This window comes from Dermacentor silvarum, chromosome 3 (assembly GCF_013339745.2).
Source record: "Dermacentor silvarum isolate Dsil-2018 chromosome 3, BIME_Dsil_1.4, whole genome shotgun sequence".
NCBI lineage: Eukaryota > Metazoa > Arthropoda > Arachnida > Ixodida > Ixodidae > Dermacentor > Dermacentor silvarum.
This window is the reverse complement of record NC_051156.1, coordinates 114457456-114515315: the sequence shown is the minus strand read 5'-3', so window position 1 is coordinate 114515315 and position 57860 is coordinate 114457456. Positions and strand designations below refer to the sequence as shown.

General features: G+C 47.9%; 2 protein-coding genes and 1 pseudogene across 2 annotated transcripts in view; 1 reads left to right on the top strand and 2 right to left on the bottom strand.

Annotated features, from left to right (window-relative positions):
- Positions 1-7514: 7514 nt before the first annotated feature.
- On the bottom strand, positions 7515-17608 carry LOC119444690 (endothelin-converting enzyme 1). Its single transcript, XM_037709052.1, has 3 exons — positions 17534-17608; positions 11769-12218; positions 7515-9122 (listed from the first exon to the last, which is right to left on the bottom strand). Exons 1-3 carry the CDS (start codon positions 17606-17608, stop codon positions 7515-7517), a joined length of 2133 nt encoding a protein of 710 aa, XP_037564980.1.
- Positions 17609-17698: 90 nt separating this feature from the next.
- On the top strand, positions 17699-42741 carry LOC125944329 (uncharacterized; annotated as a pseudogene).
- A 6459-nt stretch (positions 42742-49200) lies between these two features.
- LOC119445713 (tigger transposable element-derived protein 4-like) overlaps positions 49201-57860 on the bottom strand; it is a 342546-nt gene continuing 333886 nt past the window's right edge. The window contains exon 2 of the mRNA XM_049663546.1: positions 49201-49217. The gene's annotated coding sequence lies outside the window, so the exon portion shown is untranslated. The remainder of the gene's footprint in view (positions 49218-57860) is intronic.

Below are 57860 nucleotides of genomic sequence, written 5' to 3'. Positions count from 1 at the left end.
GTCTCCTCGATTTGTGCATCAGCGTGCAGGCAGTGATATACCATACTGGTGTGGTCAGGGCCGTGCGCATTTCTGTTTGGACGTATAAGAGTCTCAGACTTCTCATTTGTGAGTGTGGCACCGCAGAGCAGTATTTTTCTTCGCTTCTCTACACATTTTTTCTCATCAAAACAATTGCTGTAGCGTTATTTTAGGTATCGCGTGCTTCATGCAGATTTTAATATCTGCCGAGTTGGGAAATGTCTATACAGTCATGGTATTTTTTCTTTCTTTTCGCCCCACCATGCAGTGTTAGCATTCAATAGACAAGTTGGGCAACTACTCGGTGTAAAAAAAAACTTGACTAGAGTAACTGGGAAGTTACGCTAAATAAGAGTAGCTAAGATTATAAACAGCTTAATGCGCAATTGGCATGCGTGCTAACCGCGCACCAGTTGCTGCACTCGGCAAACCACGGTCCTTTGGCTTCTGTGCCCAACTTGAAGAATGGATCAGTTGGTCTTTTATTCCTCCAGCTCATGCATTTCGGGCACTCTGCGTTATTTATATTTTTGTATGCACCTGATGGGGCAACTCTAAAGCCAGCATGTGCTCTCACTTGAACATGGCGAACAGTTTTCTAGAAAAAAAAAAGGCATAAGGACCATCTACATTACATTGAGAAGAGCAGTTCGGAGAGCCAGTTGGCAGTGTGACCATTAATCATTTGGAAGTTGCCTTCCTGTGCATCATTCGCGTGTTATCATAAAGCTGAAACCAGGGCCTAGTACCCTTGGAATTCTTTAATTGTGCTTTAATTGTTCTTTAATTGTGCACAGCTCCAAATCAGCTGAATAAAATACCATTAACCTTGAACAAGATCTTGGGACCAGGGCGTCGAATCGCAGCTACAAAAGGCCACAAAAGCACTGCCGCGATTTCTGAAAACTACCGGATTAAGTGACAGTCTGTGATCCGGACTGAGTGACCGTCAGTGATAGAGCAGAGATCTGTTTGCTACGTCGGCGATATCCACAGCGGACTATATTCTTCTCTTAACCTTTCTCTCCCCATTTTCCTTCCCCCAGTGTAGGGTAGCTAACCGGGCTCATTCCTGGTTAAACTCCTTGCCTTTCATTTATCATTTTCTCTCTCTCTTTATTGCGGCTTCACAGTAATCATTTAAGCAAGACAGGTAACGTTCGCATTCAAGATGAACAGCACTTATTACTGCGGTTGTTTGAACGCAATATTTTCGTTCTGTTGGAACTTCTCCACATTTTTATACATGCTCACAGCGATTGCAGCTTAGACTTCAATGCTTTCAGGCTAGAAAATGATGCCTTCTATCCTCTTGTGGCCCTAGTGAGGGAGGTGGAAACTACCAAGGAAGAAACCGATTCCCAGGCATCGTTGAGACACCTGTCTATTCTTCCACCGTGGACTTAGCCGAGTCAAGGTGTGCTTTCAAGTATGAATGGGGTAGACTTAGTTCATGGAAACGAAGGCTCGGATGACTCTACATGATTAAAGTGTTGATTGACAAGAAGGAATGTTTGTAAGAGGTATTATGCTAGTTTATGGACTATGCATAGTTTATGCCTCTTGTGGATACATGGGCAGTACAGGGTCCTCTGCTTCCCAATACACCATTTCTACATAGTAGGCAGTGCTATGAAGGCAAGAGCTAGAGTGAACTTGGAACCGAAAATTTGTGCACCACATGTAAAAACAACATATACGAATGTTTTAGTATACAATGAAGTTTAACAGTAATTTCATATGCTAGAATCAAATTTACAAAGAAATTAGTACATAGAAGACGTCGCTCATCTGAATGCACTCGGGAACAGACGGAGTTTCACATTAGCATGACCGCACAGCTTGCACACTTCCATTGTCTGACGCAGGTGCTTGGGAGCAATACATAGTGCATCATGTACTGGAAGCACGAAAAAGCACAACAATGTGTGACCCGACAGATATTAGCTGCACGATTTAACTACATCTGCGACAGGTGCCGCAGATCAAAAATACACATCATGCATTGAGATCAAAGATATGAGAGCTTGTGTAGCTTCTGCAACATTGCCTGTCAAGTATGTAACAGAGTGTAGCCGAAGTAACTTTGAACGACTGAGCCACAGTGGTCGCTAGCAGGTGTAGGGCAACTGCTGACGTGCATCTTTGCAGAGACACTGTGCTCTTCCTAATGTGTTGCCTGGCACTGTCTGGCAGCATTGACTGTGTAGTGGGCTTGAGAGAAACAATTTCACTGTCATGCACTTTTTCTTCCATGTTTGCTTTTCCTGAATGCACCTGCCGGTGCTGTAGTGTAGAGGTGCATTTGATTGTTTGATGTTGTACAAGCGTCGTCCTCCCATCCGTAGCTTCCTGATGTGTTCACTGGTTAGTTGGCTTGCTAAGAACACTTGCTTGTGTCTGACTTTTTTTGTGCTGTGCTCTGGGATACAGGAACCCAGGTGAACGCAAATGCCTTAAACCCGATGGCTGTTAAACTGCACAGCCTTTTCTTCCAGTGCCTGCATGGATGAACGCATTCCCGCAAATACCAAATAGAGCGCATATCTAAGTAATCGAATGATGTAATTTAAACCATTGTTGTTTCTTCCTTCTTCCGGTGTGGTTATATGAATCTATCATTGTTCTTGACTCTTCTGTCTATTTCAAGAAAAATAAAGTTATTTTGATCGGACCTTGATGCTGCGTCGTGCACATTCTTGTGATTGAGCACCAAACTGTGCTTGTTGCACTGGGAGTGGCACTGGGGCCTCTGGTTCCCTGGCTTGGATTATTAGCTCACTAGCTTGGACGATGCTAACACCCCTTGTTAGACAGGTCAAAGAATGCTGTGTGCTTTCTGCGGGGTACCTTGGGACGAATTTTCGGCGTGGCATAACCCAGCGTCAGCACTTCTATTGTACTATGTTCAATGACTGCATTGTGGTTATTCACAATGCAGTCGTAGTAAAAACATGTCTAATCTAGTTGTCATACAAAGGGGGTATGGCATGGTAAGCACTTCGGTCATGACTTGAGCAGAAACGGCTGAAAACAACGCGACGTGAGAAAGGGGCAAACGACGACGCTGACTAACAACCAAATGCTTATTCTTTCAAGCAGCATATATAGTGTACTATTTTGAGATAAAGACAGAAAGGGGAATATGGGTGGAAGTAATAAGGAACAAAATCGCTAATCGGAATGATACCTCTTTTGGAAGGAGTGAAATGGAAGGAAAGCTTACGCATGCATTGTCACCCTTTTGAAACTGGTACACTATACGAAGCTGTACACTATACAATGTGTACTAGTTTTTTTTTTCTTTTGCTTGCTTAGACAACGTTAGCTGAGACGCCCTTTATATGTTACGAATGGGAGCAAAGCAGTCACTAAATATTTATGCCCAGTCAACCTTTTGCTTGTCCTTCAGGGACAAGTATAACGTTAGCTGAGACACCCTTTATATGTTACAGGGAGCGAAGCAGTCACTAAAGATGCCCAGTCAACCTTTCGCTTGTCCTTCAGGGACAAGTACGTTGCATCAGCACTGTAACTTTACATAATGTTTTGAGTAAGGTAACAATGCTTCCAACCTTTTTCATTGCACTCCAGAAACAAGGTGCAGTGTCTTCACTGACGTATTGCAGTAACATTGCAACTTCTTGATGACGCAGTAAAATATACTTAAGCCTATTGAGGAACATGGATGCTTAAGGGCAACAGTAAAAATTCTAGTAGCTATAGAGTGCTTTGCCGAACGACCTCTGTCGCATTAAATTAAGGATGAGCTTAGACTTCGAACAGCAAGCACGTGTATAGTTGGGTCCGTATGTTCTCAATAAAAAAGTCTCAATAAAAAGTAAAAAAAAAGTTTAGGACGAAAGACGAAGCATAGATTGTGATAGTAAATTAGTGGACAGCTATACGAAGTAAGGGTAGTAGTTTTATTGGCCGTATAAACTTGTAAACATAGACATACTAGCTAAATGAACAAGCATCGTGTCATGCACACACAAGCAAACATGAACACATCTCACTCGATGACTGCAGAAACTCAATGTCAAAACGCTGGAGTCGGGAAGCGCAGCAACTGCAGCGAGCGAATTGACCTACGTGCTGCGTCTCGCATCAACGCGAATGAATCCGCGAAAACAGCTTACGGCGGACTGCGTCCCCGACGTAGATTAAAAAATTAATCTACGTCGATTGCTTTCAAGATAGCTCGGAGTAGAACGCCCCCTTCCCTACCCTCCCACCGGAGCCTCACCGCCCCCTGGCCGCCCGGAGTAGAACGTCCCCTTCCCCCCGGAGCGTTTCGCCGATGAGAGACGGCGCGCTTCCTTCTCAGTTTCCTCCCTTGCGTGCGCAATATGGAGCCGCGATCGCCGGCCCACTCGCACGCTTTCACTCAGACATACAGCATACGGCGCGAGGCTATGATTTTATCGCCATTAGACTTCATACGGAACCGCACGGCGACAGCGACGGTAGAAATGCACCTAGAGTGTCCATATATTTGCTATTGCAATAAAATGCGAAAGTAGGCGAACAGCGCAAATTTCACGGAACACAAGACGAACATAGAGCCGACTTGCAACTGATTTTATTTTTTGATGTGTGGGCATATCTATACCTTGACAGTCAAAAAATAGGAGAAGGAAGAACGAATAACATAAAATGATACACTTATTCCTATCTCTCGTCAGTGTACATCATCGACTTGCACCACAAGCACGGGCTGTATTATCTGCAAATCAAAAAAATGAAGTTCTTTTTGGGAGAGGGTCAGAGAAGACATACTAACACAATTTTCCTTTAGGCATGCTATTTCCTCGGCTTCAATTATTTCTCTAGTTCTTTTTCTCTGCTTCTTCCTGGTGCATTTGTTCCTGACAAGATTGAAGTGCAACCACAATCCCTGCAGTGGAGACTTAAGTGGCTACTAATCACTTTGTGTACGTTGTAGTTGTGTTCTTTTAATTTCTCATTTATGCATCTTCCGGTTTGTCCTACATATAGTTTCCCGCAGGACAGTGGGATCGAATAGACAACAGCTTCAATGCAGTTTCTTACAAGGCGGTTTTCATGCTTTATGGAGCAGGACTGTGGCTTCGTTGCTGTTTTGTTTACCTTCGAACACATTGCGGAAAGTTCTTTAGGAGCAGGAAATATGTTTACGTTACCGTGTTTTCCTATCTTTTTCAAGTTATGCACTAACTGGCGCATGTAGGGTATCACAGTTATTTTTTTTTCGGATGCATTGCAATGCTGCTTGGCTGTCCTGTGGTTTCCCCTTTAACTTTTTAGAACCGATTCCACTACGGATATTTAATTTATATGCTTTCTTCGGATACCCCGCTATCTGAAGACGGTCTGTCTGTTTACTAAAGGCATCGGTTATCGAGTTAAAACATGGTTTGTTTAAGGCATTGGTGAAACACATTGTTGCTATAGGCCTTTTTAAAAGTTTTGAATGGAAGACTCGGCTTGCTGGCCCGTGTCTTGTACGCTCAGCAAATGTGAGTTAGCAAAAATTTTAGATTCATATCTAAAAACATGGATCGTTCCACGGGTAATTCACAGGTTGAATTGAGTGCTTTAAAACATTCGTGGAATTGATTCAGCAACTGAATCATTATTGATTCGAGGTCCGCTTTGTTAGTGCTAAAATTTACGAGAAAATCATCAAAGTATCGGAAGATTTTGGTTAATTTTGTAATTTGTAGTGGGTCCTGCAGTTGGCCATCGAGATGTGCAAAGTAAAGGTCACTCAAAATTGGTGCTATGCAAGGGCCAATAAACATGCCGTTAGTCTTAATGTAACACTTATCATCCCATGTCATGAATGTCGAGTTTAAGTACATCGTTAAAAGCTCCAAGAAACTTTGTACTGCCAAACTTGTTTAATTCTGGAAAGCAACGTAACTGTACTATACTCGCGGACAACTTTCTGTGGCAATGAAGGGGCGCGTGGATACTACACATGTGTTACCGTGCCAAGTAGTCCGGCAGCGTTTGACAGTGCTTTTGGTTGCTCGGTACAGACGCTAAATCGACGAAGCTTCCACTTGCGACGGTTTCGCATTTGCCCAGACGTGGAAGGGAAAAGCCGCAAAATAAGTAAACTTTTACACTCAGTGGTGTGTTCTGTCTTATTTAACGGTTCTTAATAAGCTCTCTATGTTTTCTGTTCCTAAGCCTAAACCAACGTTAATTAAAACCCGGTACTCTTTTCAGAAGTGCTCTTACTTGCGCGCTCTTTGCCTCGTTAGCTTTCCCTTCATTGCCTCAGAAAGTTGTCCGCGAGTATAATTGTCCATGTAATCACACAGGACAGAAGTTCACGATGTGGCAGAGTAGTACAGGTCCTTAATGTTGAGTGAGTATGCCATATAGCTATTGTATTTGCATTTGTCTTAAAACGCGAGGATTTCTTAGGATTTTCGCACGAGGAATGGGTAATTTACTTTTAATAAGTTAAGTTTTTCCGCAAAAACAAAGATACGCTTGTTTGCCACATACCCTTTTCTGAAACAATTACCCTTAGCGGAATGCCTAGTTTGTGCGTTTTCGCGCTGAAAACATATGCAGGCTCGTGCATTTGCTTTTTTCTATGTATTTAACTAAACCGTCGAAATTTAATTTTTTACATAACTTTCTGACCTTTGCCTTTACTGCCTGCAGGGGGACTTTCTCCTAATGTGAAAGATGATAAAATGGCTTCTTCAGCTTTTGACTTAAAGCAGGCTTTCCTTTAAAATTGGATGAGCTAATTGGCTCGTTGAGCCAGACGTCACTCAATTTTGCTGTACCAGCCAATCAGTGCGTGCCTGAAGGCGAAAGGCGAACTATCGCCGTAATGGAACGTTTCAGAACACGGCCCCTAGATGATGCCACCATACCGAGGAAGGCTCAAGATCGCGTTTGCTTGAGCGTCTCATCTGACTCGCATCTCGTCTTCTGTACCTGCACAGCGGTGCAACATGGCGGCGCCCTTGCGGTTACCGATTTCATTGAGTAGGTTTTAGAGTAGCCTATGTCCAGGAGCGCTGATAAAAAGATATATTAATACTATAACAAAAGGCAACAGTAGTAATTTCTTTGCTCATGACATATATTTAAAACTAATTAGGAATTACACTTTGCTTGAATAAAATAAAGCGTAATCTGATCGAGATTAGTTTCATTGCAGACTTGTCGCAAAAAACAAATGCTGACAAACACACTTCGGGTGAGTCTTGCGATATGAAAATAAACTATACCTGCATGCTGCGACTACACAGGTCGGCAGGAACAACCTAATGAAATATGCGTCTGACTAAACACTAGTAATAAAGCGGGTGAAAGCTGCTGTTGGGTTGCTTTACGTGATAGCATTGCATTGCCACATAGCATTGCACAGTATTGCATCCGTCACTCAGTCACTACGGAACACATGTTCCTTGTTGGCGCAGTTCACGACATACATAAGAGCGCACATGAAAAGCGGGAATAGCGCCTGAAGTGCGCCACTAGACAACAAGGCACTCTGGTTCAACTTTCATGTATCTGGGCCACACGTAATGGCAGCCAAAGGCACGGCTATAACCGTCTTCGTGCATGGCGAGGTTGCACCAGTTCTCGCCGTCGACGCGATGGCAGAATCGGCTGCAGAAGCTGGCGTAGAAGGTCTGCCTGCCCGTCAGCGTCTCCAAGGACTGCAGCTGCGAGTACGCCTTGTCACCGTCGGCCGTGCTTTCCAGGGCTTTGACAGTCAGCCTGAGGGCAAACAGTTCCTTGATGAAGCGCTTGTCGTGCACCGAGCTGGCCTCGTCCCAACGGCAGCTCTTGAGCGACGACCACCAGAACCGCCTCGAAAGGTCCTCGTCGATGCTTCGGCCACGTCCGACGATAGCATTGACGATGCTGCTGGCCATCTGGAAGCCCAGTCCGCTGTACGACATTGAGGAGGAGCCGTGGATGTAGAAGAAAGGCAGGTAGAAGGCGAACATCCTGACCTGCAGGAAGTTGATGGAGTGCAGATAGTGGATATTCTGCGTGCGCCACTTGAACCGGGCCGTCATCACCGGGTGAGGATTGCCGGACTTGAGCAGGGCCACGAGCGCCTTTCGTGTGCTGATCCAGGCGTCGAAGAAGCTCGATGAACTGTTGGGAAAGCTCTTGTACAGCCAGTCCAGGATACGCCTGTTGGACACCCTCACGGCGCACCGTTCTTGGCACAGACCTTTGATCTTCGCCACGGCCGTCGCCTTGGCCGGTTCTGTGATGGCGTCCGAGTTTTTGGCCAGCTGCACGAGTGTGTCGACGGTGTTCTGCAACACGTTCGAGGTCATCTGGATCTCGCCGTGCTCGAAGCGCTTGACGAAGTTGTGCAGTATCTGCAGCAGGCCGAACGATTCGTGGACGGCGAGAAAGCAGAGCGTCTTGGTGAGCACGTAGTCGGATTCGTTGTCGTAGCTGTGCCGAAGCTGATCGAAGTCCGGGTTCACGACCCAGATGTAAGCGTAAGCAAACAGCCACCCGACCACGTTGAGACTTCTCGCCGGAGGAAGCAAGGTGAGAGCTTCTGACAGTGCCTCGAGGCGCTGCTCGTCGTACGCGAAGACCGTAGTTTCTGACGTCAACGAGTCGTCGTTCAGGTGACGTTTGAGAAGCGTCAGCCAGGACTGGGGCTTCATGTTGGGAGCCATGTCCTGGACCTGTTTCAAGGTGACGAGAACGTCCTTTCCGCGTTCGTCGCTGCATGCCGCCAGATTCGACGTAAGCGTCAACTCGTCGCGACGCAGGGCGTCGATCTCCTCCTTGGTGATGTTCCCTCCGCCTTTTTCGAGGAACGTTGCGGCTCTCGTAATCAGGTGCTCGGTGTCCTCCTCGTTCTCGTACACGTGACCCACCTGCTGCCTTCGTAATTCGATCAGCGGTCCGGGCTCCTGGAATACGAAGCTGGCCGTGTGGAACTTCCTCGTGCTTCGTCTGAGGTCGAAGAGCAGGGCGACCCTCCAATTGACCACCAGATCCAGCAGGACGTCCAAGAGGTCGACGTTCTCCGGAGGGTCGTGTGGCCACGGTATCCGTCGCTCCTTCATGAAGTCCACAAAGTGGGCCGCTTGTGTTTCTGACTGCATATGTAAGAAACCTCTCAAATGCAGCCACTGACCTCGATGCTCGCTTCGTGCGTATGCTAATATGACTTCCGCCGCATAATTTTACCTACGAAGTTTGTTAAAAAAGTATCCGACCTTATTTTTTCTTTTCTGCGAACACCCGATAGATATGAAACAAGCGCGCTTGCATCAGCCGACCTTGAATCTTCGTGCGCATTCGCGAATTTTTACTCGAGTGAGGTAGTGCGCAGTGCTCTCGTCGGTTCTTTTATTGCAAGGAAAGTGACGGAGCGACTGAAGCAGCGCTACTGCCAGAAACTAGGCGACAGCGAAGTGGAAACCATTCGGAAGATTCAGACGGCTTTCAGTGACGATACTATGAGCAGCACACATATTAAGGAGTGGTACAACCGGTTTAAAGTAGGCCGCACATCGGTGGGAAGCGAGCCACGCTCCGGTCGGCCATCAACATGCCGAAATGATCCGGTCATTGCCGAAGATAACGCTGTGGTGATGCGGGACCGTCGTGTCACTATCCGAGAAATTGCGGAAGAGGTGGGCATCAGCACTTTTTTTGCACATTCCATTATGACCGAAGATTTGACCATGAAGAGAGTTGCGGCGAAATTCGTGCCGGAGCTGCTCACGGTGGAGCAAAAGCAACTTCGTGTTGAAGACTCACAGGGCATGCTGGATTCCACAAACAGTGACCCCTACTTCATGAACACCATAATCACTGGTGACGAGTCTTGGGTATACGGGTACGACCCGGAAACCAAATCCCAGTCACGAGTCGTCACAGTGGAAGCATTCCACGTCACCAAGACCAAAGAAGGCCAAGGCCAAGTGCGCAGCAACGTCAAAGTGATGCTGACTGCTTTCTTTGACTCCCGCGGTGTGGTACACCACGAGTACGCACCACAGGGTTAAACAATCACCAAAGAGTTCTACAGGGATTTCCTCCGTCGCCTACGTGATGCTGTGCGGCGCAAGAGGCCGGTGTTGTGGTCAACAGGAAATTGGGGCATCCATCGGGACAATGCTCCTGCACATTCCTCGCACTTGATTCAGACTTTTTTGGCGGAAAACCAGACTCCTGTACTTCAACAGGCTCCTTACTCTCCTGATATGGCGCCCTGCGACTTCTGGATGTTTCCCAAAATCAAGAGGCCATTGAAAGGAGCGCGATTTCAGACAAGAGAGGACATTATGGCTGCAACGACAGCTGAGCTAAACTCCATTCCGAAAGAGGGCCTTCTCGGAATGCTTCCAACTATGGCAGCGCCGCTGGGAGAAGTGTGTGGAGTCCCAAAGAGACTACTTTGAGGGTGATTAGGTTTCCAACGCTCAAATTATGCCAGTTTTTTTTTCTTCGGCCAAAGGTTGGATACTTTTCTAACAGACCTGGTATATGAATAACCTCTGAATACAAGTTTACGCTCTTGCCATATATATATTTTTTTGCTGTGTCGGTTAAATGTATGCAGTAGTATCTTACAAAGGTCATTATAGAGGTACTGATGTTTTTTCCTATCGACTTTCTGTTGCTTTGAATAGAATGTCTGTTGATATGCAATTGGATAGCATGCATGTATTCTTTTACGAGTGGCTGTAGATGCTTGCTGCTAATTTTGGAGCTCGAATATAGAAGTGCTATTTTAATTTTTCTGATAAATAAGAGTGTCGTGTTGACCGTGTTATCACGTAGCGGTGGTTCTCAGTGACACTATACGATGCAAGAAATGTCTACTCTCATGTCTCTGATGATTAGCTCTAATAGACGAGCGTTCGTAATCATTGTCCAACTAGTGAAATAGTGTCTTACTGCGCTGTTTTCTCTTGAAAGCTTAACAGTTGTTTGTTGGCAGCAATGTCAGTGTTAGTAAATTTTTTTTTCGGAAAATTTCCAGGTCGCGACCTACCACACAAAACTCTAGCGAAAAGTACCTAATGAATAATGATGCTGACTTGATGCTGATGCTGATCTTCTTAAATCTTTTTTTTTTGTGCGTTACGCTTTTAGACGTCTTGCCTGTCATTTTACCACAGCCTTAAATTACATCCACCTATGTCCAGTCAACGGAAGCAATGTACCGCAAGCAGTACTGCCTCAAAAAACCGTAGCGAGGCCCCTGTACTGTCGGTACAGTGTGTCAATAGCGCATTGAGTCCACAGACATTGCTCAACTTACACTGTGCAAAGGAATGTATCGCGCGGCAAGTGCGTTAAGTGTTACTGAAAGAGTTCTAAAGCAAAATGACCCTTCCCCCCCCCCCCCCCCCCCCCCCCTCTCTGATTGTGATGGCAATATCGGTAATGGCTGTATGTGGCTCTTGCCGATGGCAACGCATAACTTTAGCATAGCGCTACAAATCTACCCTTTGTACTTCATCCTCTACCCACCAGCCAACTTTGAACATACTAGCTAATCTGCGCCTGAATCATCTACCGTGGCTTAGCTAGTGCCTGCAAAGCTGGAAGGTGGCTGCAGTGGTTATAGCGATACCGGTGTAACGATGGAGCGCCAGCGCGCTAAAACGCTCCTATACGGAGGCTGTGGCGTTCTTTCGAATTGTCCCCAGTATGGCTACTGGCGCCACTACCGCCAGCCTGTGCAGGCCGGTATTAAAGGCCGCACCCTAAAGGTTTAGCGCACTCACTTCGGAAAGCGTCCGCTTCAGGCACGTCGCGTACGCGGACATGGCCTTTGCGTCGGCGCGCGACTTGCGGTGGCTGCAGTTGCCGGCCGTGAGGTACTTCTGCGAGTCGTAGGCCATGACCTCGCCGTACATTCCCATCGATCGCCGCTCTTCTCCTCGCTGCGAGGCCCTCGGGCCACCGCCGCAGACGAAGGCGTGCAGGCTGTGACACGGGTCGGCCGCGGCGTTCATGCGGGCGCGCAGTTCGCTGGCGTGCAGCATGCAGTCGTCGGTGCCGCACACGTCGACGGCGTGCCGGGCCACCATGACGGCCTTGATCTCGCGGAGGAAGAAGAACACGACGAAGCTGGACAGCACCACCAGCGAGAGCAGCACGGCGCCGTAGAAGAAGATGCGCGAAGAGTGCTTGCGGCTCTGGTAGAGCAGAGAAGAGATGCGGCGGGAGTGGTCCTGCATGCGAGAAGGCAGATGATCGGGTCGCGCACACAGGACAAGCCGCAGGTGAAAGCGATCAGATTTGGCATGCCTGGCGGAAACGTGCCCTGTCGTTTCCAGGGCGGTTGGTTTCGCGTAACCTATATCTATGACGGGACACGAATACGTCATTAGGAAACAACTGAAACAGGCGAATCGTCGTGTATTCAACTGGTAATTATTACGGGAATCAATGTATGACATCAACCAACTGAAATAGCGCCAGCGGAGCTAAATGTCGGAGGCGACCGAAACGTCAAGTCTAACTGGTAGCTGTACGCGTATGATACTAATAAATGAGTACTGACAGGAAATTTTGTCTCAATTCTATTGCTTTGTTGCATAGTTGTTGACCCAGTAACTACGCCATGGAGCCTCAATTCCCCGTGAGCGCTACAAATAATGATTACCTTAGCTTTCATCGCAACCATGCGCAGTTCAAACGCACACCGACTGCAGAGCGACCTCGGAAGTGGAAAAGGAGACTCGCCACGCCAACGAAACCTGTTGTGGTGGTCTCGTAATACCACATACTAATGACGCGTACAAACACACACAATGGCTCTGTTGCCATTGAGCACACGATGGGGCAACAGGCGAGAACGTGTCTCCCTGTGTTTCCAAGTGAAGCGATTAATTGGAAGCGCCATTTTGGCGTCTTTCGGCGACCCGGTCATCGTATGTATGGCCTTCAGTCGCCGCACTGGGTTGATTGGCGGGCTCTTAAGCTGTTAGTGATAACATATGACCGCCCCGTCCGCTTTTTGATTGAGGTGATGAGTCTCCGCCTTCACGTACGTAGCTGTTCGGCGCTTGATGTCCGTTCTGAACTGGTCGCAATAAAAAGTAATCCGGTTAATTATTTCTTGCACTATCGAAGAATTGAGGCTACCTAAAAGGAAGGAGAAGCGGGACTCTGCACTCCTTGAAGAAAACAAGTGAAGCAGCATCGGGCGTAAAATTGGTCTTATATCGGCGAGTCTCGTTCGCGCCCCCTCATTTATCCACCACTCCGTAAGACGAACCGACCGCGAAAAGTACGTAAAACCAGCTCATTCGCTTTCACGGCGAAGAAGCCATAGCATGAAAAACGACAAATTATTTTTAGGCCTCATTAACTGGAGTTGTCTTTCCCAGGACGTTGCCTTTATTTTACCAAGGAGTGCCTTTTTCGTAGGCTTAATGTCTAATTACGTCTGTTATCACTCGAATAACATTCACTTGCTCATTTATGATTTTAGCTGTCTATTATGCACTATAGGGACGTTAGAAATGTACGTATAAGCTACGCATACCTTAAAGGAAGGCTTTTTTTGTACACCATGTAGTTAGAGACGTTTTTCGAAAACATGATGGTTTCTCATTTTCTAGTATTATTACAGGTTTACCAGCCACCATAGATCTATTCTGCATTTCCATGATACACTTTGCACTTCATGCAAACTTGCAATAAAATACAGGCTTAAAGGACGCATGGTATAAGGAGTCTCGGAAAGACCCCAGTCCTAAGGATCAATGGGGGAAACACTCCTTGCACTACTCTACACGAATTCAACCGTAGCCAAAAAAGAAAATTTTGGCGCGCTTCAAAGTTCGAGTTCCGCAATTAAGTTCTATCAGAACAAAGTTCTTGTGTACGAGAAGAATTGTAGCTATTGCGAACATCATGTGCATTTGAACTTTTCATTCATGTTTTTTTTTCACACGTTTTGTTTCATTACGCATTCAATTTGCTGTTGAACACGAAGTCTTGCGTTTTATTCCAGGTCGCGGCGGCCGCATTCAGGGGCGCAGGTGAGCGTACGTCTCCTGTTTTAGCCCGGCAGTTGCTGCGCATGACGCGGTCCCGCGTGCCATATCTTGGAAGTAATATGCGGAGTGTGCAACGACATGGTCTTGTCTTGGCGAACCGAGATGGCTGGTGGCTTCGTGTGCGCTGTGTTCTCGCACGCCAAGCGTTGGAGGTCGCGTCATCTCAAGTTTCCGAGATGCGTTGAAGCGAGAGGCAGTACGAAGCGTTCGCTCGGCGAAGCGTTCATCAGGCCAGCGTTGTGACAGCGAGTGTCCGCGATGATCGAGTGAGATCTGTTGAGTTTGCCTGTGCGCCCGTGACGCCATGCTTGTTAGTTTCTATAAAAAATGAATGTCAACTGCATTTTATGCGGCCGATAGAATTACGACACTTACTTCGTTTACTCATCTAATGCTTCGCTATCGCAATAATTTCATTGCCTTCTTGATGAACTGCAGAACATTTTTTATAAGGAAAATGAACTGCATAGCTTTTTGACGTCGCCGCCTTTTCAGATGCATTCATATGCTGGCAGGTTGTGTTTTGGTTGATTCTGGAATGCAATATATTCGTTGTATTACGTAAAAGTCGTATTTCACGAAACGTTTAGCCAACACCCCCCCCCCCCCCCCCCCTTTCGCCTGCCTGTCATGCGGCGTCATGAAAACCGGCGAAACTCCCCATCTGATATGACGTGCACACACGGATTATGCATGATTAGGCCGTATGAAAGAAATATAATCATTACCTATTCTACACCTTTTTGTCATAGCCCCGTTATTGGTCGCAAGTTTTACGGCTGCGCCCACTTCGCCAGTCTGTCACGCGACGTCACAAAACTGCGAATAGCTGAGCACGTCAAAGGAGCGTGTATGCAATAAAGATGCATAAATATGCCGAACAAGACTAAGGTACTTTCCTAATAGCCGGAGACAGCCGCTTTCCGAAAGGAATAGAGGATGCCCACCCATGAATCGCTCTGACACTGGTTACTCGGACCTGCCGTGGGAATGGATTTATTTGAGTATATAATAAACATTTTGCTTTACAGTGTAACGTGCTCGAGCCCTTTCGGCACGTTTAAGACACCGCTCTGCTAACTCTTGTTTGCTAAGGATCCGTTTTAGCTGCATTTTTAAAGTGCCTTTGCACGGCGCCCCGATTTTCGTCCAGCCACCGCAAGCTAAGCAAGCGAAGGGTTCCAATCGCAGACACCGCCACCAGCCTTCTCATAAAGTTATCAATTTCACAGCTCTAACTCGGCTCCACCGAAACCCTCTCCACTTCTGTGCGCTCCGCGCCTCTTGTCAATCAATTTTATATGAAAAACCTGTTATGGAAGGCGATGCTATTCGCTTTGAAAGCAATCAAAAGTGACCTCCTATAAACAAGCAGAGCGTTTGATTAGACAAAACAAACAACGGTGTGAGTCAGTACCTGATTCTTGCGACGGCGGTTACGTAAGTTTGACGTCAGCAGATAAAAGAAAAACAAAATAGAGCCCTTCCAATAGTGTGAAGATGGAAGCCAGCGAAGCTGTGACTATGGTGGGTCTGCTGTAGTGAATATTGCTATAGCGAATTTATATATTATGACTACTCGAGCTTATCACTACTTATATCGAGCGTCTTCGGCATGTTCATCAAAGAGCAAGGACACCGGATTATTTTTTTCGCCCGGCGCGATGGCCAAGTAGTGCGTTTGGTGCGCCAAGTCCGCTCCATCGTTATTGACTATAGCGTATGAGCCACAGCGTTCATAGCCGCGGCACACTGCACGGCAGCGTAAGGATCCTGTGAGATCTCTTCCGCTCCTGCTCTCGGCGGCTCATACCCATATATCCAACGCGCGTATGAGCCACACGTTATTTCTTTTTTTCCTTCCTTTTTTCTTTCTTTCTGTCTTTATTTCCTTCCTTCCTCCCTTCTTTCCTTCTTTATTGTCCCTAGCTGGCTCATGCCCGCATATCCCTGGCTCATACCCGCATATCTAATGCGGGTATGCGCCACACGTGATTTTGCGATCGTTAATGGTGACGTAACTGACCAGCATGTGATGTTATTGATGTCATGACCTATCACTCATGTTAGTCATCTGTTTCGACACCTGTGCTAAGGCACAACTGGCAGAAAACCGCCACGGAACATGGAGCCAAACCACCACGCACATGGAGCCGAAATGCTGATTGCAATAGGCTTACGTTATAGGCCCCGGCTTTCGTTACCTGTTAGTTGATTTTACGTTGTCTTCTGGGATAACAAGTATACGCCCTTACATTGTCTTATAGAAGCATAAATAAATAAATAGTCCACCAGTAAAATTTCTTCTCTGTGTTGATGTTTTGTGGGTTGGTTTGATGATTGTTGTCGATGTTGTTATGCCATTGTGTGATTACAAAGTTCGATGACGTAATAGCGACAGAGCTTTATCGTATCACTGAGGAAAAATGAGCCCAGTGTAGTCTTTTAAGGGGAACGTACGTGTTGAACCGCTTATCTCTCTAACCTGCAGAATAGGCGTCGTAGCGGACTAAGTATACAAGCACTTTCTCTGCAGGGTAATAATTGACGCTACGTGAAGTGCTCGAATGCAGAGTAATTAATTACCTACTGAAACCTACCCATGAATGTGGGAGCAATGACATCGTCGCCAAGGGGGGGGGGGGCATGATTTCGCACTCCCATTTTGTCAGGTCTAAATGCCTATGGCGAAGGACCCACAATGGGAAGGGCTCTTCACGCGGTCTGTGACCTGCAGCGTGGAGACGGGGCCAAGAATTCCCCGAAGGGAGAACAGCCCAGCCGTCCAAAGCTCATAGCCAGCTTATAGTGACAGCGCAGGATTCGACAAAAATGCTCATTTGACCGAGTGCTTGTAAATTGCCGGTGCGGGTGTCACTTCTGGTATTGTATGAGAGCAGGCGTGCGCACAAATTACGCAGAAACGTGACGACAGAAATTAACAGGCACTCATGGAGACCTTTGCGCTGCCTCTCGCTTCAACGCGAACTAAGGTGCGAGAACACAGCGCACACGAAGCTAACAGCCCTATAGGTACGCCTAGACTCTGTACCCATCGCAGATCGCTTTCAAGATAAGGCGCGCGCAGCCGAACTCAACCGCGCTTTACGCAGCCGCCGCCTGAAGGCCGTTTCACATGGTGCGATTTTGTCTGCGAATTAGCACGTGCGAATTCGCAGCTGCGGAAAATAGGCCGCCGGACCCTTCGTGCGTGCGTTTTTTCGATGTTCGGCGTGCTGAACTTCTCTGCGAAAAACGCAGATGCGGTGGTAGCCTCTGTAGCGGTGGAAACAGACGACCAATAGGAGACGACTCGCTCATACGTCATCGCCAGTCAGGATGCTTAACGAGTATGCGAACAACGCAGCTGCCGTACATCCATGTGAAACGGGATTGCGAATTTCGCATCTGCGGAAATCGTAGCTGCGAAAAACGCACTGCAAAATCGCACCATGTGAAACGGGCTTTACACCCTGTGCCTTGCGCGCGATGGAAGACGGTGAGACGGCTGGCGGCATGCAGTACACGCCAAACCCGATCTTCCAGGAGCTCATGCGTCAGGGCCACGCGGTCGTCAACACGTGCGTGCTCCTGCCTCCGATGGGTGGCGGCTATCCGGGAGTTTCATGGGAATGCACGGAAATATGGGAGGAGGCATGGGCATGATGGTGCCAGCGGGGCCGGGTTGCATGTCGCCTATGGCCGGAACGGGCATGTTCCCCAGGCAGGAAGCGCCCATGATGGGCATGCCGCCTCGAAAGCGTCGCTCGGGCGGCGACCTGAACATAAACGTGGCCACGCCGCGGGGCTCAGTCTCGGTGTCCAGTAACTCGTCGGGGTCGTACGTTTAGGTCGAGCCGTTCGCCCCTGCGCCTTGCAGCACCAGTGGAGGGGTCCAGGAGCACCAGCGTTATGAGTGTACGCTACTTGGAACTGCCTAGAGCGCAACGTAGTTGCGCCGTGCTGAGGACTCCCGCTCATAGCCTGGTACGTACGGTACAAAAAAGAAGAAAAAAAAAAACCGATGCTTGGACGGAATTAATGATATTTGGCGGTGGTGCGAAATTTGGTTGTCGCGTGCCGTGCAGACCGTTAATTGTACCTCTGCGATGGGGAACACTTTTCACTCGACCAACCGCTTTCTGGGGACGATGACGGGATCGCTGTGTGTCAAAATCAGGAGGGGGGGGGGTGTTTAGTCAACGACGTTTATTGTAGAAACCTCCTTCCACAATTTATTATGGCCTCAAATAAAAGTTTCGCACCAACTCATGATACAGCCTTCGGCTATTTGCCAATATAGAAAACATTAATTGAACGTGGAATGGTGTTCGTACAAAACTTCAAGTGGAACGTCTGATGAAATCGTAGGTACTGGCTTTTAGCTCAACTGTGCGATCACGTTCGCTGCTAGAGTCCCTGAGGAACCAGCTAAAAAAAGAGGCTAATTCTTTAATGAGATACGTATATATCTGCTAGTATAGCGAAACGCTTGCCATATTACTGCAGGTGATTATTGTGTAGATCAGGTATTACGCAGGATGTAGGCGTCACATCAAGTGTACGTCCGCACGCCGTTTCGTACAAATGTATTAAAATTGGGTGCGCATCACTAGTTCAAGTAGCGGACCACTAGCCCTCGATTATTTATCAGAACAGTGCACCGCGGACAGGCGCGTATTGCTAAATTTTGCTTTGTCCTTATTTCGAATTTATCGAATAACTTCATAGTCAGAATTAAGCCATCGCGATGAGTCAGCCGCTGGGGGCTGCAATACGCTTGTTTGCCGAAGAGAAATTGAAGCCTTATATTCCCGTTGTACCCTAAAGGCGTTAAGGACAAGATTAGATCCGGTGTGATGTCGACGGTGACGGATGGTTCCTTCTAATGTGTCTACTGCGTTATTCTAGACAGCAATATTTCTGGGACGCTTCTAACGCGTGGCGTTACGTCTGCGCCTGACAATGCTATCGAACGGAAAAGAAATAAGACGAGCGTGACGTGAAAAGCCACTTGCCTTCCTTTGTTTATGGAGAAGTGCTCGTTTCTTGTCAAACGACGCACCGAACATACAAAAGCGACCGGTACAGCTCCTCGTCCTAGGATCTGCCGTTGTCTTGCAGCTTTTGGGTAAGTCGCGTAAAGGAATTTTTGTGATCCATTGAAGGAGCCGGAACAAGAAAATTAGGGGATCTTTATTATCCATGCTGCTCGTAACCAAGTTTGATGTTGAAGTCGCGCAAAGGTTTCCGCTGCATGCCTTGCATCCATGCAAGGCATGCAAGGCCCGTGGCTATTAACAACGCAATAATGGGCAATAAGGGACACTCGGAGGAACGCAGACAGGCGCTCGCGTGTATTGCTTTCGTTCTTTCTGCTTGTGTCGTGTTTTCTTAAAGGGACACTAAAGGCAAACACTAAGTCGACGTGGGCTGTTTAAATACCATTCCAGAAACCTCGCAACGCTTGTTTCGTGCAAAAAAAAAATGACTTAGTTTAGGAGAAAATTGCATCTGAAGGGCCCGAACACCTTTATGGCAATTCAAATCTCCCGCCACGCCAACCGGGGAGCGGTGACGTTGCATACGTCATTACCACCCTTTGCTGCAGTCGGTGAGTAAAACGGCGCCCCACAGACAGCGGTACGATACGCCGCTGCAGCGGCTTTTGGTCAAGCGGCGTGGACCGTTCGGGCATCCCACGACATCACATGGAAGTGGAATTCTCTGCTACCTGTAGTTAGTGCGAGTTTCGCCGCGAGCCAGCAAAACCAGCGCAGCACTACGCGATAACGGAACTACTGAAACGTGAAAGCGCGGGCGGCGTAGAGTCGAGCGAAAACGAAACCTTTCGACGACCGCCCGCTTCGTTGTCAACGGTGTTAAGTGAAGTTCTTTTTTTTCTAAAAAATGAACTAGAACTGGTCAAGTAGCATTTTCTTTCGTCTTTTAATACAGTACCATGATGTTTTGATAACGAGTGAGTGAGTACAAATTGACTAAATTTAAGTGAGGAGTGGCTTCGTCATCGGGCAAGTACTCCAATGTCCCGGGGGAGTCTCTAATCGTGTCCTGCATATTTACCTCAGTTTCTCGATTACTAAGGCTCTGTTCGCGATAATATTGACGGCTTCGAGATACTCGAGCACTAATCCATCACTTGTGCTTGACTTAGTATTTGCCGTTAGCGAAGCTTTCTTTTCTTGCGAAGCTTTCTGGGTCGGTCGACGGTCCCTCAGTCTGTCGGTTGGTCGGTCGCTGGTCGTGTTTTCGATGAGTAGAATCAACCTAACTGAAAATAAAAAGATTTGTCCGGCGCAGGGATTCGAACTGCGGCCCGCCAGCCTCCTAAGAATACTTTGGACATGCAAACATATTTGTTCTAGCTCTTTATTTGTGCTTTTATAATCAAGGCTTCATCACGTACAGTTTAATGATAGAAGCTTGCTGACATTAAGAATAGTAGGATGTGAATATTTTATGCTATTTGTGAAAACGGGCTGTTCATTATTCGAAAACTACTGTAAATGTATTCAATATTTGCATCGATTCTAGCACTATTCAATTCGTGCTCAATTCGGTCTCAAAAATTACGATTTCCACACCCCTTTACATTTCTATTGATGCCACACTCACAGCTCCAGTGGTAATATTCCGTGCAGTACTTAGTACGCCGTGGCCACCTCTTATATATATATATATATATATATATATATATATATATATATATATATTGCTCTCGATCCCTTGGTCCTCTACGACTTCGAGTTTCCCTGGAGCTTCGTTCCGGTCGCCGCTTACCCCGCACCTCCACCACTTGCGAGACAGCTGCTCAACCTCGACGGTTTATTATGCAGCCCGCGCGCTGAAGCGAATGACGCTGGCCATGATGATGAGTATATACAGATGAAGAAGATGAAGGGGTAATATAATGCTCACAATATATATATATATATATATATATATATATATATATATATATATAAAGGTTGACGAGATTGTTCATGAGACTGCGATTACTTGAGCCACGAAAGCCGCCTTTTGGCAAACTGATACGATCCTGTTTGCCTGATGCCACCAAACTGTCCAAATAACCCAACCCATTTCAGCAACTCGCATTATCCGAAGCTGCGCATTGAGTGCTGGTGAAAACAAAACATTCAGAGTGTTTTTACAGCGAAGCTGTTGATGTGGACTCTGTGCCGCCGTCGTCGGACTTCGCTAAAAAGGAGCGACGTGACCTACCGGGCGAGGAGAGGAAAATGAGAGCTCAACAGGGGAAAAGGTTTGGAGTGACCCCATTCGCCCTGTGAGAATGCTGTGAGAGGGTGCAAATGAAGAGGAGAACGGGGAGGGGGGGATTACGTAAGTCGCGCCATCCAATACTCGCGTTGAAGGGGGAGAGTGTGAGGCGCGCCACCCAATGGCGGTGTAGGAAAAACGTAGGTAAACGGAGGAGTCGGGTGTGGGAAGAGTTCGCGTTAGCGTTGGTTGTATATACGGAGCTTTGGCATTAGTGGTTCCGCACGTTACAGCCCAGCTACAACTGTGGGAAGACCACGAGTAGTGCGTACTCCTGAGGAAGAAGCTGCCTACTGCGAGTGTCAGCGAGAGTTGGCTCGTGAACGTGCTCGTCGTCGTATGGCCGACCCCGAGGTGCGTGCCACAGATGCCGAGTTTAAACGGCAGCGCAGGCCGGCCGATCCCGAATTGCGCGCCCGAGACGCAGAAACACATCGGCAGCGCGGAGAGGCCGACGCCGAGCTGCGCGCCCGAGACGCGCAGCTCTCTCTGCTTGCGAACTTTTGTCTTGCATGGTGTAACACTCGGTGTAACTAACACAGCTTCGCTGTTCGACCATCTTCACGGAGTGGAAGGGGCGGCGATTTTTTTTCTGTAGACTAAGAAGAACACAAACTTTTTTTTGATGCCTAGGGCAGTTTTGAAATGGCAAAATGGAAGGCAGTCACAATTCAATGCACACTCAATTTTAAAGAAATCCGTAACGTCGTACTTAATTCGAAATATTTATCATCGAATTTCAACGATAAATTCAGGCAATATCAAACCCGAGCGCCGCGGAAGCGCAGGAAAGGTGGCCCCGCTATCATATCAGACCGAAATGCTCCGTGACGACCAGTGCGAGGAAATTGCAAACGTGAGCACATCACATTCGATGAAGGCAGACACTCGGTCAAAATGCTGGCTTGAGGAAGTGCGGCAGCAATAGCGAACGAAGTGACCTTCGCGCTGTCTATCGCTTCAACGCAAACTGAGCGGCAAGAACACAACACGCACAATGGTTGAACCGTCGGCGCACGTAGACTCTGCCCCCCACGCAGATTGCTTTCAAGATAGAGCCCGCGCGACCACGGGCGGCTGCGCAATACGCAGTTGCTGCCGCAGTAAAACGCCGCTCCCTCTCCCTCCCTTCCCCCCAGTGCCTTGCGCGCGACGGAAGACTGCGCGTTTGGTCCCCGCTTTCCTCCCTTGCGCGTGCGAGATTCAGCGGCGATCGTCGGCTCCCCTTGCACGCTTTCAATAGCACATATAGCATGCGGCGCGTGGAGACGATGTTATTCCCCTTGCTTTTTATACGGAACATCATGGTGACCACTACGGCAAAAATTCGCCTGGTTTGTTCGTATAATTGCTATCACAATAAGACGATCACATCGTCCAGGTAGCAGTGGCAGTAGAGTGTCCCTGTAGTAGTGTCTATCATTCGTTCCAATGTGGCCGGGGCATTACATAAACCGAAGGGCATCACTTCGGACTGACAAAGGCCGTCGGGAGTGATAAAAGCCGTCTTCTCACGGTCCATGTCATCGACAGCAATTTGCCAGTACCCGGAGCGACGCTCTATGGACAAAAAATTAATGTGCTCCATGGAGGAAATTCAGGGCATCGTCAAAGCGTGCATGGTAGCGGATAGACGTCCCAAATTGTTACCTTGTTGAGGTGCTGATAATCCACGCAAGATCGCCAAACGTTGTCCTTCTTTTTGACTAGTACAACGTGGCATGCCCATGGGCTGCAAGAAGGTTCAATGAAGTTACGAGAAATCATCCTGTGAACTTCATGATGGATGATGTGTCGCTCAGTAGGCGAGACGCGGTAGGGCCGCTGACGGATGGTGCTCGCATCGCTGGTGTTGATTCGATGCTTGACAACTGGTGTTTGTTTTAGAGGATGGTCTCCAAAGTCGAATATGTCGTAGTACGAGGCGAGGAGACAACGTAGTTCATGAGCACGCTGGGGCGGAAAGTTGGGTGCAATCATTTTCACTAAGGCATTCAAATCTGAAGGAGCAGGAGGCGAAGCAAGATTTGCACGCGAGGAGCTGTCACAGGTTAAAGCCGAAATGTGGTAGTATTCGTCGTGCGTGATTTGCGCAAAGGATATGCCGCGCGGCAGAACTTGTGCACGAAGTCCAAAGTTCACAAGCAGAGGGCAGGACGTGTTGCCCGTAAAGGTAATGACGGTGTGAGGAAACGCGAAAGAATGCGAGAGCAGGACATCCGGATTGGGGCATACGATGTAGTCACCGTCTGGTATTGACCCTTTTCACGGAGCAGTTTGTTTTAGAAAAACGAGATGGCGCTTACGACGGCGCGCCATACCTCTCCTCAGCGACCGCGCACGAATACGAAACCATTACCGCTTCTACCTTGCTTCTGTGCGATCAGCTGTCGGAAATGCTACTGAGTTTTCGCTAACGCACTGTTCTCTATTCACTCTGGTTTGAATCCAGTGTATTGAAGACGTATGCAGTAGTTGGCTGCAAAAATAGTGACTGGCATATTAAGGAATGTAATGAATATGTGGGGTCAAGTTCGAGGACCGCTGCTGCAATTGTCCGTACGTGTTTCCGGCACTTCAAGATGTACGGCTTTCCTCGAGGATACAAAAATTTGCTCATCCGCCTGCGTTGTATTGCTAACCTTCAAAGGAAGGGCTTCAGCCCCGGTCCGTTGGCAAGAGTGAGTACTGCTCTTTAAACAATGATAACGGGAGTAGCGCCGCCTCCTGTCATAGTAGGTTTCACGCACAGTATTTAAGCACATCTACCCCAACCAGCACGGAAACTTACATCCACTCTTAAATCCACTTATTCTCAACGTGTCGAGAATAAGTGAATGGCGCACACTTGAATATATGCGCGCTATATACGCACAGTAAGTGACGATACTACATCAATAGCGCACGAATGGTCGAAGCTGAATGTTTCGTGACGGTCCACAAGAGTAAGCGAGTTACGATAATACGCATTTGCTATAAGGTATTGCAATGTGCAGAACAGCTACGTTTCAAGCCTTGTGCGCAGCAAGAACAAATCTATCGGAACTGAGCACACCCGCGAGCGATTAGGCAGAAAATAATCAGATAGTTGTGGAACGCACCGAGGAACTTCACTGTGTCAGAAACTGACAAGCCGCTGCTTCAAAATATTTGCCAAATAAAGTACAAAGTTTCAATTCATGAGCAGAATGTTTGGATAGCTTGAAATACACATTTAGCCCCACTTTTAGAACAAGCACAATATACGCTGCTTGCGCCGTTTGAACATAGGTTAATCAGCTCCGAAAGCGCTTTTGCAGGTCCTCTGAAGCTGTGATCAAAGCTTCGTATCGTTCACCCAGGCACCGTTTAAGATATCTCCCTAAACAAAGGTTTTCTAAGCCGCGCCGGAGGGATACACTTCCATTACAAACAAGGAGGCAACGGAGGCAGTTGAGGCAAGCAATGGACGCGTCACCACTTGATCAAACATGGCAGCGCCCACGGGATGGCCGCGAAAAGGGTCAATAGGTGGAACGGGAGAAACACCTATGTAGGTAACGGCAAGGTGAGGGAGGCGAATAGGCTCTGTGAAACATAGCCGGATCGGAGCACTAATGATAGGATGAATAACGACAGGTAGAGGGAGTTGTATAACACCAGCAGCACAATCAACCAATGCGGCATGTGCTGACAGAAATTCCCAAGAGCAGGTCGTGAGGACAGTGTTATAGAACAAAGTATAAAGCAGAAGTATGATGTCCGGCGACACTCACACGAGCCGGACACATGCCAATAAAGGCCGGTGTTGAACCGTCAGCTACACAGACTATACAGGCGACGGGGCAGGAGTGAGGACTTTTTTGAGACGGTTGCTGAGCTTAGCATTTATCACAGATACGTGCGTGCAAGTGTCAGTCAGAACCGTACAGGTACACCATCCACTTTCAGTTTGATGAAGATCCGGTGTGTCGGCAGTGCCAGAAGAGGATTTTGGCGTCGGGTCGTTATAGCAGTATCACCTCCAGGTGCTGCAGTGGTTAGTTTTCCAAAAGTGCGTTAGTTTTTCCAAAGCGAGAAGCAGCAGGAGGCGGACGGTGGGATGGGAGATAGGGCCAATGGGTCGAATGAAGAGCGGCAATGAAGTGAAATATGGCCGATACGGCCACAAGTGAAGCATATAGGCCTGTCGTCTGGAGTGCGCCATTCGGCTGGGTTGTGCATTCAGGTTGGAGCAATCAGGTTTCTGTTGCGTGTGACAGCGGTGGACGAAGTGCAGTCCGGCCAATTAATTGAGCAGGCATTGGTCAAGCTAACGTTGGCTAATTTCTGGCGCACGACGGTCTGGATCAGTGAAACGGTCGCCTGGCAATTGTCGGGGCCAAGGTTTGGGGTTGTGATAGGAGATGCGGCTTCTATTTCACGCGGGATGATGTGTACGATGTCGTCAGATCAATTTGGCGTGGGCAGACTGTGGAGGTCTTCGCAGGTGGTCGTAGCAGCCGTGTTGGGAGGCAGAGAAATGGGTGGGCAATGCGGCGGCTCTTGGCTTGTTCAAACCGGAGGCATTCGGCAATTATGGCTTGCACAGTGGAATAATTCTTAAACACAAGGAGGTGAAAGGCATCACCTGCTGTTTCCTTAATGACATGTGCGACTTTATCGGCTACAGACATCCTCAGATCCATTTAGCGGCACAGAGCGAGCACGTCCTTGATGTACGTAAGGCAGGACTCGGTGCACATCTAGACACGCGAAGCGAGGTTATTTTTGGCGGCTCGCTGACGTCCAACAGGCTTACGGATCAAATCCTTGAGTTTCTGTTTAGAAATGTCCGAGCTGGTAAGTTCCTCCTCGTCGGTCACAAACCAGATGCGTGCCGTTACCGCGAGGCAAAATAACAAATTAGCTACCAAGATGGTCTGGTCTGAGTGGTTGCTTGCGCTCACCTGCTCATAAAGTTGAAGCCAACTAAATGTCAGTGTTGTTGGTGCCTGGAAAGGCTCCTGAGTCGCGTGGTTCGGCCAGAATGACGGTGGGCTTGGGTGCCGACTCTCCCGAAGCATCCTCGACTTGAGCTGGTCTTGCAGATGCAGCCAAGGAACGCCCGCTGCGTAAATCCGTCTTGCTCTTGAGCCCCCAACCTCCACCAAAAATCTTACGGGAGAGAGAGAAGTACGAAATATATTTACAGGATATTTGCAACAGCCGTAGTGGCTGACAAGATATTAGCTGGCTCGCGATGTTAATAGTGTCGTGTTCTCCGGACTAACCTTAAACGTCGTCTTCATCAGCCGGTCACAATGTCTATAGATTTCTCAGTTAACCTAACATATCTAACAACCAAATGAGCGAAAAATCAAATAAAAAAAGAAAGCTTATCGCTTTGGCGCGCTGCTCCTGCTGCGCTGAGAACGCTGAGAAGGGTCTTCCAATCGGCAAGTCAGTTCATTTCGGCGTTACTCGAGAGTGACGCCGAAGTACTTGGTACTAGCGAGCCTACATGCAAGCCCTACTTGGTACGAATGAGCAACACCACCTGCACCGGAGTTTAAGGGCGAAGCACCTTAGGGCCGAACCTTGTCCCACCCTCATCGTCCGTAGCTCTGGTTTTCATGGAGTCCGCTAGGGGTGCTGCGGTCGTTCCCTACGCGCGCTCTCTTTCTCTCTTAAGCCATGGATAATAATGGTCGCTTCTGATAATGGCGCGCCCGCTAAGTATGAAAAGGCGAGAGTGGCGGCTCAACTGCAAGCGGAGTCGAGGGCTCGCAAAGCTGCAGCAGCTCCGCGACGCAAACAACAAGCGGACCCGAAGTCTAGGGCGCGGGAAGCTGCAGCAAAACGGCAACGCCGGGAAGCGGACCCGGAGCTGAGGGCTCGCGAAGCTGCAGCAGCACGGCAACGCCGGCATGCGTTCCGGGAGCTGAGGGCTCGCAAAGCGGCAGCAGTACGGCATCGCCGGCAAGCTGACCCGGAGCTGAGGGCTCGCGAATCTCGCGCTTTAACCGATCATCGGTGCCACCAACCTCAGGTAGAGAACGCTTCCGGCGTTTTGCAGCCGCTTACCGCGCTCTCGCCGCCTCTGGGTCCGCTTGCCGGCGTCGCCTTGCTGCTGCACTGATCACAAGGCAATGTACGGGGGATTCATGGTTACCCGAATGATCCCCGGTGCTTCACCCACTCATCATCATTCACTTCGTGGATATGCGGTGATTTTTTTCTATGGAACGTAATTATCAAGAAATATAAAATGATCCCCAATGCTTCACCCACTCATCATCATTCACTTCGTGGATATGCGGTGATTTTTTTCTATGGAACGTAATTATCAAGAAATATAAAATAGAAGTTATCTTGTGTACACCTCACACGAAGAGATAAAACTTTCTTTACGCGGTTTCGAGCCTGTAATCCGTAATTTTTGTTTATCGGTTTTGCTTGCTTTGGGAATGGGCACAGACGCCACTTGGCGCTGTCAGCAACTGCCGCATCTAGAATTGCAACACAAGACAACACACAGACGCAGCTTGGCGCGGCAACAGCAGCGAGTGAATTGACCTTCATGCTGCGTCGAAGGCACAGCGCATACGAAGCGACAAGCCCTTGGCGTACTTTGTACACATCACAGATCGCTTTCAAGATGAGGTTGCCCACGCGGCGTACGCAGCAGCTGCCAGTAGTGGCAGCCTAAGACCCAGTTTTACCTTGGCTGTGTTTGAAGGTCAGATTTACGGAACCAGCCGTTTTCTGGGTTTGTACCTGGAGCAGTAGAGCACCCAATAACGCTCTTCGCGTGTAAGTGTCAAACACGAAGAAGCGTCAGCGGCACGCTTCTTCTGCTTCTTTGACCAGGGTGTCGACAATCAATCATCAGTAATGACATATTCGGGTGGTCGTTCGAGAACGCTCTGGCCATGCTACGAAGGTGGTGCAAATCTGCTTAAAAGCTGTATACCGAGACCGGATATGGAAGAAGCTGTCCTGCTTTCTTATCACTGAAACACGCATATGCTAGCAGGAAGTCTTAGTTGCTGTATTAAATGACATTTGTAGCTTGCCAGATCGTTCTGAAACGACCGCCCGAATATACCTTAAGAACAGCAGGCGAAGATACCCCTAGTCCTACTGAAGGGTGAGACGACTCGCCTAAACCGCTTCGCTGTGTCTGATGTATCAGTCGCCGAGATTGGCATACATGCGCGAAGGATTTTATTTTGTTAGAGATGCATAATCCGCGTACGTTGATATGTGTGTAATCACTAGTTCAAGCTGACTTTAAGAGCTGAGTTACATAGCTTACACATAAGAAACGCAGTGGCGCGAGTTGCAATATACCGCAGCGTTAAAACGCCAATGAAAATCGGAGGCTTAAACGCACCGACAGCAAGATAAGCAGCTTGTATAGCTACCGTCAATGCTTTAGTAGCGTGTGATAACGTATGAATCTGGGCTGTCAAACCGTACGCGTTTGCCAAATCATAACCAAAACCAGGTCACAGCTTGGTTGTCAAGCCAAAGTAAAACCCAAGCGATGCATGCCAGGCTCAGTGCGTTTAACAGCGAAGCTGTTTAAGCCAGCCGTAAAACGTGCGTGTTTCATGAAAAGCCAGCCACGTAGCCATGGCAACCAGCGACGCCGCAGCTGCCTGCCACTGTAACCGCTGCCTAGAAACCACCTCGCTGAGTGTCGCGCGTTATGCTCGAGAGAAAGAAAGAGCAAATGAGAGCGAGAGACAGAAAAAAATGTGGTTGATCCCTCTTATATAGGAATCGGTATAGAACACGAAAGTGAAACGTGTCTTCACAGAAGTAGTGTAATGTTTATTGCACATTGATATATAATGTCTATTGGTGTTTTGTGGCTAAAGCGCCCTTAGGCGTTGATGCACCCACGCTGACGCCTGGTGGCACGTCTCCTCCATCACGACTACCAACGTCGATGACCATGAGCAACCGTCGTGCATATGGAAGCTGCACTACGCTGCACACGCTAGCACAACGCGAAAGACGAAGCACGTAACTGACACACTAATACAACGCGCAAGACAAAGCACGTAACTGAATCGTCACCGAGTCAAATCAGCGCGTACAGCGCGTCGTAATTGCAGCCTCCGCGATCAACTTCAGAAACATTTTCAGAGCTAATTGCGGAGGCCACGCTCCGCTGTGCTGAGTACGGTGAACGCCACCTAAGTGGCGTTGGTAGTGCTTCTTGATGCCAGCGTCCCTTCGAATGCTGGCATCGAGGCGTCGTAGTGCTGAGACCACCGAAGCGTTCACTGTCGGTGCGCGTTAGTGTCATAATGCAGTACTTCTCTTTTCTGCTCGTAGGCGGCGGCACCGCCCCGAGCAAGAGCGCGGGTACACGGAGGAGTGTTAGATATATAAGGCGCGTCTGTGTAGCTCTCTGCAAATGCGTTTGTGGCGCAATGGGTTAAACGCTCGGCGATCTATCGTCGCGGACCGAGAGGTCGTGGGTTCGATTTCCAAATTTTGCATGTTTGTGGAACTTTTTCTTCTGGTTTCTTTCTTTGTATTATGTTCGTGTACATTGTAAGAACGTCATTCCGTATTTCCGTATGACGTATTTCCGTGACGGAAATACGTCAGTGAAGTCTTGGTGGACCCCGGCATAAAACACTTTCGTGTTAACAAATTGTAGCAGCACCAACGAGGCAACGCGCAGAGGTGCTGCCGACACCAACCGCTCTTCTCCATTTCCCCGCATTAGCGCCGAACGCTCGCGGTGTCTATGACTGCAGCAGGTGGCTCTGGCGGCGGCTCGGCCTACCTCCCACTAGCTGCGCGCTACTGCGCATGCGCCGTGACGTCATCCCGGTGTTTCGTCTGCTGCGCGCCGCCCGTGCCCTGTGCAACGGCCGGTCCCGAGCGCGCGCCAGTCGAGCCCCGCCGTGCCTGTGCATAGCTTTCGCCCCACTTCCCCAACGTGTGCTCGGACTGCAAGTGCTTCGCGAGGCGTTCCCCGATGCCACGTGCCAAGAGGAGATGCTTATACACTTCGTATAACTTAGCATCACTTGGCATTACTTCGTATAACTTAACATCACTTCGTATAGCCATGACCAGCTATGAACCGATCAGCTATGCTGTGTCTTTAGCCTTGCTCCACTAGTGCAAGCTACCCCGATTTTTTTTTGCTTGTGATATACTGCAATAGTGAAAAATCTCAGCTCAGCTGAATTCACTTTTATGGGAGTTGGAGTTACATTATTCATGCTGAAAAGACATAGCAGTCGGATCCTTTATACCGCTTCACATGACATCGTCTGCATTTGCAGGAAAAGAGCTGTGGGAAATTTCTTATAGAATTGCCATCACAAGCTTGCAACCAATAATGTGTCGGTCTTTCAATGCAACAGCGCAGTATAGCAGATTCAGGAGCCCGTATGAATACAGGGGTGAAAGCCTTCGTCGAGCCTTAATGACTTTTTGCTATCACCCCAGAGCATCACTATTGTGACTGTTGTATTAATTGTTTCCTCTGATGTGGAAATTAACTGAAATGAAAAAAAAAAAACAGGGTCAGAACTTTTCACTCGGCCGCGTAACGCTTGAAACAGCGAAGCTGGTCGATCGTAGCCCAGCATGTTCCGGAAGTGCGCGCAAACTTTTCATCTTATTACACATGATGATGATGACCCGCCGTGGTTGCTCAGTGGCTATGGTGTTGGGCTGCTGAGCACGAGGTCGCGGGATTGAATCCCGGCCACGGCGGCCGCATTTCGATGGGGGCGAAATGCAAAAACACCCGTGTACTTATATTTAGGTGCACGTTAAAGAACCCCAGGTGGTCCAAATTTCCGGAGTCCCCCACTACGGCGTGCCCCATAATCAGAACTGGTTTTGGCACGTAAAACCCCATAATTAAAAAAATTACACATGATGATGATGATGATAATTTCTTTTCGCGCGTCTTGGACTTACGGCCGTCACTGCGCGTTGCATAGTGCAGCTTGCAACACCGACACCGTGTTCCAATGCCGATACCGCGTTCCAGGAGACCCGCTCCGTGAATGCGTCTCTCTCTCTCTCTCGCTCTCATAGCGCGCGAAACCTCTTCACCTTGCAGAGCCCGAGCGTACGAACGCGCCAGCTGTGGACGAACACGACGAAGCTCGAACGCAATCATATGGTTCGCATAAATGCATGCTCTGCAAGCGTGGCTGTATACCCTAGAGGTTACGGCGATCACTTTGTAACCGGGGGAACACAGGTTCGTATCTCGCCTCGACAAGAAAGTTTATTTTCTTTCTTGGTAGTTTCTTGATACGTACCACAAATTACCGCTGGCTTAAACAGCTTCGCTGCTACAAAATGACTGAATTCTATCCGTCAGGCCTCCGTTGCCTGGTTACCTTCTTAAGAAAATGTATCCTCTTGTATCCAATTCAGGTTTTTTTCCCATGGATTCTATTTCTATTGACTGGGTTGGTGTTAGCTGCCTAATTAAGAATCAAAAAACGTCTTCCTCTGTCGGCCCTGACTGCCTGAATTCAAAAATTTTGAAGTGTATACCAATGTATTTTCTGCTGTTATTTTGTCGCACATTTTCACTCAGTCATTGCAGCAGTCTGTCCTTCCATACGACTGGTGCGTTGGAAAAGTGATTCCAGTTCACAAATCAGGTAACACACACTTACCCAGCAATTACAGGCCTATCTCACTAACAAGCATTTTATGTAAAATTCTCGAGCATATAATATATTCGCATTTGGCTAAGTTTTTAGAATCCAACTCCTTTTTCAACCCCTGTCAACATGGTTTCCGTAAGTTTGTCTCGTGTGAAACACAGCTCTTATCATTTACGAACGATCTTTTTGCTATCTCTAATCTAGGTACAGACATCGATTGCATATTTCTCGATTTTGCTAAAGCATTTGATTCTGTGTCGCATGATTTACTTCTGCTTAAGCTGACTGAACTTAACCAGGACGAAAAGGTACTCGAGTGGATAAAAAAAAACTCTTTCTAACGGGACGCAGTTTGTAAACGCTAATAACTGTACTTCTCGGTTTTCTAATGTACCAGCAGGTGTTCCTCAAGGCTCAGTCCTGGGTCCACTTCTCTTTTTAATCTATATCAAGGATCTTCCGAACGGCGTTCTTCCTTCTTCCATAAAACTATTCGCGGATGACTGTGTTATTTACCGTAAAATTACTAATCCTTCCGATTCCCAGGAACTGCAGGATGATCTTAATCGCATAACTGAGTGGTGTTCTAATTGGTGTATGCAACTAAATTCAAATAAATGCAAGGACATGCGCATATCTCGTAACACTGCCATTCACACGTACTTTATTAATGGTGCACTAGTGACGTCAGTTACCTCTTACAAGTATCTCGGCCTTCACATATCAAATAACCTTTCTTGGCATTCGCATATCGACTATGTTACTAATAACGCTAACCGCATGCTTGGTTACTTGCGCCGTCATTTTAGCTCTACACCTTCCTCCTTGAAACTAACTTTATACAAAACTTTAGTTCGCTCCAAATTGGAGTATGCTTCAGCCATCTGGGATCCGACTCAGTCCTCATTAGTTTCCACTCTAGAGAGTATTCAAAACCGCAGTGCACGCTTTATCTTGTCTAATTATTCTCGCTATGCAAGTGTCTCATCAATGAAACGAACTCTTAACTTACCTGATCTTTCATTACGCCGCAAATGTTCCCGTCTCTCCCTTTTTCACAAAGTTTTTAATTTGAACCTCCTATTAAAAGAAACCCTTCTTGCCCCTCCGTCTTATATTTCGTCCCGCACTGACCACAGCCTCAAAGTCGGGGTGCCTTTGTGCCGCACAAACCGGTACGCTGACTCATTCATCCCTAGGACAAGCACGGACTGGAATCGCCTTTCCGCATCAGTCGCACTCATCACCGACCCTACGAACTTCAAGACCGCTGTTCAGAATGTCATTTGTTAATATTTTTTGTTTGTATTTTTACTGCATTATTTTTGTTTTTTGACTCCACTCCTTTCTGTAATGCCTTCGGGCCTTGAAAGTATGTTAAATAAATATATAAATAAAAATTGGCAATGTAGCACTGAATCGATAGCAAGGGTTTAGTGTTGCGCTTGGACTTTGCGGACGCGCATACCCTTGTGCGCCAAAATATCTGGCACCCTTAAAAGCTTTAACACGCCGTGTAGAATTTGTAAAGCCATCGCACAAGCACCACTACGCTGCCGGCAATGGGCTGCACCAGTAAAATACACCACTTTCAAGATTGAACACTAGTATTGCTTTGCAGTTTTATTATTTAACTAACTGAGATGATTTATGATAAAGGCCATGCGCTGTGATTGTTATGTTTTATGACTTTTGTCCGCAGGCCACCATTCTCAAAATTAGGAGGAATAATTGAGTCGAGAATCTAAAACCGGGTTTGAGCAACCCAGTGGTTGAATAGCATAGCATTCATATACGGCATATACGACATATTCCGCATCTATAAACCTACAGCATACATATACCTAAGTATATGCGGAGCCGCGAGGCAACGCTGACGGTGAAAATTCGCCGGCAGTGTCCATATAATTGCCATCGGAAATGCTCCCTTGCATATTCATGCGATTACAGAGCTGAGCTAGCACTGAAGCGTGAATCTGAAATAGTCGTTTAAGCGTCGTATTTACAGAGAAAAGCTCTAAAGGATGGGAGAGGCAAGGAACCACAAACACACTGAGCCCGTCCTTTAGCCCTGTTCGCTGTGAATGTGACCCATAATTGGATAATAAGACTGAAGTGTAGATTCAGTCCTCTATGAGTGTATAGCTCCTCGTTCGTCCCGCCATTCAGGACTGTTCACTGTAATTATGTATGAGGCTGTACTCCAAGGTATAGATAGCTTGCACGTGACGTCACACAACCACGTCACAGACGCCCTTCTCAGTACTAGTCCTCCAACATAGAGGTTAGGCTGAAGTCAGTGCAAGCGACATATAGCCTGTGGCGACGATGACGAGTCAATGGCCTACGATGAGCGTATTTCTTATTAGAACGACTGCGCTTACGCTGGACCTCCTGGACCGGGAGATCCGTGAGAGCCGGTACCCGCTATCCACGCGGACCGAGCGGGGACTGTCCGTGTGCCTTGGGAGTTCCAACGGGGGAGTCGAGTCGAGCGCAGTCCAGAGCGTCTCGTCGCCCTCGGACATGGATGTCGTCCACGCTTGGGGTCGTCGTTTCGTTGCTGTGAGCGGTTCGTCAGGGCCGTATGCAACGTATCGCTGAGACGTCTTCCAAACGACTGCCGACGGCGCGCTTCTTCTGCTTCTTCTTGCGTGCAAGCTCGCGCTCTTCTTCGTCTACAACTCGAATGCCACACGTTGTGTGAATGGTCTATCGGCGAAAGAACAAAATATGTTTCAAATAAGACTGAGTTCTTATTCAGAGAAAGGAGCGAAAATATGCAGAATAGATCGTAGAGAGGGAGAAAAACAAGGAAAGGCAGGGAGGTTGACTACACAAACGACCGGTTGGCTGCCCCGCACGGGTGGGAGAAAGTGGATGGGGAAACAAGAAAGAAGGAAAACGTTAATGGAAATAGTGTTTGCGTACCCAATAGCAGATACCGGCCGTCTATAAGCGTTTTCTCATATCCGGTGAAACTCATTAAAAGTGCGTGCAGCTTCGTGGAATAATTACGACAGAACTCATGCACTCAGGATCTTTGCCTTCTAAAAGGTCGAGCGCTGAGTGCACTCCGAAGGCAATGCAAGCGCGTCGACGCCGGATCGGAGAACTCACACAGGGGGACAGTAGCTCGGCGGAGCACGTGGCGCATTGAGTCTAAGTTGAGAGTATGATGATGATGATTATTCTTTCTTCGTGTCTCCTTTGAAACGGGGCGGCGACAAATAGCTAGCCGCCTGTTTGATCTAATTAGGTTTTACTACATCTGGTGATGAATAAACTAGAATGTCAACTAGGATTCTAGTTGACATTAAGATGAAAAATTGGAACTGGGCTGGCCATGTAAGGCGCAGGATGAATAACCGATGGACCATTAGAGTTACAGAATCGATTGCAAAAGAAGGGAAGCGCAGTCGAGGACTGCAGAAAAATAGGTGGGGTGATGAATTAAGAAATTTGCAGGCGAAAGTTGGAATCAGCTAGCGCAAGACAGGGGTAATTGGAGATCACAGGGAGAAGCCTTCGTCCTGCAGAGGACATAAATATAGGCTGATGAATATGAGGATGATGAGGACATCTCATGATGATGGTGATGGCTTATTTAATGGCACAAACCCGCAGTGGGGGATAGGACACGAACAGGCCTATCGCAGGCTAGCATATTGCCTGCTTCTCCTTGATCTTCTCTGATTAAACCTTTATTTCCACATTGTCCAGTTACCTACGCGGGTAACGACTCCAGCTTTATCAATTTGTTCCCTGAATTTTTTAACACGAAAGCGTTTTATGCCGGGGTGCGCGATGAATTTCCGTTACAAGATGTAACGGATGTGATATTCGGTGCCGAGTAAACTATGTTTAAGGCGAAAGCCTTACATCATGTGCAGCCGTGTATAGGAGATGTATAATAATTAGCCAAGTAACTATGATTGATTAGTGATTGGATTAAGGCAGATTGAGATGAATTAAGGTCGATTAAGGTTAAGGATCTACGTCAAGGAAGATTGACGTAGAATAGGGTAATTGAGGTGAAGGTGGCTTAAGGTGCATTAATGGTGATTAGGGTGGAATAAAGTCGATTAAGGTGGATTAGGGTGTATTGAGGACTAGGGTGGATTAAGGTCAGTTAAGGTGCATGGAGTAAGTTAGAGTTGATTAAGGTGGATTAGGGTGGATTAAGGTAGATTAAGGATGAATAAGGAGAATTACAGTAGGCTTTACAAAGCTTCCGCTTTTGCGTCTTTTAGGCTAAGGACACCTGGGGCATTTGTTGACAGGGATGGCGCCGCCATCTAGGAACGGTGAAGCGAAGTACTGCATCGTGACACAAACGCGCGCCGACGGGGAGCGCTACGGTAGTCACAGCGCAGCGGAGGCTCCACCGCGGTATATACTGGTGTTGGTACTTTCCGCACATGGTTTGTCTTGCACGTCGGATTAGCCTGTGGCACCTCGTCGCCTACTGAGTGTAGCTTCAACATGCATCAGCAGCGCTTACGCGCCACCTACTGCTTCGCTTGCGATGGAAACAACTAAGACAACTGCTGCGCTAAACGGCACAGAAAGGCAACGGCGTGGACGGGCGAATCTCGTTTTCGTCCGGCGAGACACGCCAGCGTAAAGCAGAACGCCTTCGTGCGTTCGCGGCGCACGCTGCGAAATCTGCCGCTCAGATTCCTAAATTTGAGCGCGTCGCAACTCAACTGGCTGCCCAAGACACTACGGAGTCGTACCAAAGTGCTCGTATACCGTCGCCGAAGTGACTCGGCAGCTGGACGTCGCTCGCCAACAGGACGCCACGCGACAAGTAAACTTGCTACACGGTCGCAGGACCGCAAGTCGTGCGCCTTCCGCTGCAGCGGACCATGAGTTCACGAAGCAAACATGCAACAGCTTCTGTGAAGACACGTTTCACTTTCGTCTTCTACAGATTCCCATGAAAGAGGGATCAACCATATGTTTGTTGCACCAACTTTGTAACGTCTCTTCCTTATCTCTCCTGCTGATCAGTTAATGCTTCCATCCGCTTTGAGTCCCAAGGCTTCTGGAAGGCGAACACTCCGTACTGGTCTTACTGGGGTCATCCCCGGCATTCTATTAATATACGTACTGAGTCGTTGCCCGACTTTTGCTGCAACAGGTACATGTCTAATCGCGTTGCGAATATTTGATATGCTATATTTCGCCCACAGGTAGCCAGCTCGGACCTCAAATATCCAGGCGCTGCCATTTGTGTTGTCAATGCGATAGCGCTAAGGGCCCTTTTTCGCAGAAAATCCGGTGTCAATGTCGTGGCCGCCGTAGGCGACCCGTGAGCGAAGTATATTCTATACGGCGCTAAAGTTCGTCTATCACTAAAGTTGCTCATACCTTGTCTTGTATTTTTTACGAAGTTATTTCTCGGAATTTTGAGAATGACAAGCCGCAAACAATTGTCACAAAACAAAACACCGACAAAGCATTCCTTTTATGTTAGGTCTTCTGAGACTGAAATACTAAGAGTGCGAAACAAAAACTTGGAGTACGCTTAAGCTTCGGCTTTAAGAGCGTAACGCCTCAGAGTTATTGGACGCCGTTGACGCCGACACCGACTCTGTATTTTCTGCGACATGGGGCCCGATCAAAATTTAGAAAGGCCCGGTTTTCAACATTTCCGTCAATGTTTCCTAGATTCAGAGAGAGCTCTCAGCCCCATTTCCTATGGTAATAAATGTATCTCTCTCTTTTTCAGGCCTCCACTGAAACTATAAGCCCGACAATGACTACAACGACGACAGTATAGTCTTTGTTTTCATTGATTATGAAATGCGATGGTAAACTAAACAATAAATTCTAGGCTGTGTGCGTTGAGCTGTAACTGGCATTAATAAATTTCTTACTTTGCACTATAGCTCTGTGTATTGTTTGTTCTTATTTGTTTTCAGCGCTATTTTTTTCTAAATGCTATCGACTACGCTGTAAGCATGAAACTGCATTACTTGCTTATAAAGTTCTTGCGCTCCCAAAGACGCGAAAACCAATAAAGAAACGACGTGCTGACGTTCTGTCCTGTTCGGCCGTTTCCTTACTGTTCCCGCCTCTTTTCCATCGCAAGAACTATGAACGAGCTTGCCCAGCAGAAAGATGTAACACGTTTATAAAGTTCTGAACTGCGAGTTCAGCACTTGTTCCATCATTTGCATATTAGTCATCCTTCACATCCTCTTACCATGGTCATCACTACTTGACGAGGACATATTTGAGAAAACGTTGGGCATGCCCGTATTTTAGATATGTGGCCCCATTGCCCAAAGCGCTCTACATGCTTACAGTGAATGGCCCTGCTGCACATCCTCCTCCTAGCACTGCACCTATGCCACTTTAACGCCGGATTCCTTGTAGCAGGGACGATAAGCCACACGTGATGCCATAGAGTGTGTATGCGCGTTGCAAAACATTAGAAAACTTGACAACAACACTGACTCACTCGGTACAAGCATTGAGTGAGTAAAACTTTATTGAAAACAAATAAATAAAAAAGGCACGCTGGTTGGAGCCCCTATTCCAGGGCTCCACTGGCACGAGCGGCTCGCTGGGCTTGGTCCACAAGAGCCAATTGGCTCTCCCGGCCGTCGTCCGCAAGCCTTGCCTCCCACTGCCTATTCATCATGAATGGATATTTGAGTATTCTTGGGCTGTCTGTGTGCGGAGGCCTATTGGGACACTCCCATATGATGTGTTTTAGTGTGGGTAAGTCTGTGCACCACGGGCACTCGTCAATGAACCTCGTGGGGTGTACTCTGTGTACGTGGTGTAGGTTGCGGTATGTATTGGGTCTGAATACGACGCCAGTCCCTCTCCTGTTGGCTGTTTAGATTCGAGGGAGGATGTCTATAACGTATTCGCTGCTGCCTTTGCTTTAAAAGAATGTCTCGAGAATTCGGTGGGAGGTCATCGCTGGGCCCTGCATTGAAGGAGCTGAAAGAAGTCACCAAGACATTTCATAGCTGCAAAAAATTCTTACTGAAAACAGGCCGTCACAATTCAGCGTCAGAGTGCGTTGGATTCAGTGATTTAGTCATTCATCATGTTGGCCGACCATATGGCTCACTGCCTTCGTTTCATGCTCACCTCTGAGCTCTCTGTTGATAATAGCAACGAAATAGGTCGCGCAAAAAGAAAGAAGTGAGGCGATCGAGGCACGCGTGGTACGGGGTTCTTCTTCTTCCTGAAATAAACGGCAGCGCAAGACGCGCTGCTCTCGGCTCTTCGGGCGCATTGTCCTTCACCATACGCGAAGCCTGGTCTACCAGACAACGAGGTCCTCGGGCTTTATAGAATAAATGGTCACGGCCTATGATGAAACACAACTGTATTTACATTATGTACAGTAATTGAATCGAATGCTGTCCATGGCGGACGCTGTCTCTTTCTTCTACTTTGTCGTCTTCTTCGTGCGTCCGTGCTCCCGCGTGCCTTGCAGTTGGCTTCTTCTTTTTCTCTAGCTCTTCGAAGAAGGGTAAATATTCAATAGACTTTACATTGGTGCCGAAACCCGGGACCGGCTTTCGTGCCGGACCATGGAACGCTTGCGAAACGCACGAGCAGTTCGGCGACGACTTAACACTAAGATCATCAAAGAAGCTGAGGCACTTTGATGATCTTAATGTTAAGCCCGGGAGAAGTTTCCGTCGTGTCCGGTGCGAGGCTTCCTAAGCTAGACCTAACGAGGTTCAACGGTTCCCCTACGAAATGACTTTCATTTTGGGACCTCTTTCGCCGCTCGGTAGACGAGAACCCGCGGCTTAACAACGTCGATCGGTTCCACTACTTCCAGTCTCTTCCAGACGGCCGGGCTGTAAAGGCTATTGCAGGCATACTGACGACCGACCGCAGTTACGAGGACGCCATTTCCATCTTGAAGGAACGGTTCGGAGACTTGCGAATTATTGAACAAAAACAATTGGAAAACCTCCGCACTCTCCGGCCTGTCGCTACGCCGTCGAACGTTAGTGCGCTGAGAAGCTTCTACGACTTTGTGCAAGTAAACATCAGGGGCCTCAAAGGACTCGGAGTCTCGGAGTCGAACTATGCCGCAGTGATTTGCGAGGTGCTGACGAAATTGATTCCACAAGACTTTAATGGTGAAATATTACCGACGGTGTCGACTTGAAGCGTCAAGTGCGAATGAACAGCCGAGCTGAGAACAAGAGCTTCAGCAACTGATCAAGTATATTCGCATCGAGGTGGAGTGCAGGGAGCAGACAACCTACGAAGAGTCAGCCAACAGCATCAGCGGCAGTCTTTAATAACAACGGAGGCATGCGTCTTTTGCCAGAAGGCACATTAAACGCAGGATAGCGAAGCACCCATTGATAACCTCGATAAAAAAGTTGTCGCAGTTTCACCTGAAAGGCGAAGCATCAATTGCGATAGCAAATTTGTAGAGAGCTATACGGAGTAATGATAGTAGCTTTATCAGCTGTATAAACTTGGACATGCAGCAGCACCGGCAACACGCAGAACTGTTGTTGACGCCGTCGGCGTTTTGCCCGCGTTCGCACAAAATGCGTGCAGCGTTGGTGACTTGCCGGAACCTCTGATATAAATAGGCACTTGGTGCCGCAGCTAAACGTCGCCTCCCCCCCCCCCCCCCCCCCCCCACGACTTTTCGCGCGTCGGAAAAAGGCGCGTTTGCTCTACATATATGGTGATTGTAAAGGAGGAAAGAGACGCCTACTTCTGCAGCCCTTAAGGGAGCACGGCGCAGACCGCGCGTTTGTTCTCCGCCGTGGGTTCACTCCCCGTGAAAGCGCGCGTCCCTCGCGCCCTTTCACTCGCACATACAGCGTTCGGCGGCGCGCGGCGACGATTTCATCTCTATTGACGTCATACGGAACCTCACGGCGACGGCGACGCCGACAGCAGAAATCTGCTTCGGAGTGTCCATATAATTGCTATCGCAATAAAAGCGTGCTCTGTCGACGGCTGGCTATTGCTAGAGGTTTGCTGCCAAGGGACACCGAGCAAGGAACTGTCGACGGAAGGTGAGCTGCTCGCACTGTCAAAGAAGACACGGTTCTTCCATATGTTCCAGAATGTGCGATAAACATGGTCAGGTAACGACGCCACCAGAACACACAAGGAGCAGTACTTCCATGTATGCTGTGTCAGACGGAAATAAGCGAAGTAACTGAGACACCATACTTCTGCAAAAGTTCAGAGTTTGGATAAAGGGCGCCAAGATTTCGTGCTACATAAGAGGCATTCTGGATAACGGTAGCCAGCGCACTATCATTAAGGAAGATGTCTCAAGAAAAATGAGCCTCAACGTGTTAGGGGAAATGTACCTTTCCGTGAACGTTTTTGGGATCGAAATGGAGGTCGAAGTAGTCGCCGAAGATTAGTGGAGGTAACGTTACAAAGTCAGGTCGACGGTGTTCATCATGTGATCGAAGCTATAGAAAAAGCACATATCTGTGAAGTCCTCGTTGAAGCTGGTTCCAATGCTTACATGCCTCCCCCCCCCCCCCCCTGAAAAAAGAAAAAAAAAGTATGTGATCAGTTGCTTCAGGCATTCAGAATTTATCGAAGTGAATATAATGCTGTGCTTGTAGGACAAACTAACGACATTGACGTTAAAAAACTGCAGGATGGCACTTCCATTTACATACCCGTCTTTGGTTTGCACTGCTGCTTTTTAAACTCTATAAAAATGCCTTTATTTATCCACTCCATTCTCACCACAGTTGCCAACTACCGATTCGCGGAAGGTGGCTGAGGGATTTTCCGAAAAATGAAACTTCCCGCATTGTGTTGGTGCCGTGGATGGGAAACACGTACAGATCCAAGCCCCACGAAATTCAGGCAGCCTGTAGTTCAACTATAAGGTAATGTACACACTGACCCTTTTTTGTTTGTAAATTACTATTTTCTACATATAAACCATTCATTATTACAGGGCACGTAATCTATAGTATTTGTGACCATAGCTGACAGCAACCTGAAGTTTATCCTTGTAGACGTTGGGGCCTATGGGCGGTAGAGGGATGGCGCAACACTCGGAGCCTCAAGGCAATTCTTGGAGCGTGGCCTCCTTGGTCTTCCGGCACCAAACTTATCAGAATCTTTAACGGTGTCATCCCATGTTTTCGTAGGGGACGAAGCGTTCCAGCATCGCCCTGACTTTCTTCGGCCTTACCCAGGCAGAGGCCTGGATGAAGGCAAACGGATATTCAACTACCGACTCAGTCGTGCAAGGTTTGTTGCAGTGCTAAATTGATTTACTACGTGGGTGTCATCACTGGGCTGGCGGCAGAAAATGCAGACCTAATTTGATGTACCTCTGCAGATTACAAGTGCAATGTACTTGACCAATATTCTTTTCATTTCAGGAAGTGTGTTGAAAACGCATTTGGGGTGATGGCGTCGAGGTTTCACATTTTTCGCCGAGTTATCAATCTGCTACCTGATAATGCGGATTATGTGGTAATGGCTGCATGCGTGCTTCACAATTTTATGAGGGAAGATGCAGCTTACATGCCACGAAACTATGCGGACACAGAAGACTGCTACGGTAACGTGACTGAAGGCCAGTGTCGAAGAAGAAGACACCAGAGTCATGTTCTAATTGGCGCCTCTGGTGGGCCATAACTACAGTCGCAATGCAGCTGCAATGAGGGAGATTTTCAAGCGCTTTTTCACTAGCACGCAAGGAGACGTGCCATGGCAGTGGACATCAGCTGGGCTGCGGCACTGAAGACAATGCTCTGTGCCAACTGTGTGTGTGTGTGGTGCAAGAAGCAAGTGCGACATAGGGAACTAAACATGTACAGGGAATATGCTTTATTCTTCTCATGATGGGTGCACAGCCAGGTCCACTGGGTTTCCCATTTCCCTTGGCTGTACTGCTCACAAATGTTCAGCAGCTCTCTCTTTAAATGCATCTGCATGTGCGCGGGAGTTGCTTCAATTTGTGGTCTGAGTGACAACAAAAAGTGACTTGAAGCATCTATCGGCCTGTGAGCAGCAATGGCATTCCCCAAGGATTGCAGCTGCCTGTCTGTCTCATCCTGTTCGCGGCGCCTTCTTTGTCGTTTATTTCCCTATTGATGACAGAACACCGCTTCTGCTCGGGGTTGCCGTCATGGGCCCCGCTTCATTTCCATCTCCACAGCCCGGGGTTTGAAACAGTACTTCGAGGATGTCCTAACAAGAATCGGGATCCGTTTGACTGTTTTGCTCTGGGCTGCCGTAAGCAGCTGGACCACTGTCGGACACCAAGTTCCCATTAGCCGCTGAGCTGTCCGGGAGCATATCTGTGCGACCAAGTGAGAGATCAGTTGGTTCAAGGTTGCAGAAGCTCCTGCGTAGAATTTGAATTAAGTGTCAACTCGTTTCCGCATTACTCGTTGCTTACCGTCTCGTTTCAACAGCGTCCCTGGGGAACTCTAGCTGCTGCATATATGGCCAAGTTGATTTGCTAGCAGCTGCTGCTCGATTATTCTTGGTGTCTCCATCATCTTTAATTTTCTTTCTAAATGTATCTTTCAGATTTTCCCACCTTGTTTGGATTTCTTCTTTGGTCACTGAAGTGGCGACCAGCATGTCACATGATGTTAATGAAAATAAGGAATAAAGAGTTTTGAGCCGATATAAGGGTCAAAGATTTGCATGAACATGCGGAAAATGCCAATCTGTGTGCACACTACTAAAATAACTTAGCTCTTTCCCTTTGTAAGTTACGGCAGGTTTTTTAAAATTTTTTCCAGATGCGTCCAAATACCCGGGAAAAACCGCTTACGCCCTGACTCCCTGAGTGTGGTGGACTCGAGAGGCAAAGAGCTGGCATCCGCCACAGTCAGGGTGCGGAACTCGGTTACAGCGGAAGAAGCGGCGAGCGCCCTCGCCACCACCACGAGCACGAACGCGGTCGCAGTCTTCACGGACTGCCAATCCGCAGTACGCAATTACACGAGAGGCCGAATATCGGTGGAAGCAGTCAAAATTCTGCAGAAAAGAAGCACTCCGCTCCCTTACACTTGCGTCACGTGGGTACCAGGGCACGAGGGGCTCGAGGGAAATGAAGCGGCACCCGCCGCGGCCCGCGATCACGTCAACCGGGCCTCTCTAGTCGCCTCGCGAGACCCCCGACCGCCTGGTCACGCAGCGGAAGTGGAGACAATACCCCCCACGTATAACGCCATCTTCCAACACTACCGACTGGGACGCAGGGTGTACCCGCCACCTCATCCAAAATTGACCAAAGCGGAAAGCACTGCATTCCGAAGACTGCAGAACAATACGTACACCCATGGGATCCTCATGCATCGCATCCACCCGACACTACACACCTACAACTGCCCGATCTGCGCCGTGCCAGACACTCTGGCTCATTTGCTACTTGATTGCCGTGGCGCCTCGAACACGCCGTTACCAAGCATGCAACGTCCGAAGACGTGAACCTCCTCTCCGAGACGTGGGAGGCGAAGATCTCCACCCCGGCCCTGGACGAACAACGACGTCTTGTCGCCAGAGCCCGGGATGCTATCGTGGCCAGAGGATTCCTGGAATGAGGGACCCTCCCACCTAGAGTGATCCACAGCTCAAACGCTCGGGAACACTGTCTCGAAAATTAGAGTTTATTTCATCATCATCATCATCCCGAAGGAACTATTGCACTCAATATTTTATGTAATACGTAAATAAAAAGTATAATGAATGCACTTTTCGCACGATTAAAGATATATTAAATAGATGTATGTGCTGAAAAGGTATAAATTGCTAAAATCAAGATAGTGTGTTAAAATTGAACAAAGTTCGCAAAAACATGCTTGTATCTACTAAGAAAAAGATGTTGCAAAAATTATGAGATATACAAAATGTATTACCGTCTAAGAGGCACTATTTTCGAAAAAATCTAAATTTTAATCGACCAGGTATTCCGCTACAAAATTTTCACTGCAAGCACTACAGTTGGGCGTGCTGGGCTACGGTCGCCGATGTTCCTGAGCTGGTTTGCGTCGTTGGCGCTTTCAGACTTAGAGCCTGACGAACGTCCTCTGACTCGCTGCTATTCGTTATATCGATAAGGTCAGCCGCAGAGGCAGCGGAATCGCGATATTTGCGATCTCCCGAAGCGCTTACGCCACTTTCGGAGCCCGGAGGTTTTTCGTTCTGCTTTGACAATCGCGAAACTGCGGAGCGCGTTTAAAAAGCACCGCCTGGCAGAAAAAAAGCGAACTGCTTAGAAAACTAAAATTTAGTTTCTCCTAGTTCACGTTCGATGGAGTCGTGAATGGCGCGGAAGGTCTAGAAAGTCGGCTTTCAAATCATCGTAGCGGGCCAATGATGTCCAATGGGCGCGGTACGGAAAGAGTTAAGAGCGACATGAACGGCCCTAATCGCGGTTTGAAACGCGACATAGAACACGGCTGCGTAACTAAAACAATACTTGTACAACTCGAACGCGCAGAGCAACTGCGCGCCATAAAGAAAAAAAAAATCCAAGAAGCGTGCGATGTGTGCGTAAACCGGGAGAATACATACATGCGGTCTGCGCGGCGACAAACATCGAGTTTCCGACAAGCTCGAACGTTTCGCTAGACTGGCGAGAAAAAGTAGTTTTAACACAAGCACCGTCATGCAGTACGGGATACTGCCGTATTAAAAAAAATAACAACACTGACAATCTAGGAGTCCAATACAACTGGAGTTTTTGCTTACGTGTGCCATAGTGTTTTAGCAAGGCGTCCCTCACTTCTTCCCGAAGGGACTCCTTAGACGTCCTATTGCGGAAGTTGTCTCTCACATTCCACAGCACCGACCGTTTAGAAACCTCACCGATTAGCAATTTGTTGAAAAGCACTCTAGGCATGTTGCCCGTACTACTTGTAGCAAGTAAATAAACATCGTCCTACGCGCACGCTTTGCCGAACTAGTCCTCCACGGGTCACGTGGCGAGGCGGCCCGTCATCGGTTCGGAAGCGGTGCTGCCGCGCTGCCACCGCGATGAAATTTCAACTTGTTCGAACCTCGCCGCACTCGCCGCCAGTGCCGCTCGAAAGAGCTTTCTGCACCGCGGCGGCAGCAATCGCGAGGGTTTTGGCTTCCGCAGGCTTTATGCGGAACCGAGTCGAAAGCTTGATGTATGTCTAGGAAGAGCATGTAGGCGGATTGCTTTTTTCCTTTAGCCAATTAAGCGCTGAAACAAAGTCCAAAATGCTGTCCAGAGCTCAAAGGCGACGACGAAAACCACTCATCACATCAGGGAAAAATTCAGCTTCACTATTCTGTCCCCTAGGCGAAACAGAACCATTCGTTCCATTAACTTGATGACATTGGAGGTTAGGGATATTGGCCGGTGGGACTTGATTTGTCTTGCAGGGCGCCGGGGCTTTACATTGGTTTGACAACGGACGATTTCCAATCAGCAGGGATTATACTAGTTTTGCATGCTTCATTATACTCGTCCAGTATACTGTCATGGAAACTCTTATGAATGTTCCGTAATGCTCGATACGTCACGCCGTCTTCCCCTGTGGCACTGCGGAGTTTGGAGAGGCTGAATGCGTGTCGCAGCTCCTCAAGAGTGAAGTCTCCCTCGTCAATCTGGCAAGCTGGACCGTAGTAAGCAGTTATGGTGCCCTGATTTGTCAAAGAAGGAAGGTCGCCATTTGTGGTGTCAATGAACATAGGACAGACGAAAAGGTCTGCAAATGCCGCCGATAATACTTTGGTGACTGACCAGCCGCTATGCACAATGTAGCTGTAGGGCTCTTGCAGATTTCAGGAGTGCGGAGAGCCTTCAGTATGCGCCATGCACTTCCAACACCACTTCCAGTGTGCAGCGAACTACATATGGTGGCCCAGCTCTTGCAACGAAGCTGTTTTGTACGCCGCCGTATGGCCGCCTCAATGCGGTGATACAGAGTGCAGTCGGTGCGTCGTTTAGAGCTCTGGGCCCACCTACAAGCGCGGCGTCCACATGCGCGGAGCCGCAAAAGCTCAAGATCGGGTTTTGGTTTGCCGATACTCCGTCGTCGTTGTAGTGTAGCTTCTCGTAAACACTCACTCACCATTTTGAACAGACTGTCTTGAGATGGTTTCTCTGAGATGAGCTGACGGAAGTTGTCCCAGTTTGTCGTTGTCATTGGCAGTCTGCCGGCCCGCAGTATATGTTGGCGTTAACCAAATGAGCAGGTGATCTGAGCCCCTCGGGTCAGCTTCGCATGATCAAGCTAAGCACACATCTGTGGTTGAAATCGCAAGGTCTATAGTGGAATGCTCCTTTCCTCTACCTATAAATGCAGGTGAACCGTCATTCAGTACTGGCAGATCATTCTTGATAATAAGCTCATTAATCTCTGCCCCACCATTGTCTCGGGGACGGCTACACCATCGCGAATGGTGGCTATTAAAATCTCCTCTTAACACAAACGATGCACCACACCGAGACACTAAGCACTCAAGTAGTGAGGTATCTCAAGAACGTGTAGGCCAGCTGTATAAACTTCAGCATAAGTGAAGGTATAGTGCGCGCCGACCAGTCATCAACATTGACAGGCGCGCGCGTCCAGCTTGATCGCGCTGTGCGATGATGCACCCCCTATACTGCGATATTGACAAGGTAAGTCATCTCCCAGGCATGTCTGACACTCGGAACTCACACGCGGTGCCATAGCGCCAGCCGACTGAAAGCACAGATTCGCCTAGCGACAGCCAAAGCATATCGGAGTTGGACACGTTTCTTCGCACTAGCGGACCGACACTATAGTCTGCTCTATAGGTCGGCGCGCACTATACCTTCAGTTATGCTTCGGCGATGCGCTCCGCTGTTGGCGTTTCTTTTCATCGGGATATTACAGTGATGCTTTGGAAGCATTGCGCGTAGGCGCCGCTTCCACACATTGAAAAGAGCCACAAGTTGGTTCCGCGCATCTAGTGTTACTGTGGACACCCAGGAAGCCGGCAGTCGATATTCGTCTTTCACCCCTGTCACGCGGCACATGTAATGTGATTTGCAGTAAAAGACATACCTATCAAATGTCATTGTGGTCTTGCGTTCCCACTCTACACGGGTAAACAAAATGGCATTCGCAATTCATGCCGGTGTTTATCGGCAGGCTGCTATGATAACGAAAGCTTAAAAAAATCGTGCTTCTAGTTCTACAAATTTTCGCTATATTGTTAGCCATGCAATGGTAAACATTGGAAGGTTATTTGAAAATATCTTACATTTCGTTTTAACTTATCCATTTTGTAATTTTTTTGCCAAGCCCCTGTTATCGAGATTACACAAGTCGCACGTGCATGAGTTCGGGAAACTCATTCAATGGGCAAATGCCATTACCTGTGAATGTCATTCACTATGCCCCTGTAGAAGCAACAAAAATGGTATTGACACGTAATATCATTCGCTGCGAATGACATAGAGATGAGTCGAAGAATACGTGACCCGTAAAATAGCGATGGATTGTGGGATGCGCCGTCTGCTAGCCGTTTCCGGTTCGAGTCAGCGCAGCCACCGCCACCACTTCGCCATTGTATTCCATTGATACGCTTGCAGTCTGTCCTTTTTTCTGGGGGTTTACGTGCCAAAACCAGTTCTGATTATGAGGAACGCCGTAGTGGAGGGCTCCGGATTAATTTTGACCAACTGGGGTTCTTTAACATGAACTACAACGCAAGCACACGGGTGTTTTCGCATTGCGCCTACATCGAAATGCGGCCCCCGTGGCCGGGATTCGATCCCGCGAGCTCGTGCTCAGCAGCGCAACGCCTTAGCTGACTGAACCACTTGCACTTGCAATCCGGCTTTGACCCACTCGAAGATTACCCGGTTGCAGGTGCCTAGAAAAACCATCGTCGGCTGTTCAGCCGTTGGCTGCTCAAATTCAAGCGTTAAAGGTGAACGCATGTAACTACTGCCTTGCAGCAACCCTTGTTGAGACAGCTGTGCACAAGCATCAGAGGAATGGCTGCCATTCCAAAACTGTAACAAGGCAGAGACCGTCCCTGAAGAAAAACAAAATGAACGTACAGTGCCACTTATCAGGCGGCGTTTAGCTGTGGGCCGACACGGAATGATTCCGCAATAAATTTCTTTCTCAAACATTGACAGAGGCAACCAGAACTATTTCAGTACTCGCATGCACACATAGAGGTATTATGAAACGAGGTTTTACGGCGCGAATTTAAGCGGAACACAGCGAGATACATACATAATACTCGTAACCAACTAGCCCTCCTTAGCTCCTTCAGCACACATAGAGATAATGTGCAACCGTAATATGACGGCGATGAGGCCATTGTTGACAAAAAAGCGAGAACGTGTAACTACGTACCACTTCAAGTGAACCTAGAGTTCCGACCGAGAAATGCCGTTGACAGCGCGCAAAGTTATCATTTTCAGCGCTAGCTGCGCCGTTATACCGACGATATCGGTTTTTAGCTACTATATCACAGAGCAGCATACACCGCTGTAGCCACCGCCTTAGCACCCGATTTTCTAAGTACTGCTTCTATACGCTTGATAAATTATCGGATAACGCTAAACTTTTCACCTGTCTGACTTACCCGCAGGCAGAGCAGTCAGTGACGGTGTGTCCAAGCAACGGCATATGTCGTAGAGCTTAACCTGGCAGAAACAAAGAAAGCCGCCGAGACGAAAACCAGAGTTCCTTTATGATTAAAAGCGTATCCTTGCCTTTCTTGGTTCGTCATCGTCCTGCCCAGAGTGAGCTGAAACCTAGAAATCAGCTGCATGAATGGTACTACATTGCTGGTCGACAAAGCGGACGGAAAGCTTCGCACGACTGACAGTTGAAACCGCGTAGAAAAACACGTGCGCCGGGCATGCCGCCGATGCCGCTGCGTCGTCCGTCGAACCGGAAGCTGCTAGCATACGGCGCGCCCCACAATTCCCTGCGATTGCTCGTTTTACGGGCCACATATTATAGCGTGCCGCGGCCGCAGAGACCTGACATTCTATTGCAGCACAAAGGGGCGAGGCTGCTGACAACTGATAAGATTGTTTCCGGTAAAACGTCTAGTGAAGACCGTCGAGAACTGGAACGAGTGCCTGCAAAACTTGCTCTGCTGCTGATGCTGCTGGTGTCTGACGACCGGCGATTAGAGATCTGATGATGTTGACAAGCATCTTCAGAAGATTGACAAGTTCCACCTCGTCGTTGGCTGAGACCGGCTTATGTACTGTGTTTGTAGTGTTCTCCACTTTGGTCGCAGTTTCTGTAGAGACTTGTTCCAACTATTTCGATGGCAGCGCTGGCCACGATGACCCTGAAAGAAAGAAGGCCCGCCCACTTCTTTTCAATGCATCGTTTCATTGTAATTCTTTTAACGCACAATTTTTTTGCTTAGTCGAGGAATTTCAGGTCGCTGAAACAGCACTACGGTGAAGCGTGCTTGGTTATTGTAAAAAACGCTTAGGAAATTGTAAAGGTATGCCGTACGATCTTCAATAACTTTAATATTTGGGAAAGATACCTGCTGCAGAAAGCAGATAAAATACAGCTGTACTGTGTTGATTAGTGCCTTAAGGCAATGCAAGCATAAAGAAACGTATAGATAAAGAGCGGACACTCCCACCGGGCCCTGCGGCCAAGCTATACTGCATAAAACCCCTATATATAAAAAGTAGCGTCAGGCTTTGAAGAATGCCGCCGCCTCCTCGCACACCCTGTCCGAGGTCGACGCCGCGTCGGTAATGGCCTAATGGCATCACGTGGACCGTCGCGCCGCCGGGCGCTGGCTGCGTTTGTTTACGATCACGCTCCATCGCCATTTTCGCCCGAGAAGCGTCTACCGACTGGCGAGGAGCACCACGATAGCGGCGAACACAGTCGGCGATCGTCGAATATGATCAGCGGCGAAAGATAAACAAGTGCACGTGTTTCAAGCGGTGTAGCCGGCGCAACGGTCGAAAAAGGAGCGCGAAAGAGAGGAGAAACGAAGAGGACGGAAGGCGGAGGAGGAGAGTGTCGCAACTTTTTATATAAAGGGGCTTTAATACTGCAGTGCCACCAGCGCCGCGAGCGGTTGGTCAGACCCATGGAGGTAAAAAATACTAGGAGGGAGCGTCACGTGATTCCGCTAGCCTCGGCAAGCCAACCTCTTCTGAAGCCTCTCTCAGGGGCCCCGTGCTCGGTGCCTTTTGGGGCGGAATAGGCCCACAAGGTTGCCGGAACATTCGTGATTGTTTGGTACGTGGTAACTTTTAGTGGCGCCTGCCGTCACAGGCTTGGAGGCCCGTATGCGGGTGGTGGTTTTCTGCTACTGCGCGCGTCGTTCTTCGCTTCAAATGCGATGCCTTGAAACGTGGAGCAAGACTGGGGCGTCTGACTCATGAAGACAGAAAATTTTCAAGGCGTCACTTGCGCTCGAAACCCGTCCAGACGCCCGAGTGTGGTCTATTTTTCCTACGTTCTCAAGTTTCGTCAAATCAGCCGTTGTGCACCTTAAGCTGTGGTGCGGATTATCTTGCTAATTTTTCGTCCCGCTGTCTTGCACCTAGAAAGACACACTTCTTTTTGTCGTATTTTCGCTTAATAAAAGGCTGGTGTGCTTGTTCTATTTTGAGAGAAATAATTTTTGTCACGCTGTCTTGCACATAGGAAGAAACGAGATGTTTTGAAGGACACTTTTTTGTCGCATTTTCACTTAATAAAGGGCTCTGGTGGGCGTGTTTCATTTTGAGAGAAATAAATAGCATTAGCCTGCATTCTAAACGCCGAAGTGATCGCTGTTTATTCAGATTTACGTGTACTATTTTGCAAGATTGTGTGGTGTGACGACGCTGTTGAGACGCACCTCGGGGATCCATTTTCGTTATATAATAAAGCAAATGGACGGAATTTGTGCATTATCTAGAGTTTATTCAGCTGATTCCGAATGCGAGTATAGCCCCACAGCATACTTATGTCCTAGAATCAAACACTGCCAGGGGGACCCTTCTTCCTCTGCTAGTGTGAAACGGCATGGAAACTGAATACATAGCGGCAGGGTAAAAATGGCAGCATTCATTTGCACTTGTGGATTCATTGTGTTGCTGGTGTACTTGTACTATGGAAAGCTCATTTTTATGACAACAGCAATTGTTTCATTCTTTATTCAGTGTTTATTGCACCTATAGAAGCCAGAAGATTTCACACAAATACAGAAGGAAGCCACATTTATAATTTAAATGAAGTACATTGCAAAGATAATACGCAAAAGAAAATTATAAACAGCAAGTAGGAAAACTTATTGTGCCACTGCTCTTCGGTATCAGTATTCGCATACTTGTATGCCACAGGGCATTTGTATAATAATGTTATACAAAGTAAACTATATCACACGTAGTATTGATACCTTTAATAAAACTGGTCAATGGGATCAGCTGTCCTTGAATGTAGCTGCAGTTTTGCTTACAATGCCTTGTATGCAACGCCTTAAATACAGGGCTATAATTGTATAATATTTATATCTGCGCTGTCCTCACAAACATCGAAAGGCTTCGGTGATTGTGCTTGTCAGAAAAGTAAGCAATACATATGCAGAAATTTAAAAAAGAGTGGTAGTTCACAAAGTCAAAGTTGAAACAATTGATGTGAGGTCAGACCCACAAAGTAAGTATGTCAACATTAAAATACAATGCATTTTGCTGCAAGTAAAATGTTCAACAAAGCTTATGTTGTATCACATACCTACAAAAAAAAAATTAGCACCGTCGAAGCTGAGCCAACACACCGCAAAATTAGGACGCGACGGCTCTATTACATTGTGAACCTCAAATGAATGAATATTTCACGGCATTTAAAACACTCATTGAGTGGTATACACCAAATGTTTGTAGTTACAGTGAATCTGGCATCATAAAAGGCTATTGTAAAGCAAGTGAACAGAGTGAGCACATTAAATTATTCAAAAATAGTAACACCAACGGTATTCCAGGTGGCAGTGGCAAATTTCCACAAAGGTCAGGTAAAGGACATACAGGATAAACATTAAAAAAACATTGTCATTCGTGAAGCGTATACCTAGCTCACACATAATACATTGAGAGAATTCACAGCATGTCCATGTCATCACACAGTTTGCTCTAGTGAAAGGTAGGCCAGCTAACCTACCGTCATTGTCCACACTGTTTAGCTTGAGCTGAACAGAACAATTGTTTAAGCATAATTTGTATGCAGGTGATTCAAGCTACAGCATTCAGCAAGACAACAAACAGGTACTTGCAGATTTTAAAATAAGGTATCACATTTTCTCTCTATAAAAGTTTGACATCTGCATACAACGCTCTTAAACAATATATGCACTATACAAAGTAACTCAAAAAACAAATACCTTAACATAAAACCTGGTGGGACAGCTGAAGTTGATGGATAAAGGAATTAATTGTGTGGGCCATCATGAACCTAATTCACCCACGAGAAAACTTGTGTAGCAATTGTTCCAGTACTGCGAGCCGCAGGCACCCAAGCTCAGACACCCTGCCTAGGTCAGCAGAGTAACCATGATCCTGTAAAATTGCTTCTTTGAGTGGTTCACTGGCTGCAGGGCTTCTCTGAGGGGCAGTGAGGTTAATTGCATCGATGGAGTATGGTTTTTTCAGAGGAGCGTACAAAGAGAATTTCGATGTGTTCCAATAGAAAGCAATTTCCGCCATCAATGTCCTTGACCTCATTACGAACTATCAAACGCTTTAATGCTGCTACAAACTGCTTGGCTGTTGGGTTGTCACTGCAGCCCCCAAATGATTTTATTGCAGCAAAAAAGTAACTCAAGGTGGTCCTGACTGAGCTTGGAAGTCGGAAGATATGCCAATAGGCCATTTTCTGTAACCAAGTGGTTGTATAGACGGTTGTCTAAGCACACCACAAAGCGAATGAAGCCTGTCTTTTGGTTGGTCCCTGTCATTAGTTTACCAGCTGCAGAGTCCCTAAGCGAGCAAAAGTAGGCCATAAGTTCTTTGACATACGCAGTGACAGGAGCCACATTTTCAGGGCACAGCGGTCCTTTCTATTCTTCTTGTCTTAGATGTCTTCAATTTAAAATGTCAAATGCGTTGTTGACATGTCTGATGACTCTTCTGTTTGCAAGGAATTTGAAAATTTTGAATTTTTTTGAGCTCTGCAGTTGCTAAGAGCATCTGCTACAGATTGACTAAACGTTTGAGCCAACAATGAGACTTTCATGGGCTGGTTTTTCCAGGTAATATGTGCTTGACTAAGTTTGTTTGCCAAATGTAGCCCCTCTGTGTACTGGATTTCATGCAGCTCATCAATGTGTTTCAACAATATGAACTGTTTGTTCATATCACAATAGCCTTTTTATCAAACAGGGCAGGCGCGGATCCAGGGGGGGATGTCCCGATGTCCTGACCCCCCCCCCCCCTCAGATTTCTGTATCACCCCCTCGCTGATAGGGGGATGGCCCTGCCAAAATAAATATGGCCACCAGCATTTTTCAAAATTATTTTTCGTGAGTACCAGTGGTATCAGCCATGTAGAATTAAAGGTAGCTCGCTCACAAGCTTAGTTGTACTCCGTAGGGGTGTGGTGTCGCGAAGTTGCCGTAGGTAATTTTTCTCATGAACACTTTGGACCTCCTGGCGCCGGCCGTGCCTTACTCGTCCCATCGGTGACGTCGAATGAACGAGGGGACAGACTTTTGCCAAGCACGCCGATGTCCGCGCGAGCGCCTTCGCGCCTGATCAACTTAGTTCTGCATTGGGGTGTCATCGGTTGCCTCATTTGCTGTCATCGGTTCCGCGACCAACCTGCTTAATGAAAGAGATCTCTGGCTGAAGTGTTCATATATAAATAATAACAACTAACAGCTAAACTAAGAACTACGCATAGGCAACTTTTTTTAAAAACTGTAGCACTCATTGTGATCACAGTTACACGTTGACAATATCCAGTACGAGCACAGTACCGTTCGTACGCTACAAGTTTTTCATTGTAACTTCGCATTTTATTGCGATAGCAATTATATGGACACTTGAACCGGATTTCTGCCGTCGCCGTCGCCGTCGTCGTCGCCGTCGCCGTCGCCGTGAGGTTCCCTATAGATAAAATCTTCGCCGCGCGCCGTATGCCCGAGAGGAAGCGTGCGGGGACGCGCGCTGTCACGGAGAGCGAACGCACTCAATCTCCCACGCGCAAGCAAGGAAGCAGGAAGCCATCGCCGGAGGGAGCAAGGGGGGGGGGGCGCACTTCTCTGCCAACAACCGCGCTCGTCGCTCGCTCGCACCGTCTCTTATCTCCACACGGCATTCGCCGCTCAGTTTCCGTTGAAGCGATAGACCGCACGTACCTTCGCCCGCTGCGGCGTATGGGCTTGCTGCCAGCGTTTTGACAGTCGTTGTCTGCAGTCATTTAGTGTGATCTATTCATGTTTGTTTGTGCGCGCTCACACTACGCTTGTTCATTCAGTTAGTAATAGTCGGGCCACATTTTCCAACGCACGCACCACATGCAATGCTGCCCGGATCGGCAGTGCAGCGCTACAGGTGTGTCCCTTCGCACGCGCTGCCCACGGGAAGCGCTTCTCATCAACACCACCGTTTCACACGCGCCTTCTCGTGGTCGTCGAGTCTCTCTTCATGTCGGTCTACTTACGCCGCAGCAAACCTGCTACTTAATCAGCTCATGTTTACTACAATTCATATTGCTACCAAAGCCGCTCACCTTACTTCGTATGACATTGCTGTGTTGCTATCGCATTCATTGCTTCGCCCTTAGGGCGAAACTGTGACATTTTTTATTGTCGTACATTAAGCATAGGAGGCTCAAGCCCACCGGATCCGTTTGTCTGAGTGGGCATTCTCGCGGAGCGGGGCGAAGCCTCGAGCAGCGGCTGCGAAGTGGGGGAGCGTGACGTCAGCGGCCAACGCCAGCGCGCGGGCGTAGGATGGCGTCGCGTGGTTAGAGAAACGGGAGCAGATGCGCGCCTTGTGTAAAAGGATGACGTCGCGTGGGAAACAAAACATGAAGACGCTGGCTCGCGCTCACGGCTACTACGCCACATCGTTCTTCTTGTAGGTGGCGTCGTGAGTCTTCATACGCGGTGATTCGCATATCGTAAACAACCAGCGTAGTGGTTGCCGCGTTGAAACGAAGGTGTCTCAGCCGAACACAAAGAATCTTCTTTAGGAAATTAAGGTGTCCCAACAGAACTCCAAAGACGGACCCGTGGTTACGCATGGATAACGAACCTGCGACAGACCATCCCAAATTTTATTTTAAGAAACAATACAGGCTGATATACCGGGTGTTCAAAATTAAGCTTTATGGTTTTCTTAAAATTAGGCACTGGGAGGCACGTGAAGACCACCTGCGCAAATAAGTTTTGTGGCCAGGAGGACACAAAGTGAGATAATTATCGCTGTTAGCAACCGAATTAACTAAAATTGAATAATTAACTTTTTATTGACTGCAGTAAGTGTGTATGTTTGTATTCAAAAGTTTGAGGCAGTCGTGTTTCTGCACAGTTTCACTTGGAAGAATTCTTCTAGCATGTCTATGCTCCGAGATATCCAACTCCAAATTTTAATTGTCGTTCGCATGATTACGCATGCAAGAAAGTGAGGATCGGCGCAAAGCTCCTCCCTGATGTGACGCGGCTGTTGGGTGCAGCGTTTAGTCTGACAACGCGGCGGAGGCATTGGCAAAAATAATAACTGCCCCCCTTTCCCTCACGGCTGGCGAAATAAAAAAAAATTGAAGAACCCGTAACCGCTGTCGTAACACGCGACCGCGCAGCCTGTAAAGATGGCGGCAGCTGCCATGCCGAGATAATGGCGCGAGCGGAGAAGCCGGAGGGCAGTGCGCGCGCGTAATGGTGACTAGACGACCGGGCATGGTCCTTGTTTGGGCTACGCAAATAAAGTGACTGCTGATTTCCTAGTATTGTAAGTTTTATTGATATCAAAAGCAACAACTGCACCATCAACAGCAGAAACCTTTTTTAGCTATGCTAACGAATATTTCATACTGCCGCTTTAACTTTGGTGTTGTCATGCACAAATCTCATGACAACACTTCACCCATCAAGATGTCAATGCCCTAAAAATGTTCAAAATGCCTCCCTTCCACAGCAACGCAAAGCATAAACCGCTCTCGCGTCGAGTCGATAAATCTGCGCAGTACAATAGAAATTTGGAGTCGGATATCTCGGAGCACGAACACGCTAGGATAATTCTTCCGACTGATACCGTGTAGAAACACGACTGCCTCTAAGTTTTCTATACAAACATACCCACTTACTGCAGTCGACAAAAATAACTGTTCAATTTTAGTTAATTGGGCTGCTCACAGCGATAATTATCATCTCACTTTGTGCCCCCCTGGCCACATAACTTATTTGCACAGGCGGTCTTCGCGTGCCTCCCAGTGCCTAATTTTAAGAAAGCAATAAAGCTTAGTTTTGAACAACCTGTATTATCAGGCACAGCCGCCAAGCACATGGCTGTATTGGGTAACGTCCTTTTCCTATAAGCTCGGAGAAACCGATACCTGGCTTCGCTATAGGGCTTCTTCCTCTTTCTGGGGTTTTATGTGCCAAAACCAGTTCTGATTATGAAGCACGCCGTAGTGGAAGACTTCGGATTAACTTTGACCACCTGGGGTTCTTTAACGTGCACTACAACGCAAGCACACTGGCGTTTTTGCATTTCGCCTACATCGAAATGCGGCCGCCGCGGCCGGGATGCGATCTCGTGCTCAGCAGAGCAACGCCTGAACTGACTAAGCCACCACGGCGGGCTACAGGTGTTGATCTAGCCGTATAAAACGCGGGTTTATCCTGAGCAGAAACGGTGAATTTCGGTAAATGATAAAGGCTACTATCATCATCATCATCATGATGACATGGGTGACCC

What these genes read in the sequence shown, in the direction of transcription:
- LOC119444690 (XM_037709052.1), bottom strand. Translation starts at nt 17,608, where the DNA reads ATGAGCTCCTGGAAGATCGGGTTTGGCGTGTACTGCATGCCGCCAGCC. An exon ending in CGTCTTCCATCGCGCGCAAG is followed by an intron (nt 12,219 to 17,533) that starts GCACAGGGTGTA and finishes TCTCGCATGCAG; the next exon opens with GACCACTCCCGCCGCATCTC. An exon ending in TGAAGCGGACGCTTTCCGAA is followed by an intron (nt 9,123 to 11,768) that starts GTGAGTGCGCTA and finishes TTACATATGCAG; the next exon opens with TCAGAAACACAAGCGGCCCA.